Source organism: Coregonus lavaretus (genome assembly GCF_964263955.1).
Source record: "Coregonus lavaretus genome assembly, chromosome: 6".
NCBI lineage: Eukaryota > Metazoa > Chordata > Actinopteri > Salmoniformes > Salmonidae > Coregonus > Coregonus lavaretus.
The window spans coordinates 54,273,964-54,346,052 of NC_139993.1; the positions used below are offsets into that span (position 1 = coordinate 54,273,964).

Genomic DNA, 72,089 nt, shown 5'->3' on the forward strand with positions numbered 1-72,089 from the left:
TCTGAGGGCCCATTCCAAATCTTTTATTTTGCACTACACTACAAATCTCTGACCTTCCACCCCTATCTCTCTCTCTCTCCCCCTCTCTCTCTGTCAACTCCCCTCTCCCCTCCGTCTCTACTCTCTCTCCTCTCTCTCTCTCGCCCCCCTCTCTCCCCCTCTTCCCTCCCCCTCTCTCTCCCTTTCCCTGTCCACTCCCCCCTCTCTCTCTCTCCCCTCCCTCCCTTCCCCCTGTCTCTCTCCATAGGGCGGAGGGTAAGATCAAACACTGTCGTATCCAGCAGGAGGGACGAATGTTCATGTTGGGTAGCTCAGCAGAGTTTGAGAGTCTGGTTGACCTGGTCAGCTACTATGAGAAACACCCCCTGTACCGCAAGATGAGGCTGCGCTACCCCATCAACGAAGACACACTGGACCGCATGGGCACCACGGTAACACACACACACAGCACTTCAAAACACTGTCCAGAGCCCTTGAATGTGTGCATTTTCAGATCTGATTTATTATATAATTACGTATCCCTATATCTCTCTCTATTCAGGAGCTAGACTATGGAGCATTGTATGAAGTCAGGACCCCACATTTCTACGTCGAGGCCAACAAGATGCCCACGGCTCGGGTAAGTGAAATATTATATTCTGTGTGTGTGTGTGTGTGTGTGTGTGTGTGTGTGTGTGTGTGTGTGTGTGTGTGTGTGTGTGTGTGTGTGTGTGTGTGTGTGAGAGAGAGTAAAAGTGACATTTGTAGGTTTGGGCATGCCTGTGTTTGGTGTGTGCCAATGACATACTTTATGATATGGGCAGTAGCGGAAAAGTTGTGGTCATTGATGTTGAAGTTGTGGTCATTAATGTTGAAGTTATGATCATTAATGTTCAAGTTGTGGTCATTCATGTTTGACTTGTGATCTTTAGCAGTTGGTTGTGTTGTGGTACGGTAGAGGTCTTCACGGGTCCAAAAAGAGTCCCGATATGCTTAAATATTTTATTTAAAATATAAAGAGCCGTTCCGAACGGACCCGAAGACAACTAGACCCGTTCTGTATAGACCTGGTCGGATCCAGATCCAGTCCGATCCGATCTGAGTGATGCAAGCAGCAGAAAAGTCATTTTTTAAGCTACTTTATTGTAATGACCCAGCTGGGTCATAAAGTAAAAGAGAGACGGGCACCAGGTGTACAGGCAGAACACAGGTTTATTCCTGAATGGGCTATTGTTCAGGCCACAGCCCACGCCGCTACCTCGAACATACACAAATATAACATGTCAAGTCAAGGGTCCCAAAACAGAAGAGAGAGAGATGAGACCGTAACCCCTATTTAAGCATTCCAAAACCCCGCGGGATTACCCATCATACCCCCCCAACCTTTCCATCTGTCCTGGCATATTTAACCCCTGCTAGCACCCATGAGAACGATAACACACCCACGAACACAGAACACAATACCGGGTCGTTACATTATTAACCAGAGCTGATAAAGCGCGATAGGAGGGAGAGAGGTGCCGTGAGCGAGTGACACCGGGAGCAGGGAGGGAGAGACGAAAGATGAGAGACAGCAACCAACCAACAAGCCGACTCACACTATAGTAGACTAATAGCTGCCATAGCTAGGTTATTTATCATCCAATATGATTACATAGTATCTGTCTTGACTGCATCAAACCGGGAAAAGCTAGTTAAGATAGCTAACGTTAGCTAGCTAGGCTAATTGAGGCTGCAGTGCATGCGCTTTCTCATCCTAACATTAACTCCATTCAGAATATTAAGTAGCAGGCTACCTGTTGGCTCTTGGTTGTTCCATCTTCCATTGATTAGACATCTCCTAACTTTTGCCACACAGAGGCTCTATGACTGTAGCCTACTGCTGCTTTGATGACTTCTGATTGGCCATCAACAACAATAAGCTACACGCGCCACTCTCGTGAAAAGCAAGAGCAGCAGCATAAATTATAAAATGTCTCTCTGTCTACTGCAGCAGTCGCGTTCGGATCTGTACGGGTCCTTCAGGAAAAGTCCGTTAAAATGACACATATACGAGACCCGTGACAATTATATCAGATCCGACCCAGACCCGTGACATTCTTTAGAAGTATGGATCAGGATGCGCTCGGGTCCCAGATCGAGTCTCGGGTATTCGGGTACAGGTGGTTCCATGAAGATATCTAGTGTACGGTCAAGTCACTATATGATTTAGTGTTTGTGTTGGGGTCTTGTGTTGCAGTGTACGGTCAAGGCCCTGTATGACTACAGAGCCCAGAGGGAAGACGAGCTGTGTTTCCCCAAACAGGCCCTCATCCTAAGTGTGGACAAGCAGGAAGGAGGCTGGTGAGTGGAACAGGGTTTTCATATCTCCATGGCACTTAATTGATTAGTCAATGTCATTGATTAGCTAAAGAGTGCACACTCCTGGTCACCCCGGTTACGTTTCTGCATGGATGAAAACCACTGTGGGTTGATGAATGGAGTTGATAATATAGCATTTCTCTGAGTAGTTTTTAAATCGTGGATTTCCCTCCTCCGGCCCCTAGGTGGCGAGGTGATTACGGAGGGAAGAAGCAGCTGTGGTTTCCTGCCAACTACGTAGAAGAAGTCCCCAACTCACCCGCCCGCGAGACAGGAGATGAGGCAGTACGTTATAGTATAGGCATACATAGGCCATACATACACTCATTCATGCATTCATGATAGACACAAACACACACTGTACTATACACAAACACACATGCCTTCTACAGCAGCTAGAGGGGAATGAAGCTCACTTCATGTCCTGACTTCCTGCTTCCTGTGTCTTTGACTTCCTGCTTCCAGTCTACAGAGAACAGTCCACTAGGAACATTCCTCAAGGGCTTCATTGATGTGCCCACCTGCCACGTAGGTGAGTCTGTGTGTAACTGATGTGCCAACCTGCCACGTAGGTGCGGCCCAGTGAGTGGTAGTGGTCTGTATGTTTAACCCCCTATTATTCTATCTGTGTAGTTTTACAGAAATAAGAGTGTGTGTATGTGTAACTCTCTCTCTCTCTCTCTCTCTCTCTCTCTCTCTCTCTCTCTCTCTCTCTCTCTCTCTCTCTCTCTCTCTCTCTCTCTCTCTCTCTCTCTCTCTCTCTCTCTCTCTCTCTCTCTCTCTCTCTCTCTCTCTCTCTCTCTCTCTCTCTCTCTCTCTCTCTCTCTCTCTCTCTCTCTCTCTCTCTCTCTCTCTCTCTCTCTCTCTCTCTCTCTCTCTCTCTCTCTCTCTCTCTCTCTGTAGTGGTTCAGAAGGATGGGAAGAGTTCCAGGCCATATGTGTTCACCATCCACTCCCAGCAGATGTCAATTCACCCTGGCCAGGCGCTGGACATTGCTTCAGACACCCTGGAGGACCTGACCGGTTGGGTGGGGAAGATCAGAGAGGCCACACAGAACGCAGACGCACGGGTTAGTACTGCATCGCACACACAAGTACAAATTACAGTTTTTCTCAATTGCTAAAACACTAAACCCTATTATCTGAACCAAATGCTCAGTTGCCTGAACCCACTGATTGAATCAATCACTCTTTTGGCAAAACCATAAGCACTTTTCACCTGTTTAGACATAACTTGCCAACACATTTTCATTGTGATGCACCCGTGCTGCATAATGGTGAGCACAGGTGACAAAAGTCAAACACAATTAGAGCACAGGTGTCACCACTTGAACACAACAACTCAAAATTGATCACACTTGTGGCTAATGATGTGAGGGAACATATACAGTAAGCCAGTTCAGAGAGCACTGGTTTGTGAGGCCCTACAATGGATAGAAATCTGAGAGGAAGAGTTCGTGTGAGAGGAGGTCGAGGTGGTCGAGGTGGTCAGCGAAGACAAAGAACAGTAATATCTGATGAAATCAGAGCTACTGTGATTGACCATGTTCTTGTCCATGGTATGAGCATGAGGGAGGCTGGACAAAGGGTACAACCAAACATCAGTAGATTCACTGTGTCCACCATAATCCGAAGATTTAGAGAAGAGAACAGGTAATTACCTTTTTTTGACATTATAGTACAGTATGTAAATGTTGACAGCAATTACTGTATGACATACTATATACTGTACCACAGTATACTGTAAGTAAATATATGTTTCAGTACATCACTGTACCAATGTACTGTAGTATTGTAATGGAGGGTTGGTCTAACTGTTTGTAGGCCTAGTATTCCATGTATATTTTTTTGTAACTCCATGTTCTCTTTTTGTAGAATTGAAAGACTGCCACATGGGGGTGGGAGTACAGGTATGTTCTCCCCACACCAAGAGACCCTAATTGTTGATATGGTCCGTGAGAACAATGCCATTAAACTGAGCGAAATTCAGCAGAAGATCATTGAGGACCATTTAAATTTTGAGGGTATCAACAGTGTCAGCCTCTCTACTGTTGATTGTGTCCTCAAGCGCAACAGACTGCGCATGAAACAGCTATACAGAGTGCCCTTTGATCGCAACTCAGACAGCGTCAAAGAGCAAAGATTCCCGTATGTACAGGTTGGCATATATCCAGACACATTCAATGTTGATTACTCTAAGTAGTGATTTACTGTAGTGGCCTAAATCACTTTTTCCGTATCACTTACAAAACTATATCTATTTCTACAGAGGGTTTTTCAACTGGATGCAATGGAAAGACCCCATCAATACATCTACATGGATGAAGCTGGGTTTAATCTCACCAAAAGGAGAAGGAGAGGCCGTAATGTGATTGGCCATCGGGCCATTGTTGGTGTTCCTGGGCAGCGTGGTGGCAATGTCACATTATGTGCTGCCATCAGCAATCATGGGGTTGTCCACCATCATGCCAACCTGGGGCCCTACAACACTCACCAGCTCCTCATTTTCCTCAATCACATGCGAGATGCTTTGTTAGGGCAGCAGGATGAGCATCCCATCTATGTTGTTGTTTGGGACAATGTGAGTTTTCACAGAGCCCTCCAGGTTAGAGAGTGGTACAATATGAACCAAGGTTTTATCAATCTTTGCCTTCCACCGTACTCCCCTTTCCTAAACCCCATTGAGGAATTCTTCTCCTCATGGCGGTGGAAGGTATATGAACGCCAACCTTACACCAGGGTAAATCTCCTGCAAGCCATGGGACTTGCCTGTGGTGACATAGGTGTGGAGGCATGCCAAGCCTGGATACGGCATGCCAGGGTTTTTTTCCCCCGTTGCCTGGCCAGACAAAATGTGGCCTGTGATGTGGATGAAGTCCTGTGGCCTGACCCAGTACGGAGACATGATGCTGTGGCTGAGTAATGCACTTATTTGTATATTTTTGTACTTTATTTTTACATGGGCTTACTGTACACAAGTGGCAAACGCATAAGATTTCTGTTTGTTTTTACAAGTGCTACATGTAAATGCACAAGATTTCTGTTTTGTCTTTTTGTACAAGTGCTAAATGCACAGTTTTTTTTTGTTTTGCAACATGCATTTAGCCTACAGTGAACAATAAACATTTATTTCTCCAGCTTCATGTCGTGAGCGTTGTGTTTTCTATTTTTCTACGTAGTGTTTAGTGACTTGTCATGGGCCTCTCACTCCACCGGGTTACCACCTTAATTTTCTTCCACTCTGCTCACCACTCTCTCTACTCAGCCTAACTAGCTCCACCTGTCCCTGCTCTGCTCTGCTCTAATTACTCTGCCAGCTGCGCTGCATTACCCACTACCTCTCCCAGTATTTAAGGCCCTGTCTTTCAGCTCTCCGGTGTCAGATCGTCTGCAAAGCTCACACCCGGAACCTGTTTGCTCGCGCTTCTGGCTCACCCTGGTTTTGTGACCCCGGACCTGCCTGTTTTTTGGATACTCTTCTGCCTCAGGAGATCCAGACCTGCTTCTGCCATTACGACTCCTGACTACTCTTCAATCCCGGACTTCTGGACCACCCACCACCGGCTTCATAGGACGCATCGCTGCCACTGGGGGGGGCACAGACCCAGCGCTTTGGACGGGATCCCTGTTACCCCGGGAGCCTTCATTCACTCCCTACTTCCCTTTTCCCTTAAGTTTAATAAACTTTCTGGTGTGACGCAATTGTGGTCCTCTGGTCGTCTGTCTGAATCGTGACAGTACGATCTGACCATTATGGACTCAGCGCACACTTTCCCCGACATGGAAACCGATGAGCATGAGCAGCAGTTCCAGCAGCAGCAACAACAACTCGCCATGATCATTCAACTCCTCACCAACCTTACCCCAGCCAGTCTGCCCACCAGCCCAGCCCCCGAGTTACCTGCCCCGGTCATTGCAGCCGCTGCTCCGGAACCCAAGATTGGAAACCCCGAGCGGTTCAACGGCGATTCAACCCAGGTCCGGCCATTCCTGACTAGCTGCCGACTTCAGTTCTCCTTGCAGCCAAGGACCTTCGCCACGGAGGGGGCTAAAGTTGGGTATGCCATCACTCACCTGACGGGCCGAGCTCGACTCTGGGGAACAGCAGAGTTCGAACGTCAAACCCCCGCATGTGCAACCTTCGACCTGTTTGCTGAGGAGATGCTGAAGGTGTTTGACCTGGATTCACCCACCGCAGAGGCGTCTCGTGAACTGTTCAGTATTCGACAAGGCAGACGTACAGTCGCAGACCATTCCATCGACTTCCGAACCCTGGCTAGACGAAGTTCTTGGAACACACCATCGTTGGTGGACGCGTTCTTCCATAGTTTGGCTGACTATATCAAGGACGAGTTGGTCTCCCATGAACTGCCTTCCACTCTTGATGAAGCCATCGCACTGACTGTCAGGATCGACAGAAGGATACAGACCCGTCGTCGTGAGAGGGGGCGCCAAGGTCCACCTACTACCGGCATTCGGAGAGATCCGACTGGGCTCCTGTCATCTACTGCCACTCACCCAGGTCAGCTTGATCAGTCTGAGCCTATGGAGATTGGGCGAGCCTCCCTCACTCCTGCAGAGCGCCAGCGCCGCTTCACCTCAAACCTCTGCCTCTATTGTGGAGGTGAGGGACATCGTGTGGTAACCTGCCCTTTAAAGGGCCGAAGCTCACCGGGCATAGGGGGAGTCCGGTTGAGTTCAATGACCATCCAGTCCTCCGACCGCAAACCCCTGCTGCAAGTTCACCTCCGCCTCTCTGACTCAACTCACACCCTGGCTGCTCTGGTGGATTCTGGCGCCGAAGCCAACATAATGGACATCAAGCTGGCACGCCAACTGGGACTGGAGAACCTCCGTTTGACACCTCCTATTCCTGCCCGGGCACTGGACGGACACTTACTCGGATCGGTCACTCATGTCACGGCCCCGGTCTCGATGGGTCTGTCCGGAAACCATCAAGAAACTATCCAGTTTCACCTGCTCCCCTCTCCAGGCCAACCCCTCATCCTGGGTTACCCATGGCTCCGCCGGCACAACCCTCAGCTCGACTGGGTGACCGGGGTGATCAGGGAGTGGGGAGAGGACTGCCACCGAACCTGCCTGCTTGCTGCCGCACTACCCCCTCGGCCAGTACCTACTAACTCCGCTCCTGACCTCTCCAATGTCCCAGAATGCTACCATGGTCTCAGAGAGGTGTTTAACAAAGCAAGAGCCACATCTCTGCCCCCTCACCGACCGTACGACTGTGCCATCGACCTCCTCCCTGGAACAGCTCCTCCAAAGGGTCGTCTTTATTCGTTGTCTGCTCCTGAAAGAAAGTCCATGGAGGACTACATCAATGGCTCTCTGTCCGCAGGATTAATCCGTTCATCTTCATCTCCTGCTGGTGCTGGCTTCTTCTTTGTGGGGAAGAAGGACGGATCTCTTCGCCCCTGCATCGACTACAGGGGACTCAACGACATCACAGTGAAAAACCGTTACCCTCTGCCTCTGCTCACCTCTGCTTTTGAGTTGCTCCAGGGAGCCACTGTTTTTACCAAGTTGGATCTCAGAAACGCTTACCACCTAGTGCGGATCCGGGAGGGAGATGAATGGAAAACCGCATTCAATACACCAACAGGCCACTACGAGTATCTGGTTATGCCTTTTGGCCTCACCAATGCTCCTGCTGTGTTCCAGGCTCTAGTGAATGATGTACTGCGGGACATGTTAAACAAGTTTGTCTTCGTTTACCTGGATGACATCTTAATCTACTCCAGAAACCTGTCTGAACACACCCGCCATGTCCAGCAAGTCCTTCATCGTCTTCTGGAGAATTCCCTCTACGCCAAGGCAGAGAAATGTGAGTTTCACGTCAAGACAGTGGCCTTCCTGGGGTACATAGTGGCAGAGGGAAGTATCCAAATGGATCCTGCCAAAGTATCAGCAGTCACTTCATGGCCTGTTCCGGAGAACAGAAAGAAGCTGCAACAGTTTCTGGGGTTTGCTAACTTCTATAGGAAGTTTATCCGGAACTACAGTACCGTTGCTGCCCCTCTCACTGCTCTAACCAGCACCAAGCAACCCTTCACCTGGACCCCAGCAGCCGACAAAGCCTTCAGTACCCTCAAGGTGAGGTTCACCTCCGCTCCCATCCTCCAGATGCCTGATGTGGACCGGCAATTCATTGTGGAGGTGGACGCCTCGGATGTGGGAGTTGGTGCTGTGATTTCTCAGTGGGCTGCGGAGGATAGGAAGCTCCATCCCTGTGCCTTTTTCTCACGTCGGTTGTCCCCCTCTGAGTGCAATTACGACATAGGGAACCGTGAGCTGCTGGCTGTGAAGCTTGCCTTGGAGGAGTGGCGTCACTGGCTGGAGGGGTCCACCATTCCATTTCTCGTTTGGACCGATCATAAGAACTTGGAGTACATCCGCACGGCCAAACGGTTGAACTCCAGGCAGTCCCGCTGGGCCCTGTTCTTCACCAGGTTTAATTTCACTCTGTCATACCGGCCTGGATCACGCAACACCAAGCCAGACGCCCTCTCCCGTCAATTCCAGAAGGATGACACCCCCTCCAAGGACCCTGTGTCGATTCTGCCAAGTCCCTGCATCGTTGCAGCTCTGACCTGGGCTGTTGAGGAACAGGTGCTGGAGGCTCTCCGTAACCAGCCAGGTCCCAGCACTTGCCCAGCTGACCGCCTTTTTGTCCCCGAAGACCTGAGGTCCCAGGTCGTTCAGTGGGGACATGACTCCCGCCTAGCTTGTCACCCTGGCTCCACCCGCACTTACAACCTGCTCGCCCAGAGGTTCTGGTGGCCCTCTCTGAGGAAGGATGTACGGGAATTCGTCCAAGCCTGCCCCATCTGCAACCAACACAAGTCGTCCTGCCAGCCCCCAGCCGGATTGCTGCAGCCCCTGCCTGTGCCCAGACGTCCCTGGTCTCACATCGCCCTTGACTTTGTCACGGGGCTGCCCCCTTCAAGTGGCATGACCGTCATTCTCACCATCGTTGACCGTTTCAGCAAGATGGCACACTTCATTCCCCTCCCCAAGCTCCCAACCGCCAAGGAGACCGCCCAGGTGGTCCTGGAACACGTCTTCCGGATCCACGGACTGCCAAAGGATGTAGTTTCTGACCGTGGTCCACAATTCTCCTCCGCTTTTTGGAAGGAGTTCTGTCACCTGCTGGGAGCCACAGTCAGTCTGACTTCCGGATTCCATCCCCAATCCAATGGGCAGTCAGAGCGGGCTAATCAGGAGCTCGAGAAGGCACTGCGATGCATGACTTCACGCAACCCCCACTCCTGGTCGCAGCAATTGACATGGGTGGAGTACGCACACAATTCTCTGACCTGCTCTGCCATCGGTATGTCCCCTTTCCAATGTGTTTATGGATACCAGCCTCCTCTATTTGCCAGCCAGGAAGAGGAGGTTACTTGCCCATCTGCACTTGCTTTTGCCCGTCGATGTCGCCGCACCTGGTCACAAGCCCGAGCCACACTCCTCAGATCCGTTGCCAGCTACACTACCGGGGCCAACCGTCGGAGAATTCCTGCTCCCACCTACCATGTTGGTCAAAGGGTGTGGTTGTCATCGAAGAACCTGCCACTCAGGGTGGAGTCGCAGAAGCTGGCACCTCGGTTCATTGGCCCATTCCCTATCATAAGAGTGATTAGCCCAACTGCTGTCCGGCTCCAACTGCCTAATTCCCTGAGGGTGCACCCCACTTTCCATGTGTCTAAGATTAAGCCCATCCATGAGAGTCCGCTGGTCCCTGCTGCGCCTGGTCCTCCTCCTCCACGGCTCGTCGATGGTGGTCTGGTTTACACCGTCCGCCGCCTGCTTCGGTCCAGACGGAGGGGTAGGGGTCTCCAGTACCTCATTGACTGGGAGGGCTATGGACCTGAGGAGAGGACCTGGGTGCCAGCTAGTCGGATTGTGGATAGGACTCTCATCACCGCTTTCCACCAACGGCATCCTGATCAACCTGCAATCCGTAGGGGCCGCCCCAGAGGGGTCCCTAACCGTCCGGCCCGCTCGGCTTCCTGTCCTGTGCCTGATCCTGTCTCGGGACCTGTCCCATCTCCCGACCACGGCCCTCCGGCTTCCTCCGAGGATGAGGACGTTCACTCGGACCGTTCGGAGGAGTTCTAGCCCTCCTCCGGCTCCCCTCCTCCCGCCCGGCGTGGTGTTGCTCTTGGGACTTCTGGGGCCGTCCCTTGGGGGGGGGGTTCTGTCATGGGCCTCTCACTCCACCGGGTTACCACCTTAATTTTCTTCCACTCTGCTCACCACTCTCTCTACTCAGCCTAACTAGCTCCACCTGTCCCTGCTCTGCTCTGCTCTAATTACTCTGCCAGCTGCGCTGCATTACCCACTACCTCTCCCAGTATTTAAGGCCCTGTCTTTCAGCTCTCCGGTGTCAGATCGTCTGCAAAGCTCACACCCGGAACCTGTTTGCTCGCGCTTCTGGCTCACCCTGGTTTTGTGACCCCGGACCTGCCTGTTTTTTGGATACTCTTCTGCCTCAGGAGATCCAGACCTGCTTCTGCCATTACGACTCCTGACTACTCTTCAATCCCGGACTTCTGGACCACCCACCACCGGCTTCATAGGACGCATCGCTGCCACTGGGGGGGGCACAGACCCAGCGCTTTGGACGGGATCCCTGTTACCCCGGGAGCCTTCATTCACTCCCTACTTCCCTTTTCCCTTAAGTTTAATAAACTTTCTGGTGTGACGCAATTGTGGTCCTCTGGTCGTCTGTCTGAATCGTGACAGTGACTGTTCAGTAGTGTTTTTTATTTTGATTGACTCGGGGCACGATTTGACAACATAGTTCAGTTTTGAGCACAGATTGAACTGTTTTGAGGTGAAAGTTTGGTTTTGCAAGAAGAGTCTGAGGTTTTGTGAATGTAGCTTGAAAATTGGGTTTTGTGTTCACAGTTAAGAGAAAAGGAGAGCAGCTTTCAAGAAATGTGTCTTAGCAATCGAGAAAAACTGTAACGCACACACACGCATGTACGCAGGAGAATGCACACACACACACACACACACACACACACACACACATATATACAGTTGAAGTCGGAAGTTTACATACACCTTAGCCAAATACATTTAAACTCAGTTTTTCACAATTCGTGACATTTAAATTCCCTGTCTTAGGTCAGTTAGGATCACCACTTTATTTTAAGAATGTGAAATGTCAGAATAATAGTAGGGAGAATGATTTCTTTCAGCTTTTATTTATTTCATCACATTCCCAGTTGATCAGAAGTTTACATACACTCAATTAGTATTTGGTAGCATTGCCTTTAAATTGTTTAACTTGGGTCAAACATTTTGGGTAGCCTTCCACAAGCTTCCCACAATAAAGTTGGGTGAATTTTGGCCCATTCCTCCTGACAGAGCTGGTGTAACTGAGTCAGGTTTGTAGGCCTCCTTGCTCGCACACACTTTTTTGAGGTCAGGGCTTTGTGATGGCTACTCCAATACCTTGACTTTGTTGTCCTTAAGCCATTTTGCCACAACTTTGGAAGTATGCTTGGGGTCATTGTCCATTTGGAAGACCCATTTGCGACCAAGCTTTAACTTCCTGACTGATGTCTTGAGATGTTGCTTCAATATATCTACATACTTTTCCTTCCTCATGATTCCATCTATTTTGTGAAGTGCACCAGTCCCTCCTTCAGCAAAGCACCCCCACAGCATGATGCTGCCACCCCCGTGCTTCATGGTTGGGATGGTGTTCTTTGGCTTGCAAGCATCCCCCTTTTTCCTCCAAACATAACGATGGTCATTATGGCCAAACAGTTCTATTTTTGTTTCATCAGTATGGAGGACTAAAAGTGCCACAATTAAATAAATAAATACACCATTAAATAATTACTTAAATGTGTCATTAATTAATTAAAATTAGAATTAAATACATAAATGTGTTATTAAATGTGTCATTAATTAATTCAAATACCGATTCATTTTATGTAAAATACATATATAATTATTTCACTATTTACATTTACATTTCATGATCCTGCATTGCAGTGATTCATGAATTACTTAAAACTGTCAAACTGACCCATCAAAAGTTGGTAGGCGGAACCTAACGCCTGATTGGTTACCCTCTGCATCAAGCCAAGACAAATCAATTCCGGATAATGTCAGCAGGTCCTGCTTCTACATCCTCTGCTAAGTTTAAAATGTCTCTAACCAACTCCCTGGAAAGTTCACGGAGATCCTCCATTGTCTCTATCCAGGTTGGCCTACTCTACTTCAGACCAAAGCAATGGATCAGACTAGATTCGCGTTAGCCCCGCCCACTGACTTTGATGGGTCAGTTTGACAGTTTTAAGTAATTCATGAATCACTGCAATGCAGGATCATGAAATGTAAATGTAAATAGTGAAATAATTATATATGTATTTTACATAAAATGAATCGGTATTTGAATTAATTAATGATACATTTAATTACACATTTATGTATTTAATTCTAATTTGAATTAATTAATGACACATTTAATTAATTAATGACACATTTAAGTAATTATTTAATGGTGTATTTATTTATTTAATTGTGGCACTTTTAGTCCTCCATACATCAGACCAGAGGACATTTCCATGTGCAGTTGCAAACCGGAGTCTGGCTTTTTTATGGTGGTTTTGGAGCAGTGGCTTCTTCCTTGCTGAGCGGTCTTTCAGGTTATGTCGATATAGGACTCGTTTTACTGTGGATATAGATACTTTTTTCCTCCAGCATCTTCACAAGGTCCTTTGCTGTTGTTCTGGGATTGAGTTGCACTTTTCGTACCAAAGTACGTTCATCTCTAGGAGACAGAACGCGTCTCCTTCCTGAGCGGTATGACAGCTGCGTGGTCCCATGGTGTTTATACTTGCGTACTATTGTTTGTACAGATGAACGTGGTACCTTCAGGCGTTTGGAAATTGCTCCCAAGGATGAACCAGACTTGTGGAGGTCTAGAATTTATTTTCTGAGGACTTGGCTGATTTCTTTTGATTTTCCCATGATGTCAAGCAAAGAGGCAGTGAGTTTGAAGGTAGGCCTTGAAATACATCCACAAGTACACCTCCAAATTATGTCAATTAGCCTATCAGAAGCTTCTAAAGCCATGACATCATTTTCTGGAATTTTCCAAGCTGTTTAAAGGCACAGTCAACTTAGTGTATGTAAACTTCTGACCCACTGGAATTGTGATACAGTGAATTATAAGTGAAATAATCTGTCTGTAAACAATTGTTGGAAAAATTACTTGTGTCATGCATAAAGTAAATGTAAATGTAAAATGTAAAGTAGATGTCCTAACCGACTTGCCAAAACGATAGTTTGTTAAAAAGAAATTTGTGGAGTGCTTGAAAAATGAGTTTTAATGACTCCAACCTAAGTGTATGTAAACTTCCGACTTCAACTGTATCCAGTACCATTCAAAAGTTTGGGGTCACTTAGAAATGTCCTTGTTTTCTAAAGAAAAGCAATTTTTTTGTCCATTAAAATAACATCAAATTGATCAGAAATACAGTGTAGACATTGTTAATGTTGTAAATGGCTATTGTAGCTGGAAACGGCTGATTTTTTATGGAATATCTACATAGGCGTACAACAGAGACCCATTATCAGCAGCCATCAGTCCTGTGTTCCAATGGCACGTTGTGTTTCCTAATCCAAGTTTATCATTTTAAAAGGCTAATTGATCATTAGAAAACCCTTTTGCAATTATGTTACCACAGCTGAAAACTGTTGTGCTGATTAAACAAGCAATACAACTGGCCTTCTTAAGACTAGTTGAGTATCTGGAGCATCAGCAATTGTGGGTTCGATTACAGGCTCAAAATGTCCAGAAACAAATAACTTTCTTCTGAAACTCGTCAGTCTATTCTTGTTCTGAGAAATGAAGGCTATTCCATGCGAGAAATTGTCAAGAAACTGAAGATCTCGTACAATGCTGTGTACTACTCCCTTCACAGAACAGCGCAAACTGGCTCTAACCAGAATAGAAAGAGGAGTGGGAGGCCCCGGTGCACAACTGAGCAAGAGGACAAATACATTAGTGTCTAGTTTGAGAAACAGACGCCTCACAGGTCCTCAACTGGCAGCTTCATGAAATAGTACCCACAAAACACCAGTCTCAACGTCAACAGTGAAGAGGCGACTCCGGGATGCTGACCTTCTAGGCAGAGTTGCAAAGAAAAGGCCATATCTCAGACTGGCCAATAAAAAGAAAAGATTAAGATGGGCAAAAGAACACAGACACTGGACAGAGGAAGATTGGAAAAAAAGTGTTATGGACAGACGAATCGAAGTTTGAGGTGTTCGGATCACAAAGAAGAACATTTGTGAGACGCAGACCAAATGAAAAGATGCTGGAGGAGTGCTTGATGCCATCTGTCAAGCATGGTGGAGGCAATGTGATGGTCTGTGGGTGCTTTGGTGGTGGTAAAGTGGGACATTTGTACAGGGTAAAAGGGATATTGAAGAAGGAAGGCTATCACTCCATTTTGCACCACCATGCCATACCCTGTGGACGGCGCTTGATTGGAGCCAATTTCCTCCTACAACATAACAATGACCCAAAGCACAGCTCCATACTATGCAAGAACTATTTAGTGAAGAAGCAGTCAGTTGGTATTCTGTCTATAATGGAGTGGCCAGCACAGTCACCGGATCTCAACCCTATTGAGCTTTTGTGGGAGCAGCTTGACCGTATGGTACGTAAGAAGTGCCCATCAAGCTAATCCAACTTGTGGGAGGTGCTTCAGGAAGCATGGGGTGAAATCTCTTCAGATGACCTCAACAAATTGAGATTCTTCAAATAGCCACCCTTTGCCTTGATTACAGCTTTGCACACTCTTGGCATTCTCTCAACCAGCTTCATGAGGTAGTCACCTGGAATGCATTTCAATTAACAGGTGTGCCTTGTTAAAAGTTAATTTGTGGAATTTCTTTCCTTCTTAATGCGTTTGAGCCAATCAGTTGTGTTGTGACAAGGTAGGGGGGGTATACAGAAGATAGCCCTATTTGGTAAAAGACCAAGTCCATATTATGGCAAGAACAGCTCAAATTAGCAAGGAGAAACGACAGTACATCATTACTTTAAGACATGAAGGTCAGTCAATACGGAACATTTCAAGAACTTTTAAAGTTTATTCAAGTGCAGTCGCAAAAACCATCAAGCGCTATGATGAAATTGGCTCTCATGAGGACCGCCTCAGGAATGGAAGACCCAGAGTTACCTCTGCTGCAGAGGATAAGTTCATTAGAGTTACCAGCCTCAGATATTGAAGCCCAAATAAATGCTTCACAGAGTTCAAGTAACAGACACATCTCAACAACTGTTCAGAGGAGACTGTGTGAATCAGGCCTTCATGGTCGAATTGCTGCAAAGAAACCACTACTAAAGGACACCAATAATAAGAAGAGACTTGCTTGGGCCAAGAAACACAAGCAGTGGACATTAGACCAGTGGAAATGTGTCCTTTGGTCTGGAGTCTAAATTTGAGATTTTTGGTTCCAACGCCGTGTCTTTGTGAGATGCGGTGTGGGTGAACGGATGATCTCCGCATGTGTATTTCCCACCGTAAAGCATGGAGGAGGAGGTGTTATGGTGTGGGGGTGCTTTGCTGGTGACACTGTCTGTGATTTGTTTAGAATTCAAGGTACACTTAACCAGCATGGCTACCAGAGCATTCTGCAGCGATACGCCATCCCATCTGGTTTGGGCGTAGTGGGACTATCATTTGTTTTTCAACAGGACAATGACCCAACACACCTCCAGGCAGTGTAAGGGCTATTTTACCAAGAAGGAGAGTGATGGAGTGCTGCATCAGATGACCTGGCCTCCACAATCCCCCAACCTCAACCCAATTGAAATGGTTTGGGATGAGTCGGACCGCAGAGTGAAGGAAAAGCAGCCAACAAGTGCTCAGCATATGTGGGAACTCCTTCAAGACTGTTGGAAAAGCATTCCAGGTGAAGCTGGTTGAGAGAATGCCAAGAGTGTGCAAAGCTGTCATCAAAGCAAAGGGTGGCTATTTGAAGAATCTCAAATATAAAATAGGTTTCGATTTGTTTAACACTTTTTTGGTTACTACATGATAACCCGCCACTCGGGATAACAAGCCCCCTCCCTGTACTTCTCACAGAAACCACTTAATGTCAAAATTATTTTGAGGTAGGGTGACGTTTTACCCCAAGTTACCGGTGTTGTATTTAGCCCCACTCTCCCATATGCACTCATGGTAAATTGCAGAGAGGTAATGTGCTTAACCATGAAGCTGCTAAAAACTCAGGGTTTAAAATGGTGCACTCTATTTAACAAAGGCCATTAAAACTGCTGTTTTCCCTGTGATTGCAAGAATTGTTTTGCATTGACTGCTTGTCAGAATGCAGTTTTCCCTCCCTATGGCACTCGAAACTTGAATGCGCCTCGAGAGGAATGTTTCTCTTGCGTAGAACACACAACAACTAGCCGACTAGGTAAATAGATCAACTATTCTAGTATGGGGTTGTCAGATTTTTCTATTCATTACTCGTTTTCTTTGCAGAGGAAAAGTAAATGTGGACTGTTTTTAAAAATATATATATATTTCATATTTTTTGGGCATGGTGGCAATGATTTTTAAATGAGTGCAGCGGAAACACTGATATACTGTACACATACAGGCATGCACACACACAAACACTCACACACCACATGGACGCACACACTTACACTCACACAAACAGGTTAGTAATGCATTACACACAGACACACACACATACAAGTTCGCACCCCACCACACACATCATCCATACCTTTTCCTGAGCATCAGTAGCTACTTTATATCTTATTCATTGCAGCTTGGAGAAGAACTGTAGTACTCTACTGTAGTTTGTGTGAAATGTACGGTCAGATATCCCCTGCTACAGTGCAGGTACACTATAAATAGGAAAGAAGCTCTGATGTGTTGGTGTTGATGCTGCTGGTGTGGTCTGGTCTCCATGGTAACAGATGCAGGAAGAGAAGCAGATGGAGAGGAGGAAGAAGATCGCTCTGGAGCTCTCTGAGTTGGTGGTCTACTGTAGACCTGTCCCCTTCAACGAAGAGAGTAAGAACTCACACACTCCTCTACCTACCTATCCTCTTTCTACCTCTCTAAATGGACCGTGTGTGTGTGTGTGTGTGACCGTGTTATGTCTCCCTTCCAGAGATCGGGACAGAGCGGACATGTTTCCGGGATATGTCATCATTCCCTGAGACCAAGGCAGAGAAGTTTGCCACGCGTGCAAGAGGGAAACGCTTCCTGCAGTATAACCGCCGCCAGCTCTCCCGGGTAATATAATATTATATTATAATATTATAATAATGTAATAATATATATTATAATATACAGGTAACTGCCAAAATAATGGAAACAATTGCGGAAATGAGGGATACAAAGTATATTGAAAGCAGGTGCTTCCACAGGTGTGGTTCCTGAGTTAATTAAGCAATTAACATCCCATCATGCTTAGGGTCATGTATAAAAATGCTGGGCAGGCCATTATTTTGGTTATCATGGCTATGCCCCAATAGGATGACAATGCCCCCACCTACAGGGCACGAGTCGTCACTAAATGGTTTGATGAACATGAAAACGATGTAAACCATTTGCCATGGCCGTCTCGGTCAACGGATCTCAACCCAATTGAACACTTATGGGAGATTCTGGAGCGGCGCCTGAGATAGCGTTTTCTACCACCATCACCAAAACACCAAATTATTGAATTTCTCGTGGAATAATGGGTTCGCATCCCTCCAATAGAGTTCCAGACATTTGTAGAATCAATGCCAAGGTGCAAGTTGTTCTGGCTCGTGGTGGCCCAACACCCTATTAAGACACTTCATGTTGGTGTTTCCTTTATTTTGGCAGTTACCTGTATATAAGCCATTTAGCAGACGGTTTTATCCAAAACGACATAAAGACGTGTGCATACATTTTCATATGGCTAGCCCCAGCGGGAGTCGAACCCACAACCCTGTTGTTGCAAGTGCCATGCACAAACAACTGAGCCACACAGGGCCATAATAATATATGAAGGAATGTATGTTCTGCTCCAGGTCTACCCCCGAGGACAGAGACTAGACTCCTCTAACTACGACCCTTTACCCATGTGGCTCTGTGGATCCCAGCTGGTCGCTCTCAACTTCCAGACACCTGGTGAGGGAGATTTTGTGTCGGTGTGTGTGTGTGTGTATGTGTGTGCTTGTGTTTCTGACTCTCACTCTTTTCCAAGCCCATGCAGGAGCTCTGTGTTTGTGGTGTGCATAAGTATTTATTATTTGTATGTGTATGTATGTGTGTGTGTGTGTGTGTGTGTGTGTGTGTGTGTGTGTGTGTGTGTGTGTGTAGACAAGCCCATGCAGTTGAACCAGGCTCTGTTCATGCTGGGTGGGGGGAGTGGCTTCGTGCCCCAGCCTGACATCATGAGGGATGACACCTTTGACCCCTTCGACAAGGACACCCTCCGCCTGGAGCCAATCACCATCCAGCTACAGGTAGGTTGGAGCCAATCACCATCCGAATACAGGTCAGACAACCAATCAGGAGACATTCCATTCTTCCCTGTCTTTTAATTTACCTGCTTTATTTATTTACGCTCTTGTGAGCACTACTAGAACATCAAGAACACACACAAACACAAACACACACACACACACACACACACACACACACAAACAAACAAACAAACAAACAAACACACACACACAGACATAGTCTCACTCTCTCTCACACTCTCTCTCTCTCACTCCCTTTCTCTCTGTCTGTCTGTCTGTGTCAGGTACTGGGAGCTCGTCACCTCCCTAAGAATGGCCGCAGTATAGTGTGTCCCTTTGTAGAGGTTGAGGTGTGTGGGGCCGACTACGACTGCAGCAAGAGCAAGACCGACGTTGTGGGTGAGACATTGCACACCAATCACACAGCACCCTGCTCTGACGGCATGAAACCTGAGTCTGGCCGTGTCCCAAATGGCACCCTATTCCGTATATAGTGCACTACTTTTGACGAAGGCCCTGGTCAAAAGTAGTGGACTTTAAAGGGAATTGGGCGCCATTTGGGACATTGCCTCTGTCTCTGGTTGTAATGGGCTGACCAGGTGACAGGTTTATTCCAAATGTTTAAATGTAGGGCTCCTGCTTACTGAACATCAAAATAAAACATTGATTTATCCCCCCCCCCCCCCCCCCCCCCTCCAGCTGACAATGGGTTGAACCCAGTGTGGGTTCAGAGGCAGTTTGTGTTTGACGTCCATAACCCGTCCTTCTCCTTTCTGCGCTTCTTGGTCTATGAGGAGGACATGTTCTCTGACCCCAACTTCCTGGCTCAGGCCATCTACCCTGTCCGCTCACTAAGAACAGGTTGGTGTGTGCGTGTGTGTGTGTTTTCGGGAAGTGTGTGTAGATATATCATAGTAGATCAAAATATATCATACTACTATAGTAGATTAACTGTCTCGCTCTCTCTCTCTGTGTGTGTGTGTGTGTGTTTGTGTGTGTGTGTGTGTGTTGACTTGTCAGGCTACAGGAGTGTTCCACTGAAGAACAGTTACAGTGAAGAGTTGGAGCTGGCTTCTCTGCTGGTTCACATTGAGATTGTCAACGCCAAGGTGGTGCCCTAACACATTCAACGTGCATATATTATTATATTATCATACTGTCTGTGTCCCAAAAGGAACCCTACTTCCTATGTAGTGCACTACTTTTGACCAGGTCCCATGGGGCTCTGGTCAAAAGTAGTGCATTATATAGGGCAGGAGTATTGAACTCTTACCCGACGAGGTCCGGAGCCTGCTGGTTTTCTCTTCTACCTGATAATGAATGGCACCCATCTGATGTCCCAGGTCTAAATCAGTCCCTGATTAGAGGAGAACAATTAAAAAAGGAGTGTAACTGGCTTTGAGGTCCAGAGTTGAGTTTGAGGGATATAGGGGGTAGGGTGCCATTTGGAACAACATCCGTGCCTTAGTGTTCTAACAGTTCTAACAGCATCACCCCACCACTCTGTGTTCTGATTGGGTGATTAACAGGAGGAAGATGATGAGAACCTGTACTCGTCCATCCAAAGGCTGAGAGACCGCACCAGTGAGCTGTCCAATCAGGTGTCAGTTCTGGAGAGAGCGGGGTCAGGAGGTGACCACAGCTACCAGCAGAGTCTGGAGGAGCTGAGAGCAGCACAAGATCAGCTCAGTGAGCTAGTGGAGACACGCAACCACAGGTAATAACACACACACACACACACACGCACACACACACAGACCCTCTCTCTGTAACTCCTCCGTCTCTGCCTCCCCTCTCCAGGCTGATTGAGAAGAAGAAGAGGGAGAAGCTGAGGCAGCAGGTGGGGGCTAAGCGCAACTAAAATGCCCATCTGACCAGTCTTGAGTTAGTTATAAAAATCTTTGGACTGGGCAGTACAGGACCACCAACCAACCAGTTCCCCTCCATTGCTGCACATGATGATCTTACACCCATGGAAAGACTATTCAATCTACCAATAACTGGATTAACCGTGCTATAAGCTACACAAAGATGCACAGTGTGGTGGATAAAAAGAGACAAAAAGCAACACTCAAATCATGTCATCTCATGGAACAAAAACATTTAGAAGTCTAACCTTGAATGAGAAAACAGTTAAGGACTTTTTGTAAAAAAAAAAAAAAGGGTTATAAAATAATTCAGTGTTGTTCTGAACAGTGATGTCAGATAAAGCAACTGGACTGAACTGAGAATAGCGGTGCTCTGATCTATAAGGGAAATACACAGAGGTTGTCTCCCAAATGGCACCCTATTCCCTATATAGTGCACTACTTTTGACCAGTGCCCATAGGGGTGTGGTCAAAAGTAGTGCACTACTGTATATAGGGAATAAAGTGCCATTTGGGCCATGGCCAGAGTAGGAGCACAGGAAGCATAAAGGGAATAACAAGAATCTGTTTGTTGTGCCTTGATATGAGATACAAATGGTGCATCCCAATTGGCACCCTATTCACCATAGGGCTCTGGTCAAAAGCAGTGCACCAAATAGGGAATAGGGTGCCATTTGGGATGCGCCCATAGCCTCTTCTAAGAGAGTAAGGTAGTGTGTCAGAGAGTCAACCGTTAGTATAGGTCTAACCCTGACTCAAAATCTCTCCATGCTAGAACTGGTCTCACAACTGAAAACTGGAATAATATTATTTTATTGGCCACAGAGGAGCTATGGGAGCGAGAATCTACTATTTTGGCCATGGCACAAAAAGGCTAAAGAGAGAAAATGGGAACCACTACTCATGGACTGGCTTTTAAAGGGCTTTTAAATGGGAACAGGACCAAGTCTATTCATCAAAGACTAAAGTCTACTTCTCCTCTCCTGGGGCAGCAGACTGACTAACAGCAGGGACTGGAGTCTAATGCCCTCTAGTGGTGGGGATTTGGTATTGTTTCCAAAAATAGACCCCTCTTCTTTTACCTGGGAGAGCACAAACAGGACTTTTATTACTGTGTTCAATAGAGACTTACTAACACTGCATATCATATTGTCATGTATTACTTAAAGGGCTTTTCAGTATACTATAATACACTATAATATACTATAATATAATATACTACCTTTTAAGGAGCAAGAGGAGAAGCAGAGCAGGGGAGAGAGAGAGGGGGGAGAGAGAGAGAGAGAGTACCAGAAAGATAAGTGATCTCTCACCACAGGACTCTGTCTGTCTTGGACCTATATGTGTGCTTCAGGTATGTGTTTACCTGGCTATGCTGATTGGATCAGAGAAACATGGGGTGCGTCCCAAATGGCACCCTATTCTCTATATAGTGCACACCTTTTGACCATAGCCTAATCAAAAGTAGTGCTAGGGAATAGGGTGCCATTTGGGATGCAACCATGGCAAACAAGGGCTATCTATAACTGCGAGGAACTACTAATAAACCTCTTTTACCTTACTGCAACTTGTCACATTTACAGATCCTACCCACCAAGTTGTTCTTAAAGGAAAAATCCACTCAAAAACTATACTGAAAAAAAAATAAAAGCAACATGCAACAATTTCAAAGATTTTACTGAGTTACAGTTCATATAAGGAAATCCGTCAATTGAAATAAATGAATTAGGCCCTAATCTATGGATTTCACATGACTGGGCAGGGGTGCAGCCATGGGTGAGCCCGGGAGATCGAAGGCCCACCCACTGGGGAGCCAAGCCCAGCCAATCAGAATGAGTTTTTCCCCACAAAAGGGCTTTATTACAGACAGAAATACTTGTTTGTGTGTGTTGGGGTGTCAGTGTAAGTATTTGTGAGTCAGTGGAGGCTGCTGAAGGGAGGACTGCTCATAATAATAGCTGGAACGGCGCAAATGGAATGGCATCAAACATTCCACTAATTCCGCTCCAGCCGTTACCACGAGCCCGTCCTCCCCAATTAAGGTGCCACCAACCTATGGTGTGAGTATGTGGGTAGAGTCCAGTGTGTGTGCATAGAGTCAGTGCAGGAGAGTTAGTTGAAAAAAAGTATATGTGTGTGTTGGGGTGTGTATATGTGTGTTGGGGTGTCAGTGTAAGTATGTGTGAGTGTCAGTGCAAGAGAGTTAGTTGAAAAAAAGTATATGTGTGTTGGGGTGTGTATGTGTGTGTTGGGGTGTCGGTGTAAGTATGTGTGATTGTCAGTGTAAGAGAGTCAGTGCAAAAAAGGGTCAATGGAGGTAGTCCGGGTAGCCATTTGATTAGCTATTTAACAATCTTGATTAGCAACCTTATGGCTTCGAGGTAGAAGCTGTTCAGGGTCCTGTTGTTTCCAGACTTGGTGCACTGGTACCGCTAGCCCTGCGGTAGTCTATGGCTTGGGTGGCTGGAGTCTTTGACAATTTTTGGGGCCTTCCTCTGACCCTGCCTGGTAAAGAGGACCTGGATGACCGGGAGCTCAGCCCCAGAGATGTACTGTGCTGTACTCACCACCCTCTGTAGCGCCTTGCGGTGGGGTGCCTTGCAGTTGCCGTACCAAGCGGTGATGCAGCCAGTCTATATGCTCTCAATGGTGCAGCTGTAGAACTTTTTAAGTATCTGAGGGCCCATGCCAAATCTTTTCAGCTTCCTGAGGGGGAAGAGACGCTGTCGTGCCCTCTTCACAACTGTGTTGGTGTGTGTGGACCATATTCATTCCTTAATATCAAAAGTGGACTAATGATAGTTTTTGAGTGGATTTTTCCTTTAACCACAGATCTGGGGTTAGGTTTTGCTGGCATTTCTAATCAAAGGGAGCTGATAAATCTGACTTCTGATCTGTTGTTTGGGGGGGACTGCTACCAATGCAAGGCTTCAATCTGTCTGCGTCCCTATTGGTACCTTATTACCTTCACAGTGTACTGTCTTTCAAAAGTAGAGCACTATAGGGAATAGGATGTCATTTGGGACGCTGTTCTTTCCTCTTTTCCCCCTCCTGTCCATCTCCATCAGTTTTTTTATCTACTAATTCTTCATTGTATGTACCTGTTTTATTTGTCGCACAGGTATACTGTCAGAACCTGTTTTAAAAAATGAAAGAACATATAGATATATATGATAATAGACTTCAGAGCAGGCTGAAGATATTGTAGCTTACTCTATAGCTGTAAAAATTTGATTTTGTGTACCTAACTGAAATACCCTTTAAATAAATGTCCCCATTTCCTTCTCTTCCTCCCCCTACTCTACATTGTAGTTTGAACAGGTGAAACAGCGTCCACTGGTGGCTGTTCAGGCTAACTACAATGCACCGTGTAGGGGCTTCTATGTGAAACTCGCCAATATCTCTCTGTATCTAAATGCTGACTGTCCAGTATTATTACTCTGTTATTCAAATCATGTGTAAGTTTCCATTTAAAATAAAGCAGTTTCAGGTACCTACTCAAAATGTGCTGTATTTTTTCTTCAAATGTCTTATTATAACTTTTAAAACCTGTTTTAGGTGTGCAGGATGGACGGAGCCTTGGAGATTTTTTGGATTGGTTGAAGATAGATGTTTGGGTATTTATTTGGTTGGTTAGGCCTAGTATGCTTGAAATGATTAATTACTTTAGTGATTTGTATTAGCTGTAAAAACCATGACTCTCCTTCATCCATGCTTGATTATTATTATTATTATTATTATTATTATTATTATTATTATTATACCAATCTAGGCTCACCCCAAAAAAACAAGGCCCATGCATCCCTACAGTGTAAACTACATTTTGTTGTTGTAAAAAATATCATTGTTTGATATAGACTATATATTTTTCATGTTTTCAAGATTGTGAGTTTAGGTCCCTAGATGATCAATAACGTATCCATGTCATTCTTGCACCCCCCTCGTGATATTTGTATTTTACATTTGTATTTATGCCAAGGCAGCAGCTACTCTTCCTGGGGTCCAGCAACATTAAGGTAGTTATATACAATTTAAAATATTACATGACATTACATTTCATAACACTTTACCCAATACATGTTGTGTGTTCCCTCAGGCCACTACTCTACTACCACATATCTACAATACAACATCCATGTGTACGTGTGTGTAGCGTGCGTGTCTTATCATGTGTAGTCCCCGGTAGCTCAGTTGGTAGAGCATGACGCTTGCAACGCCAGGGTTGTGGGTTCGTTTCCCACGGGGGGCCAGTATGAAAAATATATGCACTCACTAACTGTCAGTCGCTCTGGATAAGAGTGTCTGCTATATGACTGTAAGTCGCTTTGGATAAAAGCGTCTGCTAAATGGTGTATTTTTATCTGGTTTTAAAATCTGATTCGACTGCATCAGTTACCTGATGTGGAATAGAGTTCCATGTAGCCATGGCTCTATGTAGTACTGTGCGCTTCCCATAGTCTGTTCTTGATTTGGGGATTGTGAAGAGACCATTGATGGCATGTCTTATGGGGTATGCATGGGTGTCCGAGCTGTGTGCTAGTAGTTTAAACAGACACCTCGTGCATTCAGCATGTCAACACTTCTTACAAAAACAAGTCGTGATGAAGTCAATCTCTCCTCCACTTTGAGCCATAAGAGATTTACATGTATATTATTAATGTTAGCTCTCCGTGTACATTTAAAATTGTAATTTTCCTAGGTCCCTCTTTGTGGTACCTGACCACATGACTGAACAGTAGTCCAGGTGCAACAAAACTAGTGCCTGTAGGACCTGCCTTGTTGATAGTGTTGTTAAAAAGGCAGAGCTGCGCTTTATTATGGACAGACTTTTCCCCATCTTAGCTACTGTTGTATCAACATGTTTCGACCATGACAGTTTACAATCCAGGGTTACTCCAAGCAGTTTAGATTTAGTTGAGGTTTAGGGTTTAGTGAATGATTTGCCCCAAATACAATGCTTTAAGTTTTTGAAATATTTAGGACTAACTTTTTCCTTGCCACCCATTCTGAAATTAACTGCAGCTCTATGTTAAGTGTTGCAGTGATTTCACTCGCTGTAGTAGCTGACGTGTATAGTGTTTAGTCAACCGCATACATAGACACACTGGCTTTACTCAAGGTCAGTGGCATGTAATTAGTAAAGATTGTAAAAAGTAAGGGGCCTAGACAGCTGCCCTGGGGAATTCCTGATTCTACCTGGATTATGTTGGAGAGGCTTCCATTAAAGAAAACCCTCTGTGTTCTGTTAGACAGGTAACTCTTTATCCACAATATAGCAGGGGATGTAAACCCATAACACATACATTTTTACATCAGCAGACTATGATCAATAATGTCAAAAGCCGCACTGAAGTCTAACAAAACAGCTTCCACAATCTTTTTATCATCAATTTCTCTCAGCCAATCATCAGTCATTTGTGTAAGTGCCGTGCTTGTTGAATGTTCTTCCTTATAAGCGTGCTGAAAGTCTGTTGTCAATTTGTTTACAGTAAAATAGCATTGTATCTGGTCAAACACTATTTTTTCCAAAAGTTTGCTAAGGGTTGGTAACAGGCTGATTGGTCGGCTATTTGAGCCAGTAAAGGGGGCTTTACTATTCTTGGGTAGCGTAATTACTTTTGCTTCGCTCCAGGCCTGAGGGCACACACCTTTTAGTAGGCATAGAATGAAGTTATGGCAAATAGGAGTGACAATATCGTCCCCTATTATCCTCAGTCATTTTCCATCCAAGTTGTCAGACCCCGGTGGCTTGTCATTGTTGATAGACAACAATACTTTTTTCACTTCTTCCACACACACTTTACGGAATTCAAAATGACAATGCTTGTCTTTCATAATTTTATCAGTTATACTTGGATGTGTAGTGTCAGCGTTTGTTGCTGGCATGTCATGCATAAGTTTGCTAATCATACCAATGAAAAAATCATTAAAGTAATTGGCAATATCAGTGGGTTTTGTGATGAATGAGCCATCTGATTCAATGAATGGTGGAGCTGAGTTTGCCTTTTTGCTCAACATTTTTACTATCATTCTTTGTTTCATAGTATAGTTTCTTCTTCTTTTTATTCAGTTTAGTCACATGATTTTGCAATTTGCAGTATGTTTGCCAATCAGTTGTGCAGACAGACTTATTCGCTTTGCCTTTTGCCTCATCCCTCTCAACCATACAATTATTCCATTCCTCATCAACCTATTTAACCGTTTTTACAGTAATTTTCTTAATGGGTGCATGCTTATTAGTAACTAGAATAAGCAATTTCATAAATGTCAAGTGCAGCGTCTGGTTGCTCCTCATTACACACAACAGACCAACAAAAATTATTTACATCAACAACATAGGAATCACTACAAAACTTATTGTATGACCTCTTATACACTATATTAGGCCCAGCCTTTGGAACTCTGGTTTTCCTATATATGGCTACTATATTGTGATCACTACATCCGATGGATTTGGATTCTGCTGGTTCCATTCTGTGCATTCTATCATCATGAGCGTGCTTCCCAACCAAGTGGTCATCACTAGTTACCACAGCCACAAAGTCATAATTATGGCAAAACCCTGCCTATTTTTTTTTAAGCACATTTTTGTTTTTATGAATTTTTATGATAATAGCCAATTTTGACTCTGTGTCTGTGTTAACTAGTGATAACCCACAGCAACGCCTAGACCTAGGCATCGAAATGAAAGCCCTGGGTGAGCTGTCACTAGTTAACACAGCGACAATGTCATAAAGCGTGCCTATATTTCTATAATTTAACTTCTTAAAATTTGATTTTAAACTTAACCCCTATGTTAACCCTGACCTTAACCACACTGCTAATCTTATGCCTAACCCTAACCTTACATTTGTATGATATAGCCAATTTTGACTTTGTGGCTGTGTTATATAGATGTAAAGTCCCCTGTTTAGAGGACCTGCGTGGTTCTGGTACCGGTTCCAACCTGTGGACACCGTAGATCGAAATGGCTTGCATTGAGCGATAGCCCAGGCTCCCACAGAAACAGTAGTATATTTTCTGAGCCTGTGTAATGTAGGATGTGAATTCTGAAACCACTTGAAGCTGGGATGTCCGTGAACCGTACGTCACAGCCATTGACATGCCTGCAATCCTTACATTGTAGCGCAGCAGGATAGAGTAGTTCCATCACTGTAGCACATTCAGAGATCGATTTATAGCCATTAATCTAAAATAATTCATCGATTTTCATTCTTAAGAGTCTATTGACGCACCAATCTATGGTGGCTGAGCTACATCTGTGTTTGTCAGACCATGAGACATCCCGAAAATTGGTCTTCTCACGAAAACGGTTAGCTCTATGACCCCCACAAGTGTCACTGGACTCGTCTGAAGGTAACCCATACAAACGAATGGAAGTATGGAGGTAGTTTTGTGGCAACAAAAATAAGGGGTTAAATATATATATCTCCTAGATATAGGAAAGACAGTTCAAAACCTTATTCCTAATTATTAATTTTTTTAACTGTATTTTTTGCCATTTATAAATGTGTTATTCAATGCGTTTCTATGGGCTAAAGTAGTAAAGGCCAAATTCAATATTTTATCTAATCATTTTTTAGCTAAAATACCTAAAATGCCAAATCAATTAGCTAAATGATCCATGGTATGACCATTTTAAAACAATTCCATTATGTTATCTTAGTACTAGTATTTTCATGTTTTTATCATATTTGTACTGTGTACTTGAGTTTGTGTCCTCAAAAGTGACTACACCTCATCAATGTACATTTACATTTTAGTCATTTAGCAGACGCTCTTATCCAGAGCGACTTACAGTTAGTGAGTGCATACATTTTCATACTGGCCCCCCGTGGGAAACGAACCCACAACCCTGGCGTTGCAAGCGCCATGCTCTACTAACTGAGCTACAGGGGACTATACTCAGTACTTTGTGTACCAAGCTGTATTTGGGGAGTTTCTCCCATTCTTCTCTGCAGATCCTCTCAAGCTCCGGCAAGTTGGATGGGGAGCGTTGCTGCACAGCTATTTTCAGGTCTCTCCAGAGATGTTCGATCGGGTTCAAGTCCGGGCTCTGGCTGGGCCGCTCTGTCCTCCACTCATTCAGAGACTTGTCCCGAAGCCACTCCTGCGTTGTCTTGGCTGTGGGATTAGGGCCGTTGTCCTGTTGGAAGGTGAACCTTCGCCCCAGTCTGAGGTCCTGAGCGCTCTGGAGCAGGTTTTCATCAAGGATCTCACTGTTCATCTTTCAAACCAAATCAAATCAAACAATGCAAATAGTCTGGGTAGCCATTTGATTAGCTGTTCAGGAGTCTTATGGCTTTGCCTCAATCCTGACTAGTTTCCCAGTCCCTGTCGCTGAAAAACATCCCCACAGCATGATGCTGCCACCACCATGCTTCACCGTAGGGATGGTGCCAGGTTTCCTCCAGACGTGACGCTTGGCATTCAGGCCAAAGAGTTCAATCTTGGTTTCATCAGACCAGAGAATCTTGTTTCTCATGGTCTGAGAGTTATTAGTATAGCTATTTTTAACAGAAAGGTGAGAATTTAACCTTTCTTGTAGTATGCAGCGTTACTAGTTATTGTTTAAGGCCATGATAAATAATTACTTTTGGGATTATGTAGATTATATTTTTAGATTACATTTAGTTACATTTAACAGGTTATAGTTGAAACCGTTGCTATGGGCAACTGTAATTCCACAAATTTGCCATCGCCCATGGGGTTCACAATTGGACAGATTTACTTGTCAGTTAGAGAAACATCATATTTCGATTCGTCAAAATCAACGTCAATCAATGGAAGTGATATGTCATTGGTTATTTTGCAGTTAAAGACACGCCTCCTGGAATAAACCCACACCACGAGTTTTTTTTCAGCTGGTTTGTGAGCGAGAGGGGTGCACGAATGCGAGTTGCAAAATAAGACAGTGATTGTTTTGTTCTGGGTCTTTTCTATGTTGATTTTCTCGCTACCCATCCACCGCAACAGACCCTGGCCTGCGGACATTTGGAATTACGAAAGTATTGGTGCAACAAATTGCATAGCTTCCTGGCTTGATGATGGGAGAAGAACCTGCGACGAGGCAAGTGTACTGTTGTCTAGTTGTGGGACAATGCTATGCTACTAACAAAAACCGCTAGCCAGAACGAGCTCATCTATTCATTCCCAGTTCACTTGTTTTGATATTGTTCAAACCATAGACAAAATCTAACACTCAAACACTGTCTGCTTGCTAAAGAAATACCGTGACAATAACTGGTAGGGTTGGCTAGAGTAGAACGGGAGGAAAAGTGTTGGTTTTATTTTGTAGAAATTAACGGCCTTGGGACATTCTGTTGTAGAGAGCCAGAGCTGTCTGACGCTGGCTCGGACGAGGAGTTGGAGCTTCCCGCACGGATAGAGGAGGGGAGTCACAACGGCAGTATCAGAAAGGTGAGAGATACGCAGTTGTAGTTCGAAAAACACGGTACTGTACCAACAGTACACACACCTTTATATGTATGACACGTCCAAATGGAAAATTGACTGCATCTGCTATGAACAGTACAATAATATTTCAATCAATACCAGATCAAATATGTACTATTCAAAGTTATTTATTATTGACATGCATTGCCATGCAGTGTCATTACTGAACTGTTGATAGATTCATTGAGGGGGTATCCTTGACCTGTATTGAGTTGCCTTATGTTGGTAAACTTTTGGTGACTTCGGTAGGGGGTCTGCTATTGCGGCATGGGGGGTAGATTGGGGTAGGATAGTGTCCAGAGGGTAGGTGTCATGGTACTGATGGTATGTGGCTAGGAGAGCCTATTTACCCCATTTCACCCCCCGCTGTCCCCCGGCTGGAGGGCTGGGGCTGGAGCAAGGCTATGGCTGAACTGGGGCAGTGGGCTGGAGGCCTGTGGCTGGAGCACAGCTATGGCTGAGCTGGGAGGCTGGAGCAGGGGACTGGAGCACGGCTATGGCTGAGCTGGGACAGTGGGCTGGAGGCCTGGGGCTGGGGCTGGAGCACGGCTATGGCTGAGCTGGGAGGCTGGAGCAGGGGACTGGAGCACGGCTATGGCTGAGCTGGGACAGTGGGCTGGAGGCCTGGGGCTGGGGCTGGAGCACGGCTATGGCTGAGCTGGGAGGCTGGAGCAGGGGACTGGAGCACGGCTATGGCTGAGCTGGGACAGTGGGCTGGAGGCCTGGGGCTGGGGCTGGAGCACGGCTATGGCTGAGCTGGGAGGCTGGAGCAGGGGACTGAAGGCCGGGGGCTGGAGCATGGCTAGGCTAGCACCCTAATCCCTACAAGCACTCTGAGGATTACTGGCTGCATGCTCACAAAACAAACAACTCACTGAGCGAGGGATGAAGGGAGGTGGGAGAGGGAAGGAAATGGAGGGAGTACGGAGAGAGTGAGATAAGGTGAGGGGGAGAGGGAAAGGAATAAGGACAGTATCTCTTTTCAACTCTCATTTTGGGGTTAGCATACCCTATTAGGGCCCTTCCTACCATGTTGTGGTCCTTCTCTTCCTTGTTCCTCTGTACTGAATGAATAAGAGCCTAGTCAGCAGGTTTTAGGACAAAACACACCATGCGATAGGACCACCAAGTGCTGCTTTTAACCATTCATCTGCATCTGACCACAGAACATCAACTGTCATTTTCTGTTCATTTCCTGACGATTGTAGGCCTACATGTTGGCAAGACATGTACATGTGTTGTCCTTTATCAGCAGACTAAAGGAAGACTACAGTGGAGTCAGGTGTCTGTAAAAGGTGGCCCTGTAGCAATTGCAGATGTCCCTGGGTTGAGCTCTATTAGTAATATGGTGCATCAGCATCATCATCAGACACTAGTACAGTCCTGATCTAGGCTCTGTTCTCCTAGCAGCAAGTGATGATTGCTCACCCCCTCTTCCCAGCCTGATATGTCTTCTAAGTTGAGATCTCAGAGCCCATCTTAGCTACTTACAGACGTGGTGGTGCGGGATGAAGTTACAGTATTGGAGAAAAGAGCACTGGTAACTTTTGGTGGCTGTATTTGTATCGTAGGCAGGGGTCAGGTCTAAGAGGTATTCCAAGTCTCCTCCGCTCCGTGGACTGTGACGTCTAAGGATTTACCTCACAGCAGGTTACCGACCGAGGTCTACTGGGGCTTGGTCTCCTGGCAACCATCGCCACGGGGATCCTGTTGCCAATGTAGTAGGCTATCTGATCCTAACTATGATGGAGGCGGGTAGTCTTAACCCCTTACACGTGTGAATTGGCCTATATGGATAGGGCCAAATTGAAATGTTTCAAACACAAGGAATATGGAAAGCACATGCATAACCATGGTAGCAATTAAAAGGGAACAGTTTGGAGATTATGGGAACATTATTAGACTAAAGGTGAGGACACAACAGTTCACCTAACACAGTTCAAAACATTACACTGTTGATTTTTATGTGCATTTTACATTTACTGTACTTTTTGCTGCATTTGTTGAAGAAATCTGAAAATACTCAGGATACAAGAATATTCCTGGAAATGTTGGGGTGAGAGGTCTAACTGGTGTTTCCAAGTGGCCACACTCCTCTCCAAAGTGTGCACAGTTCCTAAGTAATTTCAATGGACTTTTATGACTCAAATAAGTTTTCAACTATAAGGTGCTTTTTGAACTCTCCTAGCTGTGCTGTTGAGAAACTAGAGCAAGTACACTTGTAGTTGTTGTGTTTGGAACACAGCCCTGCATACCCACCTTTACACAATTACTGTTTACGCAATCCAAAAACGGTCCATTATAAATCGCAATCTGGCTCAGGTGGGCATAATTTGAAAGCTTGTTCTATTGCCAACATGACTAGCTAAATTATAATATACGACCTTAGTGTTAGGCTTTCACAAGGCAATTCAGAGAAGCAGATTGTAATTTTGGTGTGCATAGAATGGAGTCATGAGTGCATTCAGATGCGTGGTCCGCGGCAGATTTTCTTCACAATACAACAGAACACAGGCTCATTCTGTTCAGGACAACCCATATAATCTTGGAACTGTACATCAAACATAGTGATCATAAACGTTGACACTGTATATTACATTAGTTCTATCATATGGAAATGGGAAGTGCACATTTGGACTCACGGGTGTTTGGCTTGCTTGTATGACATCAAAGCGGTATTTATTATAATCCTCAACGTCTCATCTTTCAAAATGCATTGACTCCTCGTAGTTTACACCATTTCCCTCACTCGGACAACAAAAGTTGACCAACTAGCGGGAGGGATGGGGGAAACTTCTTGTTCAGAACAGCTGTCAGTCAAAACCCATACACCACTGTGAAGAGGAGACCCTGAGCTCTAACGTCATGTATCGCGTGTTACTGTACAGCCATTGCATTCCAATTGAAGCGCGTACCAGTGTCCAAATCTGCAATTTTCAACCCGTACAAGAGTGTGAACGGTTAATCACTCATACTTAATCAGGGAGGGGAACTAACGAGGTGCTCAGGTGTATCTATTACAGGGCTTTGTAATGTAATTCACTGAACAGTCCACCAACCCCTACCTGTTCGGCTAGGAATACTCTCTATTACAGGGCTTTGTAATGTAATTCACTGAACAGTCCACCAACCCCTACCTGTTCGGCTAGGAATACTCTATTACAGGGCTTTGTAATGTAATTCACTGAACAATCCACCAACCCCTACCTGTTCGGCTAGGAATACTCTATTACAGGGCTTTGTAATGTAATTCACTGAACAATCCACCAACCCCTACCTGTTCGGCTAGGAATACTCTATTACAGGGCTTTGTAATGTAATTCACTGAACAATCCACCAACCCCTACCTGTTCGGCTAGGAATACTCTCTTCTTTACGTACACTTGGTGTTTATTACATGCTTGTTATACATTTCTACACAAATGCATGTCAACTAGAATTACACATAGGGCCTAGACACAAGCAAGCAGAGATAGACAGACATCTGTTGTGCTTTAGCACGTTATGCATTAACCACAATCTCTCTTCCAAACCCCCCCCCCTCTCTCTCTCTAGGGTTGTGATCCGTGTTCCCAGACCCAGCGCAGTAAGCTGCAGCACCGTAGAGCTCGTATCAACCAGCAGATCAACAAGGAGATGAGGATGAGGGCCGGGGCTGAAAACCTCTTCAGGTGAGCTGGGCTGGGTGAAGGACGTGACAGTGGTCGAATACTGTCCCTGATCCTGTGTGTACACTGTCCTCCTGGGCAGCTTTGGGGCGCATCCACTTCCTCCCCTCCGCTGTGGTGGAAAAAGGAACCCAGAGCCCTACTACCTGTGGAAACATTGAGCTTAGCAGATGGATCTACCAAACTATGTTTTAGGGTGTATGGGGAATGCCTCCAAACACACACCACCCTGTTTTATGGCTCTGTTTGTTTCCCGTGTGTGGGGTCAATCGGCAGGTTTGATTCCGTTCATTCCCCCCCCCCCACCAGTTTTAAAGTATAATTTGCCAGTTAGACGGTCTTATCAAACACAAACACGCTCTCTCTGATCTGTGCTGAACTTGTACAGAGATAGTACAGCCTGTTCTCATTCTGTCTCCTTTAAAGTCAATAGGATTTTTTTTCAGAGAAAGGAGGAATGAAGAGGCTGGTGGCAGGACATCAAAGCTGAGCTAGGGTTTCTAGCACATCAAACCAACCTCTCTCAGAGCATTAGTGTCATCCTCTCTCCCTTTTATTCGTTTTCAACTTTCAAACAGTTCATCAAATTCATCCCACGCTTATATATGTACAGTGTTACTGTGGGAGCCACTAAAGGACATGGTGTATTGGAGTGGTTGTGTAGAAGAGTAGCGCTATGGTACGATAGGACAGGCTCTATCTCTCTCTCTGAGATGGGGGAGGAGGAGACGTAGCACTGAATTAAAGCAGAGCAGTGTGCTTCCTTTTTATATAGTGGGCTGTTTGGCTTCTGAGTCAGGCTGTCATAAGAAAGACACCCAGAACAACATCAAGCTAACTGAAAGAAAACCAACCCCGTGTGTGTGTGTGTGTGTCAACCCTCCCTCCCCTCACTTGTTTTTTAGGTTTTGAGAAAAGCTAGGATAAGGGAAATATAGAATAAGCAAAATATTTAGGCCCCCAGCAGCACCCAGTCCTTCCCCCTCCCTCCCCTCTATTGAGACTGGATCACAGAGACCGAGCCCCCCGGCACCCCCAGTCAGCCCCCAATCAACAGGCTTCGTCCCACTGCTGCACCTTCCCATTCCCATGCAGAGAGAGAGACTTTCCCAGGGAGGGCAGCTGTCTGCAGGAATCTCATCCCTGATTTTCTGGGTTTCATTGGGAGACATGTTTATCCTCACCAGTCCCAGTGGAGCTGTCTTTGGACTTGCACGCCCACATGTGTAACGGAAGTAGTTCAGTGAACCATCTTCTCGTGATTAGTAGCCTAACCTTGCCTGAGACCTGAAGACTTGCATTATCACCGATCGTGAGTTAAGGCTTTAGTTCCGTTTTTTATTTTTTATTTTTATTTAACCTTTATTTAACCAGGTAAGCCAGTTGAGAACAAGTTCTCATTTATAACTGCGACCTGGCCAAGATAAAGCAAAGCAGTGCGATTAAAAACAACAACACAGAGTTACATATAGGGTAAAACAAAACATAAAGTCAAAAAATACACAAAATATATATACAGTGTGTGCAAATGTAGCAAGTTATGGAGGTAAGGCAATAAATAGGCCATAGTGCAAAATAATTACAATTAGTATTAACACTGGAATGATAGATGTGCAAGAGATGATGTGCAAATAGAGATACTGGGGTGCAAATGAGCAAAATAAATAACAATATAGGGATGAGGTAGTTGGGTGGGCTAATTTCAGATGGGCTGTGTACAGGTGCAGTGATCGGTAAGGTGCTCTGACAACTGATGCTTAAAGTTAGTGAGGGAGATAAGAGTCTCCAGCTTCAGAGATTTTTGCAGTTCATTCCAGTGGGCTAACCTAGTTATTTGGCATCATGCAGGACACTCTGGTTGAAAGCCAGTCGGTCATGTGTACACGCACACACACACACACACACACGATGAGTTGTTGTCAGTGAACTAGTTTGTGGTGGTAGGAGCTAGGGGGAGGAGGGTAAGAGTGACAGAGACTAATAAAGGATGATGGGAGAACAGAGGAGGGGAGGGGGTGTATCTCATTAGAGCTTCTGATTGGCTGATGAAGACGTCACATTCTGTGGTGGCATGCTGGTGTAACAGGCCAGTGTGTTATATACTGTGGGAATGGTCTTCTAGTGGGGTGAGGAGGATATGGGTCACCGATTTGGTGGTTCAAGGTGTGTATTTGTGCGTTACCTCTGTCTCTCTCAACCCCATTCAGCCTCAGACAGGTGCCAACATGCCTAGTTAAACTAAGGTAACCTTTCACCATGTGTGTGTCTTCTAATCGGGGCAAGTCTCCTGTTGTTGTGGTTGAAAGACTGGCTCTCATTGATTCCTAATCCTCTTCTAGCAAAGGGAGTGGCTTTCTCGCAGGTGTGTGCTGAGCGATAAGGGCTTTTTGACGTCGGTTCGATGTTTGAAAAATAGTCACAGTTTTCGATTTGGTTTTAAACAAATGCATTATGTGGGGGGGTGTGGGGTGTGACTCGTCAGGGCTCCAGAAACTCGCAATTATTGTGTAACCAGGGGGATTTCTGTGACGTGGTGAGAAGTGTCTGTCAGATACCATGACAACTAAGTGATGCCTCAGCGTTTGAGGAATGTTCTAAGATCTTAGGGTTGTTTACATCTGATAATCCACAGTACCGGAAGCTTTAGTCACCAAACACACTGCTGCCCTTTGTCCAGAGTGTAGTGAAAGTGAGAAGGAATAATGTCCAGAGTGTAGTGAAAGTGAGAAGGAATAATGTCCAGAGTGTAGTGAAAGTGAGAAGGAATAATGTCCAGAGTGTAGTGAAAGTGAGAAGGAATAATGTCCAGAGTGTAGTGAAAGTGAGAGGGAAGTGGGCGAATGTGTGAGTTAGAGAGCGAGAGAAGTAGAAGTAGGCCCTTCTCAGGAAGTGCTTATGAGCTAGGCCTACCCCTACTGTACATACAAACTGTTGAAGATCGAAATAACAGCGTTTTCTAACCCACATTTCCATCTGGCCAATAATCCCGGGAACGCCTCGCAAAGCAGACTCTACAGGGCAGATCTGGTGTTTGGGATTTGTGAAGTCAATGGAAGAAGTGAAAATTCTTCCTTAGTTCTTATTTTTCGGCAAAGCCTAGATTCAAACCAATATCTTAAGTAGCTTAACATGTTACTACAACCTTGTGAAAGTGACAAACTGACACATTTTCATCAAAAACATTATATCGAAGGAGTGTGTTTGGTGTGTTTGTTTGTATAATCAAATCTGATATGAATGTTTGTGTTGCAGGGCCACCACTAACAACAAGGTAAAGGAGAATGTGGCTCTAGAGCTGAGCTTTGTCAACTCTAACCTGCAGCTACTGAAGGAAGAGCTAGAGGAACTCAACAGCAATATGGAGGTCTACCAGACAGAGAGGTAACATGCAAGCACCGTGAACAACAAGATCTCATAGTTTCACTTCAAAATTCAACGTATTATGGATTAATTCTATGTGTTTTAAAGGGTTAATTCTGTGTGGTTACAAGGTTAAAACAGAAACAACTCAAAGGGTTAAATGTAGGTATTAATTCTAAATGGTTAAAGGAAAATTCCACCCAAAAACTGTCTTTTGGTATTTGTTTCATTAGTCCATTGTTGATATCGTCCCAAAATGTTTTGCTTGTCAACAATCAAGTTTTCAAGATATGTAACTTTAAAATGATGCAAAATGCATCATACGGGGATGATTTCTGTGTTTTTAAAGTTGCATACTGTATCTTGAAAACATGATTGCTGACAAGCAAATCATTTTGGGACGATATCAACAATGGACTAATGGTTTTTGGGTGGAGTTTTCCTTTGGGTGGAGTTAGGGCTATGGTTTGGGGAAGGCTTTACAAATGACAAAAAAACAAGGCGCTGTTTCCATTAAGTATCATCAAGTATTCTCCTGGCTTGTAAGAGCATTGTGAACTGCCATGGTGCAGTGGTCTGAGCACCGCTCTTCGCCCCGTGCTGGGCAATAATTATGAAAAAAATGTGTGACTGCCGAGGAAGGCCAATATTGACGTTCTTAGGACATTTTCCTAAATCAAAGTCTGTTTCTAGTGATCAGCCTGGTGTGAAAGTACACACACCCTGGTGGAGGGCGCAAACACACAATGGCCTATTTGCTCTAATTCTAGCCTAATGAGAGTGGCCTGGAATGCTAGTAATGAGGCGAGGGAAGTGTGTGTGTGTGTGTGTGTGTGTGTGTGTGTGTGTGTGTGTGTGTGTGTGTGTGTGTGTGTGTGTGTGTGTGTGTGTGTGTGTGTGTGTGTGTGTGTGTGTGTGTGTGTGTGTGTGTGTGTGTGTGTGTGTGTGTGTGTGTGTGTGTGTGTGTGTGTGTGTGTGTGTGTGTGTGTGTGTGTGTGTGTGTGTGTGTGTGTGTGTGTGTGTGTGTGTGTGTGTGTGTGTGTGTGTGTGTGTGTGTGTGTGTGTGTGTGTGTGTGTGTGTGTGTGTGTGTGTGTGTGTGTGTGTGTGTGTGTGTGTGTGTGTGTGTGTGTGTGTGTGTGTGTGTGTTAGCCAGGCACAGTTCCGACATTTCTAAGATTTCTTCCATCCCAGTTGAAGCAGGGTCACCAGGGGGGCAAATCCTCTGATTAGACTGTCATTAATTACCCCATGGGGGAGGGGGGAGTTAATGCACTGTGTTGTGGTATTAGAGGAGTGAGGGTCTACTGACCAATATGGTTACTGTAATAATAGAGAGGGAGGGGGAGACGGATGGGAAAGCAGATTTGGGGTTTTCTGTGGAAGTTTGTGACAAATGTCATTTAACACATGTGTTGGTCTCTCTCCTTCAGTGAAGCCATCAATGTTCCCATGATCCCACTGGGTCTGAAGGAGACCAAGGAAGTAGACCTCACTGTCCCTCTCAAGGTAAGGACAATAGGACCTCACTGTCCCTCAAGGTGAGCACAATAGGACCTCGCTGTCCCTCAAGGTGAGGACAATAGATAATATCTCTCTCCATCTCTCACTCTCTTGCTTGTTCTCAGTACTCACATTTTAACACATCTTTATTTTAAATAAAGTATCTCTTTTTCTTCACTCTGTCAGGACGTTATCTGTGAGCACTATGGAGAGGACAGCTCTTTGTTTGAGAAGGAGATCAAGGAGTTTATGGAGCTCAGACAGGTTAGATACCCTCTGCTTGAAATGCTAATTAACTGCTCATGCTGTTGAAGATGCTGCCACCTAGTGGATTTATATGACATTGAGTATGGTTACATGCACACAATAATGCGATTATTATGGATAGTCAGATTTAATATAGGATTAATATAGTTCAATTAAAACGTTTACATGCTTTGCAAGAAGAATGCTTTCCCTAATAATCCTGTTTACATGGACACATCTGAAATCAGGCTACCTGATGGCACTCTGATAATGGCAGAAAATCGCCAATCAAAATAAACGTTCTACCACAGCAACCATATGTTATTTTTGGGAAGCATATTTGATTCTGAGTTCGGGCATATAAAGTTTGTATGTGAAAATTACTTCTAAGACTTCAGATGTTCCGAACTCACTTCACTCGTGCTAAAGAGGAAGACCCGCTCGACTGGTGCTAGCACATGCGCAGATGAAATGCACAGCTGGAACGCCGATTTGAAGGTGTTTACATGTCCTTTTGATTTGAAAGATTGCTCAGAAAACCAGGTGTTTTAATTGGCGTATGTTTACTTTGATTTGGACTTTATGCCAATTAAGATAAGCAGAGTCAGGTGTTTACATGACTATTGCCATACTCTGACTACTGCCATAATCAGTTTAATATCCAATTATTACTGTGCATGTAAACGTACTTAGTGACTTTTGGCTGACTGGTTGATGATCCTCAGTGGCTGTAAATATCCATGTTATATGCATGTTGTTATTCCATGTTGTGTGTGTGTGTGTGTGTGTGTGTGTGTGTTTTAATTGTGTGCTTGTTGTCAACAGGCCATGCGTACCCCCAGTCGTAATGAAGCAGGTTTGGAGCTTCTGGTGGAGTATTATAACCAGCTGTATTACCTGGACCAGAGGTTCTTCCCCCCACACCGAACACTAGGAGTCCACTTCCACTGGTACACACAAACCAGACGCGCGCGCACACACACTGCAACCCACCGCATGCACACACACACACACACACACACGTCTCTTACTCCTCTCTCGTTCATGTCTCATCCTCTGTCTCTCTCCCTTCTCTCAGTTCAATTCAAAGGGCTTTATTGGCATGGGAAACACATGTTAACATTGCCAAAGCAAGTGAAATAGATAATAAACAAAAGTGAAATAAACAATAAAAAATGAACAGTAAACATTACACTCAAACATTCCAAAGGAATAGAGACATTTCAAATGCCATATTATGGATATATACAGTGTTATAAATTTTTTTAAATGTTATAATGATGTGCAAAGAATAGTTAAAGTACAAAAGGGAAAATAAATAAACATAAATATGGGTTGTATTTACAATGGTGTTTGTTCTTCACTGGATCCCCTTTTCATGTGGCAACAGGTCACATCTTGCTGCTGTGATGGCAGACTGTGATATGGGCTCCCGAGTGGCACAGCGGTCTAAGGCACTGCATCTCAGTGATGAGGCTTTACTACAGACCCCCTGGTTCGATTCCAGGCTGTATCATAACCGGCCGTGATTGGGAGTCCCATAGGGCGGCGCACAATTGGCCCAGCGTCGTCCAGGTTTGGCCGGTGTAGGCCGTCATTGTAAATAAGAATTTGTTCTTAACTGACTTGCCTAGTTAAATAAAGGTACAAAAAAATAAAAAATATATATATATTTCACCCAAAAGATAGGGGAGTTTTGGCAGGAGGTCTCTAATATGTCTCTAATATGGTCATACATTTGGCAGGAGGTTAGGAAGTGCTGCTCAGTTTCCACCTCATTTTGTGGGCAGCGTGCACATAGCCTGTCTTCTCTAGAGAGCCAGGTCTGCCTACGGTGGCCTTTCTCAATAGCAAGGCTATGCTCACTGAGTCTGTAAATAGTCAAAGCTTTCCTTTAATTTTGGGTCAGTCACAGTGGTCAGGTATTCTGCCACTGTGGTACTCTGTTTAGGGCCAAATAGCGTTTTTTTGTTAATTCTTTCCAATGTGTCAAGTAATTATCTTTTTGTTTTCTCATGATTTGGTTGGATCTAATTGTGTTGCTGTCCTGGGGCTCTGTGGGGTCTGTTTGTGTTTGTGAACAGAGCCCCAGGACCAGCATGCATAGGGGACTCTTCTCCAGGTTCATCTCTCTGTAGTTGATGGCTTTGTTATGGAAGGTTTGGGAATCTCTTCCTTTTAGGTGGTTGTAGAATTTAATGGCTCTTTTCTGGATTTTGATAATTAGAGGGTATTGGCCTAATTCTGCTCTGCATGCATTATTTTGTGTTTTTATATTGTACACTGAGGATATTTTTGCAGAGTTCTGCATGCAGTCTCAATTTGGTGTTTGTCCCATTTTTGTGAATTCTTGGTTGGTGAGCGGACCCCAGACCTCACAACCATAAAGGGCAATGGGTTCTATAACTGATTCAAGTAGTCAGATCCTAATTGGTATGTTGAATTTTATGTTCCTTTTGATGGCGTAGAAAGTCTCTCAGATCGTTCACAGCTTTGTGGAAGTTACCTGTGGCGCTGATGTTTAGGCCGAGGTATGTATAGTTTTGTGTGTGTGCTCTAGATGGAATTGTATTTGTGGTCCTGGCAACTGGACCTTTTTTGGAACACCATTATTTTTATCTTACTGAGATTTACTGTCAGGGCCCAGGTCTGACAGAATCTTTGCAGAAGATATAGGTGCTGCTGTAGGCCCTCCTTGGTTGGGGACAGAAGCGCCAGATCATCAGCAAACCGTAGACATTTGACTTAAGATTCTAGTAGGGTGAGGCTGAGTGCTGCAGACTGTTCTAGTGCCCTCACCTATTCGTTGATATATATATTATATGTTGAAGAGGGTGGGGCTCAAGCTGCATCCCTGTCTCACCCCACGGCCGTGTGGAAAGAAATGTGTGTTTTTTGCTCATTTTAACCGCACTCTTGTTTGTGTACATGGATTTTTTTTTTATGTCAGACTGTTTTTTTCCCCAAACACCACTTTCCATCAATTTGTATAGCAGAACTTCATGCCAAATTGAGTCAAAAGGTTTTTTGAAATCAACAAAGCATGGGAAGACTTTGCCTTTGTTTTGGTTTGTTTGTTTGTCAATTAGGGTGTGCAGGGTGAAATACATTGGCGGGTTTTTGTATTTTGTGCTGTAGTTCATTCAATGTAATTGGAGAATCCAGTGGGTTCTGGTAGTCTTTAATAGTTGATTCTAAGATTTGTATTTGATCATGTATATGTTTTTGCTGTGTGTTCTTTGTTATAGAGCCAAAAAGATTGGAGAAGTCGTTTATCCATACATCTATGTTTTGGATAGATAACTCTTCATGTTGTTTGTTTAGACTCAGGTTTTCTGGGTCTCTGTTTTTGGTTGGATACGTTTCTCAATTTCTTTCTTTAGGTTTTTGCATCATCAAACCATTTGTCTTTGCTGTTAATTTTTAGGTTGTCTGCTTGACATTTTTAGATTTGATAGGGAAGCTGAGAGGTCAAATATACTGTTAAGGTTTTCTACTGCCAAGTTTACACTTTCACTATTACTGTGAAACGTTTTGTCCAGGAAGTTGTCTTGAATCTGTCCAGGAAGGGATTGAATTTGTTGTTGCCTAATTGTTTTTTGGTAGGTTTCCACACTATTTTCCTTCCATCTATAGCATTTCTTAATATTATTCAGTTCCTTTGGCTTTGATGCCTCATGATTGAGTATTGCTCTGTTCAAGTAGACTGTGATTTTGCTGTGATCTGATGAGGTGTCAGTGGGGTGACTGAACGTTCTGAGAGACTCTCAACTGTCCCCTCCCCCTTCTCTCTCTCCCTCTCTCTCTCTCTCACACCCCTCCCCCTCTCTCTGTCTCTAGGTATGACTCTCTAACAGGTGTGCCATCGTGCCAGCGTGCGTTGGCGTTTGAGAAGGGCAGTGTGCTGTTCAACATGGGGGCTCTCTACACACAGATAGGTGCCAGACAGGACCGCTCTGCTACAGCTGGCATAGACAGGGCTATAGACGCCTTCCAGAGAGCTGCAGGTAACCACACATTCTTACACTCACAATAACATCGCATGCTATGCACACACACACACACACTAATCTTCTGGTTGCACTTTGCTTTTGCTCTGTGTTATCTTTGTAATTACTGTGTTATAACATACTTGTAAAAGCTGTGGTGTGTGTGTGTGTGTCCAGGTGCATTTAACTACCTGAAGGAGAACTTCTCCAATGCTCCCAGTCTGGATATGAGTGGCCCGTCACTATGCATGCTGGTCCGGCTGATGATTGCCCAGGTGCAGGAGTGTGTGTTCGAAAGAGTCACACTCACAACGCAGGACACACACTTCATCACCCAGCTACAAGTGGCAAAGGAGGCCGCACGGGTGAGGGGACGTGTGTGTGTGTGTGTGTGTGTGTGTGTGTGTGTGTGTGTGTGTGTGTGGATATCAAACATGTTGTACTCACTGGTGCGCAATACCTTGATCCAGTGCCCTTGTTTAAGACTTCTCATCCGTTCTGGTTAAGGACTATGTTCCATTCTCCTGACTTTCTCGTTCTCAAAAGTCAATTCAAAGGGCTTTATCGGCATGGGAAACATATGTTTACATTACTGAAGCAAATGGAATAGACTATAAACAAGGGAAACATTTAGTAAACATTACACTCACAAACGTTTTAAAAGAATAGAGACATTTCAAATGTTATATTATTGGCTATAGGTTAGTGTTGTAACAATGTGCAAGTAGTTGAAGTATGAAAGGGAAAATAAATAAACAGATAAATTATAGGTTGTATTTACAATGTTGTTTGTGCTCCACTGGTTGCCCTTTTCTCATGGTAACGGGCCACAAATCTTGCTTCTGTGACTGCACACTGCGGTATTTCGCCTAACTGATATTGGAGTTTATCAATGTTTAATTTGTTTTCACATTCTTTGTGTGTCTGTGTGAGGTGTGGGAAATATGTCTCTAATGTGGTCATAAATTTGGCCGGAGGTTAGGAAGTGTAACTCAGTTTCCACTTCATTTTGTGGGCACATAGGCAGACCTGGCTCTCGAGAGTTTACACGCTTTGGCGGCCACTCTCAATAGCAAGGCTATGCTCACTGAGTCTGTACATAGTCAATGATGTTCTTAATTTAAGGTCAGTCACAGTGGTCAGTTATTCTGCTACTGTGTACTCTCTGTTTAGGGCCAGATAGCATTCCAATTTGCTGTTTTTTTGTTGATTCTTTCCAGTGTGTCAAATAGTTATCATTTTGCTTTCTCATAATTTGATTGGGTCTAAATGTGTTTCTGGCCTGGGGCTCTGTGGGGTCTGTTTGTGTTTGTGAACAGAGCTCCAGAACCAGCTGGCTGAGGGGACTCTTCTCTAGGTGAATCTCTCTGTAGGTGAGGGCTTTGTGGTGGAATGTGTGGGTATCGATTCCTTTTAGGTGGTTGTAGAATTTAACATCTCTTTTCTGGATTTTGATAACTAGCGGGTATAGTCCTAATTCTGCTCTGTGTGCATTGTTTGGGGTTTTTGCGGTTTACACTAAGTATATTTTTGCAGAATTCTGCATGCAGAGTCTCAATTGGGTGTTTGTCCCATTTTGTGAATTCTTGGTTGGTGAGTGGACCTCTGACCTCGCAACCGTAGAGGGCAATGGGTTTGTTAACTGACTGAAGATTGTTTAGCCAGATCCTAGTTGAGTTTTGATGTTCCTTTTGATGACATAGAAGGCCCCCTCTTGCCTTGTATCTTAGATCGTTCACAGCCTTGTGGAAGTTACCTGTGGTGTTGATGTTTAGGCCGAGGTAGGTGTAATTCTTTGTGTGTACTAGGGCAACAGTGTCTAGATAGAATTTGTTGTCTTGGCTACAGGACCTTTTTTGGAACACCATTATTTTTGTCTTACTGAGATTCACTGTCAGGGCCCAAGTCTGACAGAATATGTGCAGAAGATCTAGGTGCTGCTGTAGGCCCTCTTTGGTTGAGGACAGAAGCACCAGATAATCTGCTGACTGTTCTAGTGCCTTCGCCAATTTATTGATGTGTGTGTGTTAAAGAGGGTGGGGCTCAAGCTGCAACCCTGTCTCACCCCACGGCCCTGAGGAATTAAATCTGTGTGTTTATTGCCAATTTTAACTGCACACTCGTTATTTGTGTACATTGATTTTGTAATGTCATATGCAACACCGCTTTCCATCAAATTTGTATAGCAGACCCTCATGCCAAATTGAGTCAAAAGCTTTTTTGAAATCAACAAAGCATGAGAACTTTACGTTTGTTTGTTTGTCAATAAGGGTGTGCAGGGTGTATATGTGGTCTGTCGTACGTATCTTGGTAAGAAGCCAATTTGACATTTGCTCAGGACATTGTTTTCACTGAGGAAATGTTTGAGTCTGCTGTTGATGATACTGCAGAGGATTTTTCAGAGGTTGCTGCTGATGCAGATTCCAGGGTAATTATTGGAGTCAAATTTGTCTCCACTTTTGTAGATTGGGGTGATCGGGCCTTGGTTCCAAATATTAGGGAAGATGCCAGAGCTGAGAATAATGTTGAAGAGCTTAAGAATAGCCCATTTGAATTTGTGGTCTGTATATTTTATCATTTAGTTTAGTAGACCATCAACACCACAGGCCTTTTTGGGTTGGAGGGTTTGTATTTTGTCCTGTAGTTCATTCAATGAAATTGGAGAATCCAGTGGTAGTCTTTAATAGCGGATTCTAAGTTTTGTAAATTGTCATGTTTTTGTTCTTGGTTCTTTGTTATATGGCTGAAACGGTTGGACAAGTGGTTTATCCATCTCCATTGTGGATAGATGGCTCTTCGTGTTTGTTTAGTGTGTTCCAATTTTCCCAGAAGTGATTTGATTCTATGGATTCTTCAATCACAATGAGCTGTTTTCTGACATGCTGTTCCTTCTTTTTTCTTAGTGTATTGTTTTAGTGTTTCACCATAGTGAAGGCGTAAGCTAACGTTTTGTGGTTCTCTATGTTTTTGGTAGGATAGGTTTCTCCATTACTTTCTTAGGTTTTTACATTCTATATCAAACCATTTCTCATTGTTGTTTGTTGTCTTAGATTTTCTGCCAGAATTTAAATTTGATATGTTAGCTGATAGGTCAAATATATAGTTCAGGCTTCCTACTGCTAAGTTTACACCTTCTTCCATACTGCAGGAAAATATTTTGTCCAGGAAGTTGTCTAGGAGGGATTTGATTTGTTGTTGGCCAATAGTTTTTTGGTAGGTTTCCACACTACCTTCTTTCCATCTATAGCATTTCTTAATAGTATGCAGTTTGTTCGGCTTCAATGCCTCATGGGTGATTTTGCTGTGGTGTCAGTGGGCTGACTGTGAATGCTCTGAAAGACTCTGGGTTGAAGTTGATGATAAAGTAATCTACAGTACTACGGCCAAGGGATGAGCTGTAGGTGTACCTACCATAGGAGTCTCGTCTAAGCCTACCATTGACTATGTACATACCCAGCGTGCGACAGAGCTGCAGGAGTTGTTACCCGTTTTTGTTGGTTATGTTGTCGTAGTTGTCTAGGGGGGGGCATATGGGGGAGGGAATGCTGTCACCTCCAGGTAGGTGTTTGTCCCCCTGTGTGCTGATAGTGTCAGGTTCTTGTCTAGTTCTGGCATTTAGGTCACCACAGACTAGTACATGTCCCTGGGACTGGAAATGATTGATCTCCCCCTCCAGGATGGAGAAACTGTCTTCATTAAAGTATGAGGATTCTAATGAGTGGGATATAGGTAGCACACAGGAGGACATTTTTCTGAGATAATTTCCTTTTGAATTTCTAGCCAAATGTAAAATGTTCCTGTTTTGGCTAATTTAATAGTGTGTTAGTAGGTCTGCTCTATTCCAAGTTAGCATACCCCCTGAGTCTCTTCCCTGTTCAACTCCTGGTAGTTTGGTGGATGGGACTACCAGCTCTGTAACTAGAGGGCAACCAGTGGGTCCATATCCTCTATACCATGTTTCTTGTTGGATGACAATGTCTGTATTTCTCATTTCTTTGGTGAAGTCCAGGTTGTTGCTCTTTATGCCAAAGGCAGATGACCTCAGGCCTTGGATATTCCAGGATGAGATAGTGAAGGCTTTGTTCCATAAAGTGTCTGTTGTTAGTCATGTGGTTTTGCCTCAGACCAGTAAGTGTGAGCAGAGCCTGCTGAGCATCTCTCTCTCTCTTAATCTCTCTCTCTGCAGGTATCTAATGTGTATAGCTTGGTACTCCAGACCATGTCTCAGACCCTAGTGAAGGACTATGTCCCATTCTCCTGGGCCTCCATGGTTCAAGTGAAAGCAGAACACTTTAGAGCCCTCTCCCACTACAATGCTGCTGTCGCTCTCTGTGACCACGCCCGTAAGTACCTGTGTGTGTCAAGGATGATGGTTTATGAGAACGTGTGTGTGTGTGTGGTCTCAGTTGGTGCGAGCATGACGTGTGTGTGTGTGGCGCAAGGTGGTGGGTTTTATTCCTGCACATACATAAAATGGATGCAGTCATTGTACTGCAAGTCACTGTGGATAAAAGTGTCTGTTGTGTTCTGTAGAGTCCATTGAGGAAGAGGAGGGTGATGAAGAGGCCGAGAAGGCTCTCCTCCAGTTCCATGTCAGTACTCCTGCCGGACCCCCACTCAGCCAGGTGCTCAGAGACCCCGAGGACAGACGCAAACTGGGTGAGTACACACACAGAAAGATATTTGATTTGTGTGCATGGTCGTTGTGAGTACCTACTAAAGCGCTGTGTGTGTGTGTGTGTGTGTGTGTGTGTGTGTGTGTGTGTGTGTGTGTGTGTGTGTGTGTGTGTGTGTGTGTGTGTGTGTGTGTGTGTGTACGCACGCTGTAGGTAAGGCCCACCTGCGTTGTGCAGTGATCAGACATGAGGAGGCTATGAGAGTACATGGTCTATGTAAGATCCTGAGGAAGATGGATATTCTACAGGAGGTGCTCTCTTTCATGTACAAACGCTCCCTGGACAAATACTCTGAGATGGACCGAGAGGACGACTTCGACGAGACTGCAGAGGCCCCCGAGATACACTGTGAGTGAGGGAGGGAAGGAGTGTGTTTTTGTGAGAGGTGTGTGTTATAACTTCTGAACATACAACATAGTAGTAAGTGATGATTGTCCCTCCTGTCCCTCAGCTCAAACCCAGCACAAACCAGACATCACACCACCCAACTTCTCCACTGTCCCAGTCACTGACATCTTCCAAAGGCTGGTAAGAGAGGGAGACTATGACTTTGATTATGTTTTGAAGTTGATCATGATTATGATGAAGATGATATCCCTGTCTCTTTCTCTGTGTGTGTGTGCGCTGCAGGGTCCCCTGTCAGTGTTCTGTGCAAGGGCACGCTGGGGGCCGGTGCGTGTGGTGTGTCTCCAGCGAGGGGAGGGGGGTCTGGGGCTGACTCTCAGAGGAGACTCTCCTGTCTTGGTGGCTGGGGTGGTGCCGGGGGGATGTGCACAGGTGAGATGGTAGCACCCTGTCTCCTCTTAACCTTCTGCTTTCCTATTTCCTAAGATTCTCGAACGGAAAATGTACAGTATTTCATGCAGCAATGAAATATACTGTGTATGTGTTTTCAGGAGGCAGGTTTGAGGGAGGGGGACTATATAGTGGCGGTGGATGGAGAGGACTTTAAGTGGGCTAAACATGGAGAGGTGGTCCACTCCCTGAAGAGCTGCAGCGACAGAGGAGTACAACTCAGCGTCATCACACTGCACACACACGATACACAGGTAAGGGTGCGTGTGGGTGTCTGTGTGTGCGCGTGCATCTGTCTTTGATCTTGCATTAATGTGTGTGTCAGGGCTCCTGGAGTTGTAATTTTGGCGCACCAGTACGCCTAGAAAGATTATATTTGTCATTGTGCGCCTACATTTCTTTGTGTGCACTTACATTTTTCAATTTAGGAGCACGTACTCCTTGTAAAATATAAAGGTGTGTGTTTGTTGTTTTACATCTCCTGTGTGTGTGTGTGTGTGTGTGTGTGTGTGTTCAGGTGGATAGGAGGCCAGTGATGCTCTCCCCCAGCGGAGACGAAGAGAACGCTCGGCTACGGACCATGGGCGGGGCTAAGGGGCAGAGCACCGCCCCCTTACTCAACTGGAACAGGAAGAAGAATAGGGGAGGGGGCAGAGCCACCAAGAGACTGGGCAGCACCTTCAGTCTGCCGTTTGGAAACCTTCGGGACAGTGAGTCCATGTACTGAGATATACTGAGGGCACAGCAGACATGTTGGTCTATTCCATACATTGCACTACCAGCCAATAGTAGTGCACTAGGGAATAGGGTGCCATTTCAGACTGTGCCATAGATGGATAGACAAACCACTCAGGGAATGACAGGGGGACATGTTACAATACAAGGATGTGTTGTATATGACTGGTTATTGCAGCAAAGCAAGGAGAGGAAGAGGAGGATCACAGGAAAGGAGGAGGAGGATGCTTTGTCTAGATTACAGCAGTTTCAACTTCAGAGAAACAACGGTGGTTTTAGAAAGCAGGCGACTGCAGGTATTTGTCACTGAAGGAGTTAGTGAGGGGAAAAAAGTATTTGATCCCCTGCTGATTTTGTACATTTGCCCACTGACAAAGAAATTATCAGTCTATAATTTTAATGGTAGGTTTATTTGAACAGTGGGAGACAGAATAACAACAAAAAAATCCAGAAAAACGCATGTCAAAAATGTTATAAATTGATTTTCATTTTAATGAGGGAAATAAGTATTTGACCCCCTCTCAATCAGAAAGATTTCTGGCTCCCAGGTGTCTTTTATACAGGTAGCGAGCTGAGATTAGGAGCACACTCTTAAAGGGAGTGCTCCTAATCTCAGTTTGTTACCTTTATAAAAGACACCTGTCCACAGAAGCAATCAATCAATCAGATTCCAAACTCTCCACCATGGCCAAGACCAAAGAGCTCTCCAAGGATGTCAGGGACAAGATTGTAGACCTACACAAGGCTGTAATGGGCTACAAGACCATCGCCAAGCAGCTTGGTGAGAAGGTGACAACAGTTGGTGCGATTTATTCGCAAATGGAAGAAACACAAAAGAACTGTCAATCTCCCTCGGCCTGGGGCTCCATGCAAGATCTCACCTCGTGGAGTTGCAATGATCATGAGAACGGTGAGGAATCAGCCCAGAACTACACGGGAGGATCTTGTCAATGATCTCAAGGCAGCTGGGACCATAGTCACCAAGAAAACAATTGGTAAAACACTATGCCGTGAAGGACTGAAATCCTGCAGCGCCCGCAAGGTCCCCCTGCTCAAGAAAGCACATATACAGCCCCGTCTGAAGTTTGCCAATGAACATCTGAATGATTCAGAGGAGAACTGGGTGAAAGTGTTGTGGTCAGATGAGATCAAAATGGAGCTCTTTGGCATCAACTCAACTCGCCGTGTTTGGAGGAGGAGGAATGCTGCCTATGACTCCAAGAACACCATCCCCACAATCAAACATGGAGGTGGAAACATTATGCTTTGGGGGTGTTTTTCTGCTAAGGGGACAGGACAACTTCACCGCATCAAAGGGACGATGGATGGGGCCATGTACCGTCAAATCTTGGGTGAGAACCTCCTTCCCTCAGCCAGGGCATTGAAAATGGGTCGTGGATGGTTATTCCAGCATGACAATGACCCAAAACACACGGCCAAGGCAACAAAGGAGTGGCTCAAGAAGAAGCACATTAAGGTCCTGGAGTGGCCTAGCCAGTCTCCAGACCTTAATCCCATAGAAAATCTGTGGAGGGAGCTGAAGGTTTGAGTTGCCAAACGTCAGCCTCGAAACCTTAATGACTTGGAGAAGATCTGCAATGAGGAGTGGGACAAAATCCCTCCTGAGATGTGTGCAAACCTGGTGGCCAACTACAAGAAACGTCTGACCTCTGTGATTGCCAACAAGGGTTTTGCCACCAAGTACTAAGTCATGTTTTGCAGAGGGGTCAAATACTTATTTCCCTCATTAAAATGCAAATCAATTTATAACATTTTTGACATGTGTTTTTCTGGATTGTTTTGTTGTTATTCTGTCTCTCACTGTTCAAATAAACCTACCATTAAAATTATAGACTGATCATGTCTTTGTCAGTGGGCAAATGTACAAAATCAGCAGGGGATCAAATACTTTTTTCCCTCACTGTAAGAGCATGTAAATTACGTCCTAAAATAAGCTAAATGTTGAGGCCCAGTGTTATTGTTACTATTCAGCTAAAGGCAATTAGAGAGATGGAAGAAGAATTAATGTCAAACTACAGCCTCTGATCCAAAGACGACATCATCATGTCTTAATGCTTCGTATACTTTCAATGCATTTGTACTGCAAATGCTGGGTAAACGCTCACGCAAAATAAAGGTGCATAAACTGCGTTTTCTTTAGCGTTTACCCTCCGCTACACCACTGGTCTTAATGTTAAAAACATGTTGTTTTACTGTACTAGTTACTGTATTCCACTCCAGTTCTAACAAGGTCTCAACTCTCAACAGTAAAAAAAACAACAACAACCACATCCATTCAGGAAGTGAGTTTAGCCCTTACTTTCTCATGCTAGAGTATTGTGCAGCTTCTTGAAGTAGAGCTGTAGCCATGTCACTGCATTCCATTCTCCTACCAGTGTTCTAGAGATTTTGATGTAAACGTTTTCTTTGTTTCTGTTTGTTGAGTGCAAATGACTTCCCACAAAGCACTTCAATGGTTATACACTGTGTGGACAAAACATTAGGAACATTGCTTTTTCCATGACACAGACTGACCAGGTGAATCCAGGTGAAAGCTATCATCCCTTATTGATGTCACCTGTTAAATCCACTTCAATCAGTGTAGATGAAGGGGAGGAGATAGGTTAAAGAAGGATTTTTAAGCCTTGAGACAATTGACATGGATTGTGTATGTGTGCCATTCAGAGGGTGAACGGGCAAGATTTAAGTGCCTTTGAATGGGGTATGGTAGTAGGTACCAGGTGCACCGGTTTGAGTGTGTCGAGCCGCAAAGCTGCTGGGTTTTTCACGCTCAACAGTTTGCTGTGTGTATCAAGAATGGTCCACCACCCAAAGGGCATCCAGCCAACTTGACACAACTGTGGGAAGGATTGGAGTCAACATAGGCCAGCATCCAGCCACGCTTTCAACACCTTGTAGAGTCCATGACCCAATGAATTGAGGCTATTCTGAGGGCAAAAGGGGGTGCAACTCAATATTAGGAAGGCGTTTCTAATGTTTTGTACACTCAGTGTATGTGTTAGTTTTTCTACTGATGTTTTGTACTACATTCTTATGCACTGTGACTTCATAGGATTAGGAAAAACGAATATGGTGTAATTGCAGACCACAATTTGGGGCGTTTCTTAAAATGGGTGTTCCCTGATATCAGGAAACGCCCATTGATACCTGCTATTGGTCTATTCCGGTGTTATGAGACTGATGGTTTCTTGACACATGATTTGTTTACATAGCAGGTTAGGCTTAGCTACAATGCCACGGACCAATGGCGAGCATCAATGGGTGTAACTTGATATCAAGAAATGCCTGTATCGGAAAATGTCCCTAATTGCGTTCTGCAATTACACCCTTCTTGGAAAAATGAATGCTCTACATACAGGTAACTGCCAAAATAACGGAAACACCAACATGAAGTGTCTTAATAGGGTGTTGGGCCACCAAAAGCTAGAAAGGCTTCAATACACCTTGGCATAGATTGTACACGTGTCTGGAACTCTGTTGGAGGGATGCAACACTATTCTTCCACAAAAATTCCATAATTTGGTATTTTGTTGATGGTGGTGTAAAACGCTGTCTCAGGCACCGCTCCAGAATCTCCCATAACTGTTCAATTGGGTTGACATCTGGTGACTGAGACGGCCATGGCATATGGTTCACATAATTTTCATGCTCATCAAACCATTCAGTGATGACTCGTGCCGTGTGGATGGGGGCATTGTCATCCTATTGGGGCATAGACATGGTAGCCAAAATAATGGCCTGCCCAGCATTTTTATACATGGACCTAAGCATGATAGGATGTTAATTGCTTAATTAACTCAGGAACCACACTTATGTGGAAGCACCTGCTTTCAATGTACTACTTTGTATCCCTCATTTACTCAAGTGTTTCCATTATTTTGGCAGTTACCTGTATGTTGTGACACTGAAATGGTTAATTAGGGATATACTAACTTAGTTGACCTACTGCTGCTCAGACCAACACAGCACACGGATATTTGAATAATTATGATGCTTTGTTTTTATAATATGTCTGCTACTAAGTAGAGTTGAAGACTAGAATGGACAGTCTACCAAGTAGAAACCAGCTATCAATGTAACAGAAGCATAGAGGAAAGCTGATGCTAAATTAAGGCCACATTTTTTTATGTTAATATTTTCAATATTTGGATACCCAAATACTATTTTGAAATTCCAATACACTTATATTTTGTTATTTTCATCTCAAAATGATGAATATGAGATGTGTATTTCCTATTGTGAAATCTGACTGCCATGGTGTTCTGTGGTCTAGATGTTTGTTTGGGTGCGTGTTTCTGTGTGTGTGTGTATATTTCTGTAATGTTCTTTAGGATAGGTTTTGTTAAGGGATTTGTATTGCTTTCTGTTGTTTGAGAAACTGAATATCATGGCTAGCTGCTCATATAATCAACCGTCTATTCCTCTTTGACTTGTGTGTTATTTGCACAGACCTTTCTAAGTGAATTAAAGGAGTGGACCACTGATTTGTCTCCGTTGGTGGTAACAGGTTCTCAGGGTTTTCATGTTCAGTTACCAGCATAATTCTAGTTCTGGTAACCAGCAGGTGTCACTATAACTCTTGTTAATGCATAAGATGGGGCCAGATAGGTTTGTGAGAGTCAGATATATGTATGACCATATGGGATGGGCAACCCATTATAGAAAACATTGCTATTTGTGAAATAAATACTTTGATCCATTGAAGTGTGTGTAGTGTACATGTGATAGACATGTCTAACATATGTAACAATTCTCACTAAAGAAGCCCGCATGTAAATATTTGAGGCACATAAAGATACTGAGAGAGAGAGGGCCCTGTAAGCTTTCAGAGATCTAAAAATATATATTTGTTTCAGGTCTCTCTCGGCCATCCCATCTCTAGACACTTTTGTACTTTATGTTACGTTACAGCCTTATTCCCCCCCCCTCAATCTACAGACAATACCCCATAATTACAAAGCAAAACAAGGTATAGAAAGTTTTACTAATTTATAAAAAAATGAAACATCACATTTACATAAGTATTCAGACACTTTACTCAGTACTTTGTTGAAGCACCTTTTGGTAGCGATTACAGCCTCAAGTCTTCTTGGGTATGACGCTACAAGCTTGGCACATCTGTATTTGGGGAGTTTCTCCCCTTCTTCTCTGCAGATCCTCTCAAGCTCTGTCAGGTTGGATGGGGAGCGTTGCTGCACTGCTATTTTCGGGTCTCTCCAGAGATGTTCGATCGGGTTCAAGTCCAGGCTCTGGCTGGGCCACTCAAGGACATTCAGAGACTTGTCCCGAAGCCACTCCTGCGTTGTCTTGGCTGTGTGCTTAGGGTCGTTGTCCTGTTGGAAGGTGAAACTTCACCCCAGTCTGAGGGCCTGTGCGCTCTGGAGCAGGTTTTCATTAAGGATCGCTCTGTACTTTGCTCCATTCATCTTTGTCTCGATCCTGACTAGTCTCCCAGTCCGTGCCACTGAAAAACATCCCCACGGCATGATGCTGCCACCACCATGCTTCACCGTAGGAATGGTGCCAGGTTTTTTCCAGATGTGACGCTTGGCATTCAGGCCAAAGAGTTCAATCTTGGTTTCATCAGACCAGAGAATCTTGTTTCTCATGGTCTGAGAGTCTTTAGGTGCCTTTTGGCAAACTAAGCGGGCTGTCATGTGCCTTTTACTGAGGAGTGGCTTCTGCCTGGCCACTCTACCATAAAGGCCTGATTGGTGGAGTGCTGCAGAGATGATTGTCCTTCTGGAAGGTTCTAACATGTCCACAGAGGAACTCTAGAGCTCAGTCAGAGTGACCATCAGGCTCTTGGTCACCTCCCTGACAAGGCCCTTCTCCCCCGATTGCTCAGTTTGGCCAGGCAGCCAGCTCTAGGAAGTCTTGGTGGTTCCAAACTTCTTCCATTTAAGAATGATGGAGGCCACTGTGTTCTAGGGGTCCTTCAATGCTGCAGAAATGTTTTGGTACTCTTCACCAGATCTGTGCCTCGACACAATCATGTCTCGGAGCTCTACGGACAATTACTTCGACCTCATGGCTTGGTTTTTGCTCTGACATGCACTGTCAGGTGTGTGCCTTTCCAAATCTTGTCCAATCAATTGAATTTACCACAGGTGGACTCCCAAGTTGTAGAAATATCTCAGGGATGATCAATGGAAACAGGATGCACCTGAGCTCAATTTCGAGTCTCATAGCAAAGGGTCTGAATACTTATGTAAATAAGGAATTTCTGTTTTTTATTTATAATACAGTTGCAAACATTTCAAAAAACCTGTTTTCACTTTGTCATTATGGGGTATTGTGTGTAGATTGACAGCTAAGCCTAAGATTGCGGAGGATTGTTATTTAATTAATTTTAGAATAAGGCTGTAACGTAACGCATACCAGGAGAACACTACCTGCCTGACTGCATAGTGCCAACTGTAAAGTTTGGTGGTGGAGGAATAATGGTCTGGGGCTGTTTTTCATGGTTCGGGCTAGGCCCCTTAGTTCCAGTGAAGGGAAATCTGAACGCTACAGCATACAATGACATTCTAGACATTTCTGTGCTTCCAACTTTGTGGCAACAGTTTGGGAAAGGCCCTTTCCTGTTTCAGCATGACAATGCCCCTGTGCACAAAGTGAGGTCCATACAGAAATGATTTGTCCAGATTGGTGTGGAAAAACATGACTGGCCTGCACAGAGCCCTGACCTCAACCCCATCAAAAACCTTTGGGATGAATTGGAACGCCGACTGTGAGCCAGGCCTAATAGTTCAACATCAGTGCCCAACCTCACTAATGCTCTTGTGGCTGAATGGAAGCAAGCTCCCGCAGCAATGTTCCAACATCTAGTGGAAAGCCTTCCCAGAAGAGTAGAGGCTGTTATAGCAGCAAAGGGGGGACCAACTCCATATTAATGCCCATGATTCTGGAATGAAATGTTCAACGAGCACGTGTCCACATACTTTTGGTCTTGTAGTGTAAATAACAGAGTAGAGAGAGAGAAATAGGCATCTCTCTAGTGGGTCACGTGTGTCCTTATACTCTCCCATAACCTCTCTTGCATAAATCTGCACTGATGTTTATGACCCTGTACTACCCAGCGTACACACACACACACTATCAGTCCAGTTGTAAATCTAAGTGGATGTGTATTCCCCTCTGACCCTCCGGCAGAGTGCTCCTTTGTTTACTCCTCACAGATAATCATTTTTCAATCAGTAATCAATGAACAAAGCAGCTAGCTGGGAGCTATTGACCCAAACCAGCTAGGGCCCAGCACCACACGATGATAAACCAGGGAAGTGTGCAGTGTTTGTTTGTTTCCGTGTGTGTGTCTACAAAATCCAACATTTAGAGTGGACAATAATCACATAAAAAGGAATCTCAAACTCACTTAAATTAAAGTTGGCTTTATGGTATGTGAGTGTGTATGTGTGATTATCCTCTGAGCAGCAGATTTAGCTCCTGTGCCTCTAAAAGCACAGGTGAGGTGTGTGTGTGTGTGTCAGTGTTTTTAACAGGTGAGGGTTACATTACGCTACACTCAGCGAAGGACCACCAGCCTAGCTTCCTGATCAGCCCTGACAGCCAATCAGATGCTGCGTTGTTGTCGGGAGGGGTCCAGGGGTCTGCATCTTCTCACCATATAAATTATACATCGATCTGGATTCCATTCCGGAACCACTGGGGCTTCCGATTCCCCTTAGCTTCCTGGACGACCTGGAGGACAGCTGTCACACCCTGTCCTCTTCCCTGGTGTCATGTTATCATCAGCCTCTCAATGAAAATGTGCTGTCAACAGGCACAAGTTTGCCCCACAACACAGGGCACTTGTACACTTCATCCCCAGGGGAAGTTGGGGGGTAGTCTGAGGGGCAGTGTAGGACTGGAGAAGGACAGGATGAACTGGAGGTGAGGGTTAAGGAGGTTCCAGGCAAGTCAGGGTGAGGGACTGATATATAATGGCCATCCAACAGAATACTGATAGTCTTTGCTAGGAGTGAAGACGTGACACTCACAGTTTCGGTTCGAGAGAGTCAAAAGCTTCACTGGCCCAGTTCTCAATCCACTCACTGCTACAGAGAGATAAAGAGAGTTCTGTGCTTCCCTTCACAATCTTTTCCTCAATCTCTTCTTTCCTTCTCGCTCTCCCTCACTGATCTGCTCTCTCACCCTCCCTCCCTCTCTTCTCCACCCTCTGTATTCTCTCTATCTCGCTCTTTGTTATCGAGTTTCAGGCTAGTGGATTTATATTTTATGCTCTGCTCTGGAGGCTTTTACCATTAATTATACACTACCACTAAGCTCTCCATTTGGCGGACAGATGTTATTTTGTACTTAAAGAGAGAAAGGGGACTGCTACTCCATAATTTAGAGGTCATCCTGTCCACCAAGAATAAATAAATAAACAAAGCAACCAACAAACAAATGTATGCACACTATGGTTACTGCACGCAGAGACGTTTAGTACCTACACGTCAACAGAACACGCATGGTAGTGCACCGCACAGATTAATTGACAATGTGTTTCTATATAAGACAGAAATACACAGGACAGGTGGATGTCTAATCTGTTTTGTCTTGTTTCAGTCAATTTAAATAACATGTCTTGTACAGCATTTACAAATTGCAAACTGTTATTATACTGTATTCATTCTCATACAGAATAACCAATATGCAAAATTATCAAATACACAATCATGTAAAACTATGTTTGCAGTGTCCCAAAACACCACATTTCAAATAAAATACTATAAATAGTCATAATATACATTTATATCATTTAGCAGACATGAGTGCAAACATTTTCATTCCTTTTTCCCCTCACTGGGCCCCTGTAGGAATCAAACCCAGAACCCTGGCATTGCAAGCACCATGCTCTACCAACTGAGCCACACAGGACCTGTAAAGCTCTATAAAATCACTGAAATGTGAATTGAGTTGTATTGTAGCAGGGCAGTTGTGTGTGGGTTAGGTATCGTGATGTCTAGTCTGGGAGTTTAGGGTCTTGGGACCACTCTCCTCGCCTTCCCCAGGCAAGAAGAAAATCGCACCCCAGAGTCAGGCAATGACCACACACACACACACACACACACAGTGAGAGGGGCAGAGGGGGATAGTGGGAATGGTAAGAGGAATCCCTGTGTTTCAGAGAGGGATGTTATTAAATCTTTATAAGACTGTCTAGGAATCAAGACACCCACTCTCCTCCTCTTCGACAGTGAGAGGCTCAAGCATGGGGTGTGTGTGTGTGTGTGTGTGTGTGTGTGTGTGTGTATTGGCCTCCTCGTAACTTATTGATGATGGAGGGTGTTATTAGGGCATCCTGTGGTGGGCATCACCCTGCTGCACGCTGGACACACTGATACTGTCAAACACACACAGAGCAGAGACAGGAGAGGGGAGGCGGAGGAGGATGAGGATATTGATGAGAGGAAGAGTAGAGGAAGAGAGGTGAGAGGGTTTTGAGCGAAGAGACAAAACCCAACTCTACGCTGCAGTTTGGCTTGAAACATCTCATTGACTTTGAGAACAACCAGAGAGTTTCAGTCCCCTGCCACACCTAACACCTGTATTGTCATTATAATATTACATGAGGAATGAGGACATTCTATGAGGAAATGTCCTCATCCAATTTCCACTGTGGAGATCAATAAAGTTTATTCAATTCAATCATCTAAAAAATATTTGTTATCAGGTGTGGTTTTTTTCTACCATTATTCATCACTACATACATTAATTTGTAATAGTTGTACTAGTCATTAGTATCTCAGAGAATGAGTGAATATCCACTGGCTTTTTCTCTTGTCTGACGCCCTTTCCGACACTGTAGCCTTGTGTCGTGTCTGTAGCTGAAATGACATCAAAATGCTAAAGATGACATGAATGAATAAATAAAACATATTCTACAGGAACAAATCCATCATGATATACACTGAGAACATTAACAACACCTTCCTAATATTGAGTTGCATGGTCTTAATGTTTCGTGCACTCAGTCTATTTTCTACTATCAACAACAAAAGAAAAACTCTGAAAGATGAAATTAAATAGAAACGTGGCATAACTTCATTCCCCAAGTGATAATATCCAAATATAAATAAGTTTTGATCTTTGATTAAGGTTTTAATCTAATCATTTTCTAATAATTTTTACATTAGTTGTAGCCTACAATATTTAGGCTAAATGCGCTAAGCAATTATATGCATATCAAAGTTATTTTATTAAAGTAAGATTTAAAAAATAACAGAATGTGATCAAAATGTTCAATTGATCAAAATGTGAAATTATGAGAAAAGGATTGATGATTCGAACAGATATTGTACAAAATTATTTGGGGTTTTATTTGCAGTTACTAATGTTGATAAATCTATTTCATACATGCGAACATTGAATATTTGAATAATATTAAATTGAAACGAGTGAACAGTGCTCACCAAGACATTATCACACGCAGAACAAGACATTCTCCTCCTCCACTTCCACCCTACCCAGGCTGTTGGTTTGTTTTGAGTTTGTTCATTCATCTCTCTCTCTCTCTCTCTCTCTCTCTCATCGGAATATTCAGTATAGATCCGATAGACCAGAAGGCTGCAATTAACATCCTTACCAAACGGTGGAGCTGCTAGCAAGCAAACCAAGCCTGCTGCCATACAGAGAAGGTCAACACACCACACTAACAACACGCAGGGCCTCAGGATACCACCAAAGCCTGCTGTAAAAGAGAGAGTACAGAGTTTAGTTCAAGATCTGATTTATTCAAGTACACTATTTTGTTTTTGTTATGGCGGGGGTAGGTAACAACCAATCATTCCCTTTATACTTTATTATCTCATAGACGGGTTGGCTGACAACTTCACGAAAATTATTTGTGTGCATCGTATGTTGTTATGATTCTAAACGGTCAGATAGCTTTCAACTGTGAGCTACTTCTGGAGCATCCTGCTGGGGGAGAGGGTCCAGGTTCCAAGTGACACACTTGTTTCTACAACGAGAGTACAAGAAGGATAAAGGTTTCCGGAGTGGAGGAATATGGAAGGTGGATAGATGAACTTGAATCTGACCCGGTGGTGTGACAGTGACTCGGTGGTGTGACAGGTTGTGCAATTGTGGAAGCGGGTGCAATGTTAGATTCTGTTGGCACGAGTGAACTTGGTAAGAATGACTGGATGAAGGTAATAAAGAAGAATTTTAAAAAAAGAATGAATAAAAAAAAAAAGAATGATGTTTATTTGGTAGACCCGTTTGCGGTTACGAAGATGGTGAAGGATGAATTGGGAAAGGTGGAGTCGGTCAGAGTGACCAGGAGCGGTATTATGGTGATTTAATGTAAAAGCTGGAATATGTGAGATAAGAGGTCTGAATGTATGTACAAAAACCACTACAATGTCATAAATGTAAAATGTTTGGCCACGTGTCAAGTAGTTGCAGACGGAATATCAGTTTTGAAGAGTCTGAGGCTGCACTATGCTGCAATTGTGATGGGAATAATGTTCCAGAGTACACTGAGTGCCCTGTTAAGGTGAAGGAGGTCAAAGTAGAGAGGATCAGGGCTGTCTCCTATGCGGAGGCAGTGAACATTGTTGAAGGAGAGAGTAGAGATGATGAAGCTATGGCAGTGGATGACCAGCAGCCTGTTGATGTCGTTCATCAGATAAAATATCCTCAAATACTAATGGTGAAGAAGGTAAATTTTGTTGCGTTCATTGTGCAGGAGATTAATTGTGCAGGACAAACTAATAAAGAATCTAAGAAACTGGATATCGTTGTGAAAGCGGCAAAAAGGTTATTGGATCTTCAGGACTTCACAGCTGAAATATTGCAGGGAATACTGTCAGAAGATACTCCCCCCTCTCAGGCCCCAGAGCCTGTGTAGGGACCTGAGTAGACATTTGAAACTGAATGAAGGAGTACATTTGAGAATATTCTGAGTATGTTTTTCACCAAAAAAAATTCTGTGTTGAAGGTGCTCCATTTTCACCCCACCCAGTAGGTGGTGGCAATACACCTGTTTGGATGTAGAAGAAGCAGCTAGCTAGCAACAATGACAAGAAGCTGCCATGTGGGGAATCATAGGTGGCTCATTTCAGCTTGTTGTTTCTTGTTATTGATACTATGTCTTGTTTTGAGGTGTTTTGACTGATGTCATGTCTATGCTTATTTGGCTAAAATGTGTTAGCAAGCTTACCAACAACTGTAACAATGTATTTGAGGGACAAAAAGTGTTCATTGTGCAAATGTAGGGGAGAATGTGGTACGTTGAGCCAACCCTTCTTTTTAGAAAACCATACACAAAATGTATAATTTGACCATTTCATAGAGTCTGTGAAGGAAGAAACCACATGGAAAAAGTGGTAAGCAAGTTAGATAAAAAAATAAAAAATAATTCATAAAGTCAAATAAATTGATTGTGTTAGAGGTTTCATGATGCTTGTATCTAAACCAAAGTAGATAATTGTAATACTGTTAAGTTGGGGTCTCTATAAGCTTCAATATGAGGTCCTAACCCTTGCATGAAAGTGCAGACTTATAGCTGTGTGGGCTAATATAGTCAAAATGTTTGCCTAATCATCCCCAGCTTCCAATTGTCTCAATCATCCCCCCTCCTCTCCCCTGTAACTATTCCCCAGGTCATTGCTGTAAAGGAGAATGCCTTCTCAGTCAACTTACCTGCTAAAATAATGGTAAAATAACAAAAATAATGTTGAACCAATGGTTGAGCCATTGGCAAGTTGAGCAAATTGAAGTGTGTTCTACCCAGGCGTAATGCAAGGCATTATTGCTGGGATATGAGGTAACAACAGGGCCTGGCATATGTTAAAAGTGTTAAAAAAAAAGTGTTTGTTAGGTGTTAAGCCTGTGTTAAAAGATGCTTAAAATTATTAAAAGACAAAAAAGCTAATTTCCTGCAATTCTACACATATTGCTATCATATACTATCTGGTAAAGAGCAATAAACATGAACAATAAACAGATAGACAGATAAAAGACAACTGACCATATTTATACCCAGACCTTGTGAAAGAAGATCAGGCATATGGTGCTGCTCAGTACAAGCTTTCTCTCAGGCTGTCCATTATCTACAGGAATTGCTTCTCTCAGGAGACTTCTCCTGCCCTCCCTCCCTCTCGCCTCCTCTCTTCTTTGTGGACGAAAGGTGTCTCCCATCCTGTGTGCCCTCCCTGGCGATGCTCCAAGGACGGATGGGGATGGAGTGACTAGGGTGGGGGGTGATGGGGGCTATCCGTGTGTGTGTGCTCTGCTCAGTGGCATGGACAGCTGTCACTTTGGCTGGCACTAATGCAGACGGGCTAACATGTAATGATCAGGGACAGGCCCAGAGCTGGGGGCTCACTGCATCCCAGGACTCACCGCACTCACCGTGTCACTGACTGCCTCTCTCCTGCCTGAGAGGCCTGCGTCTCCCCTGCTGTGCCCTAATTAAAGGCATATGTGTGGGGAGTGGAGAAAATGGACTGGTACATGGTCAGGTACACTCTGGTAGTGAGGTGCAGGGACAGTGTGAACCGGTACACTCTGGTAGTGAGGTGCAGGGACAGTGTGAACCGGTACACTCTGGTAGTGAGGTGCAGGGACAGTGTGAACCGGTACACTCTGGTAGTGAGGTGCAGGGACAGTGTGAACCGGTACACTCTGGTAGTGAGATGCAGGGACAGTGTGAACCGGTACACTCTGGTAGTGAGGTGCAGGGACAGTGTGAACCGGTACACTCTGGTAGTGAGGTGCAGGGACAGTGTGAACCGGTACACTCTGGTAGTGAAATGCAGGGACAGTGTGAACCGGTACACTCTGGTAGTGAAATGCAGGGACAGTGTGAACCGGTACACTCTGGTAGTGAGGTGCAGGGACAGTGTGAACCGGTACACTCTGGTAGTGAGATGCAGGGACAGTGTGAACCGGTACACTCTGGTAGTGAGATGCAGGGACAGTGTGTAGTGTACCGTTTTACCTTTAGTACACAGGAGTAAAGGAGGAGGAGGAAGGGAAAGCCAGAAAAGTGTGTGTGTGTGTCCCTGCTTGTGTGTGTGTGTCCCTGTGTGCAGGTGTGTGCGTGCGAGTGTGTATCCGTGTGTGTATCCATCCATGTGTGTGCTAGCTCTGAGGTGTGTGTGTGTGTGTGTGTGTGTGTGTGTGTAGAGCTCTGAGGAGCAGGGGTGGGTAGTGGGTAGGGAGAGATAAGGGAGTGGATATAAGAGGGGTCAGCCAGGTCACAGTGTGGTTAGCACAGACAGCAGGGGGAAGGAAAGTGATCCACCAGCCATCGCTACTAATACCAAGACAGAGCAGGAAAATAAGACCGGGAGGGAGGGAGGGGAATGGAGAATATAGTGACCAGGGGAGGGGAAGAGGAGAGGATAGAAGAGAGGAGGGGTAGAGGGGAGAAAAACATTTGAGTTGTGTAAGAAGAAAAGGGATGGAGGGAGGGAGAAGGAGGGAGTTGTAGTGTTTGGCGGTTGCATCCCTCTAAAATGACTCCTGCTCATTATCATGCCTGCTGTCTGTCTGCTGTCTGTCTCTGTAGCTCCAGGAATATCAGGCGAGTACTCTCTAACAGGGAGACTGTGTATGTTTCCTCGTCTCTCTGCATACGGTACTCGTAGCCACTGTGTGTGTGCTGAATCAGCTTGTTATCTGGTGGAGACAGAATGGGTTTAAATATCAGCATCGCCGCAAGGCCCTCCACCACCCACTTCATCATCTGTTTGTTTTCTCCTCCCTTTCTCTCTCTCTTTCACACACACGCACGCACACACTTCCTTCCAGACCTTTGCCACTATGGATTATAAGACTTTCTCATCCCATGTTTCTTTCCGTCAAAATGAGCACCTAAAAAGTGTTAAATTAATACATCAGGAGAGAGGGAAGGATTGAGGAAGAGTTTTCATTTGGAGATTATCCCCCAACACAAATCTGTTAATTAATATCAACTGGTAGTTCCAGCGTTAATTCAGGCTCAGGGTCTGCTAGTATAATAATCAGGATAATCTGTCTATTACAGCTGGATTACAACAGGTTAGGAAGATAGGACCTGAAACTGGGTTTTGGGATTCACTAAAACTTTCATCCGTTATCATGGTTACCATCATCTAATACTAATTTAATGTTAGAGATGATATTATGGACAGACTTGTGCCATCATTTCATGTTCAGACGCATACTCGTATTGCTAAAGCTAAACATAGGCTCCATGGTCTGGTGTGTGTGTGTGTGTGTGTGTGTGTGTGTGTGTCTGCACCCAGAAGAAATGGTTGTTCAACATGCCCCTTCCACACTCACATTCATACACGTTCACACACATACTCATCACAGGAGGCTGGTGGGAGGAGCTGTAGGAGGGCGGGCTCATTGTTATGGCTGGAATGGAATAATTGGACCGAGTCAAGCATGTGGTTTCCATATGTTTGATACCGTTCCATTTATTCAATTCCAGCCATTACAATGATCCCGTCCTCCTATAGCTCCTCCCACCAACGTCCTCTGATACTCATACACAGTCACACACGCTCTCACACTGACACACCAGGTCTGTTCCACTGTTCTCACACTGACACACCAGGTCTGTTCCACTGCTCTCACACTGACACACCAGGTCTGTTCCACTGCTCTCACACTGACACACCAGGTCTGTTCCACTGTTCTCACACTGACACACCAGGTCTGTTCCACTGTTCTCACACTGACACACCAGGTCTGTTCCACTGCTCTCACACTGACACACCAGGTCTGTTCCACTGTTCTCACACTGACACACCAGGTCTGTTCCACTGCTCTCACACTGACACACCAGGTCTGTTCCACTGCTCTCACACTGACACACCAGGTCTGTTCCACTGCTCTCACACTGACACACCAGGTCTGTTCCACTGTTCTCACACTGACACACCAGGTCTGTTCCACTGCTCTCACACTGACACACCAGGTCTGTTCCACTGTTCTCACACTGACACACCAGGTCTGTTCCACTGTTCTCACACTGACACACCAGGTCTGTACCACTGTGACTGCACTCCTCCCTCTTCACCATCCCCCCTCCTTCCCCCTGCCTTGTCCCTTCCGTTGGCCCACAAGTCCGGTGTTTAAATATTTCAGACAGTGCACCACTAGCTCAGCCACACACACACTCACATACACCCTGTCCCCAACATAGATCAGAGAGAGAGAGAGAGCATGAGCAAGAGAGCATGAGAGAGCGAGCATGAGAGAGAGAGCATGAGAGAAGGAGAGCGAGAGAAGGAGAGAGATAGAGAAGGAGAGTGAGAGAGAAGGAGAGTGAGTGAGAAGGAGGGCGAGAGAGAAGGAGAGCGAGAGAGAAGGAGAGCGAGAGAGAAGGAGAGCGAGAGAAGGAGAGTGAGAGAAGGAGAGTGAGAGAGAAGGAGAAGGAGAGCGAGAGAAGGAGAGTGTGAGAGAAGGAGAGTGTGAGAGAAGGAGAGTGTGAGAGAAGGAGAGCGTGAGAGAAAGAAAGCGAGAGAAGGAGAGCGTGAGAGAAGGAGAGCGAGAGAGAAGGAGAGCGAGAGAGAAGGAGAGCGAGAGAAGGAGAGTGAGAGGAGAGCGAGAGTAGGAGAGTGTGAGAGAAGGAGAGCGAGAGAAGGAGAGCGTGAGAAGGAGAACGTGAGAGAAGGAGAGCGAGAGAAGGGATCAGAAGAGGGAGAAAGACGCGTGGCGACGACAGCTTCATAAATAGTCCATGAGAAATGACCCCGCCTCACCACAACCTTTCAGACCAACAATGATTTATTGATTTCTTTATTCGTCACATAACTCTCTTTCCTTTCGTCTCTCTCTTTCCTTCCGTCTCTCTCTTTCCCTCCGTCTCGCTCTCTCTTTCCCTCCGTCTCGCTCTCTTTCCCTCCGTCTCGCTCTCTCTTTCCCTCCGTCTCGCTCTCTCTTTCCCTCCGTCTCGCTCTCTCTTTCCCTCCGTCTCGCTCTCTTTCCCTCCGTCTTGCTCTCTCTTTCCCTCCGTCTCTCTCTCTCTTTCCCTCTGTCTCGTTTCCTCTCTCTTTTCTTCTCTCTTTTCCCCTCTCTTTTCTTCCTCTCGTTCTCGGCCTCTCCTCTGACAAATAGCAGCAGAGGACAAATCGCCGCTTGACAGGCTGAAAAGAGTGGGTTCCCCCCGTGTGTGTGTGTGTGTGCGCGCAGTTGAGATGCGGCATATACTGTAGATTATATTACAATTTTCTTATTTTTGTCACTGGCATCTTTTTCGGTATTCTGAAAAACGGAAAAATCAAATTTATCTCAACTGACATTAATCTTATACTTGTTGCATTAACTGTACTGTCTGAAACACGTCAAGCCAATAACAAACTATTAACAAAATAACAAACATTCAGTCAATGTCTCAATCATAATTTATTACAGATTCTAATAATGATTACACTGCAGCAGCTAAAAACAATATGACTCTATGAAATGTATAAACTGTCACAGCGTGCAGTCACCCTAGTCTAGTGTAATGACCCTTAGGTCCCCATAGGTAATATATAGTTAGAGAGAGGTATAGGCCTCTGAGTGTTGTGAACAGTTCAGATTGACAGAACAATGAACATTAGAGTTGGTTGTTGTAATCCCAGATGAGTCTCCTCTCGTTCTTTCTCTCTAACCTTCAATCTGTTTCTCCTCCTATCCCCCTCCGCTCTTTTGCGTGTTTTCTTAATGTCATTCTTAGATATCATTTTTTCTCCTCTTTCTTCCTCCTCTGTCTAGCTGTCTCTCTCTCTCTATTTCTCTTCTATCTGTCCCTCTCTCTGTCCCCATCTCTCCCGTCCTGTGCCCCTCTGTCTCTCTCTCAGGGTGTGTTGGCAGACTGTCGATGCAAGCATCAGTGTGGGGCAGGACCGGTCAATGACCCTGACAGTGTGTGTGTGTGTGTGTGTGTGTGTGTGTGTGTGTGTGTGTGTGTGTATGTGTGCTTGTGCATGCTTGCGTGCGTGCGTGCTGTGCAAGTCGTGTGTGTGCGTGTGTGTGTGGCAGGCCCAGTCGATGACCCTGACAGTGTGCAGTTATCATCCTAATTAAGATGCCACACTTGAGTTAAACCGCAGCATTAGGATTTGATGGGGAATTGATCAGAGTGTCAGAGGCGGGGCAGAGAGAGAGATGGAGGGAAGGAGGGAAGGAAAGGGAGGACATAAGACTGACATAAGAGGACAGGATATGTAAAAAGATGAGAGAAAATATTGTAGGTAAAAGGAAAGCAGCACAAGTTTGAATTTGAAAGGGAGACAGATCAACACGGGTTTCCTCTCTTTGTGTCGATAATGTCTGAGTTAGAAGGTCAAAGGATAAGATAATCCTTGAGTCCAGTTGATCACCTTACGTCTCCTCTCGATGGATTTCATGACTGGGTTACAGGAGCTGTGTGTGTGTGTGTGTGTGTGTGTGTGTGTGTGTGTGTGTGTGTGTGTGTGTTTGCCGTGGTTTGTTTAATAAAAACAGTTGTCAATTATATACAGTAAAGGCTACATTTAGTTTGTGATATGTCAAAGCACTTAATTAACCCCCAGCTCACTAATCATACGTACAGCTAATAATGTACACACATACTGTACGCTCATATGCATGTTATACCAGAGACTAAACACGCCAACAAATGCATGGTTCAAATTAGAAACAATTACCACATGGCTTCATGCACCTGAGCCTACACATTCTCTGTTGTAGGGTATTTACTGCAGATATAGGATCTTAATTTGAGCTAGTTTGCTACAGCAGGAATATAATCCTGCAGCAACAGGAAATTTGAGTTATTATGTGTATTGTAATTAATGGACATTTTTGTTGGGGTTGATACATTTTTCGTTAGGGCAAACCAAATCTAAATAAAATTGTGGAAATTACAAACTTTAGGAGCCTTTTTAAAACTCAAATACACTACAAGTTTGCATTTTCTACTGTGCAGGGAAATTCTCAGCAACAAAAAAGTGATCAAATTAAGATCCTACGTCTGTATTGTACAGCACCAGTATGTGCTGCATGTAGGTACATGCATTAGAGTGATGATGCATGTTCACACAGCTCACTGAACATATCTATAACACAACACTTCATACACGTATTATTCTCATGTAGGCCTACATAAACAGCACACACAGGACACAGTGAGCCGGTCCAATATTAGCCATGAATTTGCCATGTGCCATGCTCTTAATGGAGGAGATGAGAGGAGATGGGAGGAGAGGAGTGGAGAGGAGAGGAGAGGAGAGGAGAGGAGAGGAGAGGAGAGGAGAGGAGAGGAGAGGAGAGGAGAGGAGAGGAGAGGAGAGGAGAGGAGAGGAGAGGAGATGGGAGGAGAGGAGAGAGAGGAGAGGAGAGGAGAGGAGAGGAGAGGAGAGGAGAGGAGAGGAGAGGAGAGGAGAGGAGAGGAGAGGAGAGGAGAGGAGAGGAGAGGAGAGGAGAGGAGAGGAGAGGAGAGGAGTGGAGAGGAGAGGAGAGGAGAGGAGAGGAGAGGAGAGGAGAGGAGATGAGAGGAGAGGAGAGGAGTGGAGAGGAGAGGAGAGGAGAGGAGAGGAGATGAGAGGAGATGGGAGGAGAGGAGAGGAGAGGAGAGGAGAGGAGAGGAGAGGAGAGGAGAGGAGAGGAGAGGAGAGGAGAGGAGAGGAGAGGAGAGGAGAGGAGTGGAGAGGAGAGGAGAGGAGAGGAGAGGAGAGGAGAGGAGAGGAGAGGAGATGAGATGAGAGGAGAGGAGAGGAGTGGAGAGGAGAGGAGAGGAGAGGAGAGGAGATGAGAGGAGATGGGAGGAGAGGAGAGGAGAGGAGAGGAGAGGAGAGGAGAGGAGAGGAGAGGAGAGGAGAGGAGAGGAGAGGAGAGGAGAGGAGAGGAGATGGGAGGAGAGGAGAGGAGAGGAGAGGAGATGGGAGGAGATGGGAGGAGAGGAGAGGAGAGAAGAGGAGAGGAGAGGAGAGGAGAGGAGAGGAGAGGAGAGGAGAGGAGAGGAGAGAAGAGGAGAGGAGAGGAGAGGAGAGGAGAGGAGATGGGAGGAGATGGGAGGAGAGGAGAGGAGAGGAGAGGAGAGGAGAGGAGAGGAGAGGAGAGGAGAGGAGAGGAGAGGAGAGGAGAGGAGAGGAGAGGAGAGGAGTTGGGAGGAGAGGAGAGGAGAGGAGAGGAGAGGAGAGGAGAGGAGAGGAGAGGAGAGGAGAGGAGAGGAGAGGAGAGGAGAGGAGAGGAGAGGAGAGGAGAGGAGAGGAGAGGAGAGGAGTGGAGAGGAGAGGAGAGGAGTGGAGAGGAGAGGAGAGGAGAGGAGAGGAGAGGAGAGGAGAGGAGAGGAGAGGAGAGGAGAGGAGAGGAGAGGAGAGGACAGGAGAGGAACTAAGCTTATCCAACAACAACAACACTGCCTTCCACCAATGACAAACCCCTCTCTTCACCTGTGATTCTCCTCTCAATGGTTGACCGCAATTATCTCCAACAATTAATTGTAGACAGGCTTGGCAGGGCTCTTGCAGGGCTCGGACATCCCTGTTTGGACAGCTCTGTTACCTGGTCAATACTTCTGTGAATAGAGCGGCACCACCGCCCATCCACCATCCGCCACGCTATCGACCGACCACGGTCTCTCCTCTCATGCACTCAAACCAAACAGGATGCTTTTTTAACCTACCAGACATGTGTAACTATGTAGATTCTATGTAGATTTCTTAAATCTATAAGGGGTAATGTCGGGGCATTATCAATATTACATTATCAATACATTATCACTGGATTATCAATTATTTACTTACTATCAATATTACAGCTTCCTAATTATTTACTTATTATCGGACATGATGTCGTAGTTATGTAAATGAGAATATACCAAATCTCAGACAGCCACACTATCGTAGCCTACTACATGACTATGTTTGGCAGCTCTGAGAATGAAGTGGCGGCCGTCAACATACATTTCCCCTCCCTATTCTCCTCTGATGTGCTCCTGATGTTTACCATACAGTGCATTCGGAAAGTATTCAGACCCTTTCCTTTTTCCACATTTTGTTACGTTACAGCCTTATTCTAAAATTGATTAAATTATTTGTTTTCCTCATCAATCTACACACAATACCCCATAATAATAAAGTGAAAACAGGTTTTTTGAAATGTTTGCAAATGTAATGTATGTAAACAAACTGAAATACCTTATTTACATAAGTATTCAGACCCTTTGCTATGAGGCTCAACATTTAGCTCAGGTGCATCCTGTTTCCATTGATCATCCTTGAGATGATTCTACAACTTGAGTCCACCTGTGGTAAATTCAATTGATTGGACATGATTTGGAAAGGCACACACCTGTCTATGTAAGGTCCCACAGTTGACAGTGCATGTCAGAGCAAAAACCAAGCCATGAGGTCGAAGGAATTGTCTGTAGAGCTCCGAGACAGGATTGTGTCGAGGCACAGATCTGGGGAAAGGTACCAAAACATTTCTGCAGCACTGAAGGTCCCCAAGAACACAGTGGCCTCCATGATTCTTAAATGGAAAAAGTTTGGAACCACCAAGACTCTTCCTAGAGCTGGCTGCCCGGCCAAACTAAGGAGAAGGGCCTTGGTCAGGGAGGTGACCAAAAACCCAATGGTCACTCTGACAGAGCTCCAGAGCTCCTCTGTGTAGATGGGAGAACCTTTCAGAAGGACAACCATCTCTGCAGTCAGGCCTTTATGGTAGAATGGCCAGGCGGAAGCCACTCCTCAGTAAAAGGCACATGACAGCCCGCTTGGAGTTTGCCAAAAGGCACCTAAGGACTCTCAGACCATGAGAAACAAGATTCTCTGGTCTGATGAAACCAAGATTTAACTCTTTGGACTGAATGCCAAGCGTCACGTCTGGAGGAAACCTGGCACCATTCCTACGGTGAAAATGGTGATGGCAGCATCATTCTGTGGGGATGTTTTTCAGCGGCAGGGACTGGGAGACTAAAAACCTGCTCCAGAGCGCTCAGGACCTCAGACTGGTCTGAAGGTTCACCTTCCAATAGGGCAGCGACCCTAAGCACACAGCCAAGACAACGCAGGAGTGACTTCGGGACAAGTCTCTGAATGTCCTTGAGTGGCCCAGCCAGAGCCCGGACTTGAACCCGATCTAACATCTCTGGAGAGACCTGAAAATAGCTGTGCAGCAATGATCCCCATCCAACCTGACAGAGCTTGAGAGGATCTGCAGAGAAGAAGGGGAGAAACTCCCCAAATACAGGTGTGCCAAGCTTGTAGCGTCATACCCAAGAAGACTTGAGGCTGTAATCGCTGCCAAAGGTGCTTCAACAAATTACTGAGTAAAGGGTCTAAATACTTATGTAAATGTGATATTTCAGTTTTTGTTTTGTAATACATTTGCACAAATTTCTATAAAACTGTTTTTCCTTTTTCATTATGGGGTATTGTGTGTAGATTGATGAGGGGAAAAAAACGATTTAATACATTTTAGAATAAGGCTGTCAAGGGGTCTGAATAAGTTCCGAATGCACTGTGTGTCTTTCCTGATGACCCTGATCTCTACTGAGAGAAAAGACACATGGAGGGGCTGTCACAAACCACCTGAGTTGTGATTTCATTGACGTTGGCATGACGGTGTTTCAGTAAAACCACTCAGGGCACTTCGCCATGGCGACATGAATGACACCTGACATGCGGACAGACGGAATCCTGCCTGATGGGAGACAGACATGAGACCTGACACTAACAGGAGAGTAAAGAACACATCAGAACCTGAAGTAAGAATGGGATTCTAGAGGTGACCAACACAACCTAAACATTAGCCTACTAACAGCCCACTAACATCAGATAAACAGATTCATCGCTCTGGATACGATAAGATTAAATGTAATGTAGATTATTGATAGGTGGTCATTGGAATTACGCAAAGCTGATTCTTTCACAGTAGTGGTATGACCCATGTAACGTCTACTGGAATGATCCTGATCTGAGTGATTCAAAATGAAAATTAA

At 44.9% G+C, this 72,089-nt stretch overlaps 2 protein-coding genes across 2 annotated transcripts in view; both read left to right on the forward strand.

Moving 5' to 3' along the window:
• LOC311130511 (1-phosphatidylinositol 4,5-bisphosphate phosphodiesterase gamma-1-like) overlaps positions 1 to 21,004 on the forward strand; it is a 51,912-nt gene extending 30,908 nt beyond the window's left edge. Inside the window, exons 19-33 of the mRNA XM_084163269.1 lie at positions 248 to 431; positions 542 to 619; positions 2,219 to 2,322; positions 2,526 to 2,625; positions 2,806 to 2,872; positions 3,244 to 3,410; positions 17,330 to 17,426; positions 17,527 to 17,651; positions 18,419 to 18,518; positions 18,711 to 18,856; positions 19,141 to 19,255; positions 19,556 to 19,717; positions 19,877 to 19,965; positions 20,386 to 20,573; positions 20,657 to 21,004. Of these exons, the coding sequence (XP_084019395.1) occupies positions 248 to 431; positions 542 to 619; positions 2,219 to 2,322; positions 2,526 to 2,625; positions 2,806 to 2,872; positions 3,244 to 3,410; positions 17,330 to 17,426; positions 17,527 to 17,651; positions 18,419 to 18,518; positions 18,711 to 18,856; positions 19,141 to 19,255; positions 19,556 to 19,717; positions 19,877 to 19,965; positions 20,386 to 20,573; positions 20,657 to 20,717 (1,783 nt within the window). The 3' untranslated portion in view covers positions 20,718 to 21,004. The remainder of the gene's footprint in view (positions 1 to 247; positions 432 to 541; positions 620 to 2,218; positions 2,323 to 2,525; positions 2,626 to 2,805; positions 2,873 to 3,243; positions 3,411 to 17,329; positions 17,427 to 17,526; positions 17,652 to 18,418; positions 18,519 to 18,710; positions 18,857 to 19,140; positions 19,256 to 19,555; positions 19,718 to 19,876; positions 19,966 to 20,385; positions 20,574 to 20,656) is intronic.
• An 8,767-nt stretch (positions 21,005 to 29,771) lies between these two features.
• LOC311131076 (rhophilin-1-like) lies at positions 29,772 to 49,505 on the forward strand (the record flags this gene model as incomplete). Its single annotated transcript, XM_084163891.1, has 16 exons — positions 29,772 to 29,794; positions 30,054 to 30,144; positions 33,736 to 33,851; positions 37,101 to 37,229; positions 38,640 to 38,715; positions 38,896 to 38,973; positions 39,781 to 39,905; positions 42,796 to 42,962; positions 43,122 to 43,309; positions 47,131 to 47,287; positions 47,478 to 47,603; positions 47,774 to 47,968; positions 48,072 to 48,148; positions 48,251 to 48,397; positions 48,517 to 48,669; positions 48,933 to 49,505. The coding sequence occupies 16 exons, from the start codon at positions 29,772 to 29,774 to the stop codon at positions 49,140 to 49,142; spliced, it is 2,058 nt and encodes a 685-aa protein (XP_084020017.1). The 3' UTR covers positions 49,143 to 49,505.
• Between the last annotated feature and the right edge of the window lie 22,584 nt (positions 49,506 to 72,089).